This window comes from Phyllostomus discolor, chromosome 8 (assembly GCF_004126475.2).
Source record: "Phyllostomus discolor isolate MPI-MPIP mPhyDis1 chromosome 8, mPhyDis1.pri.v3, whole genome shotgun sequence".
Taxonomy (NCBI): Eukaryota; Metazoa; Chordata; class Mammalia; order Chiroptera; family Phyllostomidae; genus Phyllostomus; species Phyllostomus discolor.
Genome location: NC_040910.2, coordinates 106,569,920 through 106,637,292, shown reverse-complemented (window position 1 = coordinate 106,637,292; position 67,373 = coordinate 106,569,920). Strand labels below are relative to the sequence as shown.

Genomic DNA, 67,373 nt, shown 5'->3' with positions numbered 1-67,373 from the left:
CAGCGTTCCTGGAGTCCTCCTGCTCCCCTCAGTCCGAGGGTCCTCACGTGGGCGGCCACGGGAAAACTCTGGCCAAGTCCCCACTTCACCAATGGGAAAAGTGAGGTCCTGTATGTTTCGGGAACGTGTAGGGAAGTAATGACGGGCGCCATGGAATGTGACTCCGAGGCCGCGGTGGGATGCTCTACATACCCCACAAAACCAGCGATGCGCCAGTTGGCGGGGGAGGAGGAGAGGCCGAGGGGAGCTCTGCGTGTGAGCTCCGTAGAGCCGCCAGAGGATGAAAGTGGTCAAGACAAAAGCAGGCAAGAGCCGAAGCCTGTTGGTGGCTGTGACCCGCCACCAACGCCCAGCTAGAGGCTGAGGATGGAGTTAGAAAATTGGAAGAAGAGCTGAAGTTAGAAAGGACGTGCAGTTGTCCACAATCTGCTCGCATTGAGGCTAGTAGACAGGTGGGAGAACAGGATAATTGCAAAGCTGGGGGGGGGGGTGTGGAGCGTAAAATGCCTCAGATTAAGGCCTGAGTGCTTGTGACAAAGCCAGGTTATGGATCCTGGAGGTGGAACCCCTGGGAAAGTGAGAGGGAAGGGGAGGATATTGTGGTGATTGACAGTGAGTGAAATGGACAAAGCGCCCCATGCCATCTGGCCCCTAATGAAAAGGAAAGCTCCCCTAGCTGGTGTGGCTCAGTGGATTGAGTGCTGACCTGCAAACTAAAGGGTCACAAGTTCGATTCCCAGTCAGGGCACATGCCTGAGTTTTGGGCCAGGTCTCCAGTAGGGAGCACTTGAGAGACAACCACACATTCATGTTTTTCTTCCCTCTTTCCCCACTTTCCCCTCTCTAAAAATAAATAAATGAAAAAATTTGTTTAAAATTTTCCAAGAACTTTAGGTACAGCCCATCCTGCTTCCTGGAGGACCATAGCGATTGACCTTTGCCCTCCACATGAGATCACAAGCAATCGAGGTGGTGTCTGAGCCATTGTGTTCCAGGGAGAGAAAGACAACCACCTGGGGCACAGCTAACTGCCCAGGGCAAACGCTGCAGTTTTTTTTTACATCTAATTTCCCCTGAATTTCAAACTCCTCACTCTTTGTTCTCGGTTGTAAGAAGGCTGGTTTGAAAGGAAACGGAGGATGGTGTGTTAGAGTACAAACCTGCCGTCTTCTCAGATCGTGTCCATCTGAGTAAAGTGCCCATAAAGATTCTATCCCTGTCTGTGCTTATTGGGTCTGGTAGGTGCCAGGCAGCACAGACGCTGGCTTTTCCGGTTTCAGATGCGAAAGACGTAGAGGGGAGAGGAGCCGGATGATATGATCCAAGCGCCTTTATTTGAACTGTGCTTACAGATAGGCTGAGTCTGGACCAACTGCAGCCCTGGGGAGGACAGCAAGAATGGGATTTTTTAAAGAAAAAGCGCAGGCTTTGTTGGGGGGAGAGGGGAGGGATTAGTCTCTTGTCCTTCTGGTCATATGCCTCATGGTTCCAGGATGTGAGTCAGGACCATGGGTTAGATGAAGGGCTGGGCTGGTCCCAGGCACAGGGTCAGGCTGACCACTGGCCTTTGTGGCCCAGTCAGATATCATCTGTGTGTGGTGGGGGAGAGTTTCCGTTAAGGCTCGGGCTATCAAGCCAGTTGGGATAATTGAGTCATGGGCAGTCCACTGGGTTGGAAACTGACCTGACTGGGTCATGCACCTTCTGGGGGTTGGGAACTGGCCTGAACCTTGCAGGAAGCTACTGCAAAAATCCAGGAGAGATGACAGTGCATGGCCTCGGGTAATTTCCAAGTATGTCTTGAAGATTGAGGTAGAGCTGTCAGCATTTGCTGGATTGGTTGAGGGATTAGGGAGACTGGCGTTAAGGAGTATCTAAGGTTTTTGGACTAAGCAACCGGAAGCATAAAATTGCCATATGCTGAAGTAGGGAAGACCGGAAGGGCTGGAAACCAGAAATTGGGGTTCACACATGTTAAGTTTACTAGGCACAAGATGTTGAGCAGCACAGACAGAGAGCAGGACGACGGCTGTTGGGAGCGGGGAGGTCAGGGGGTGGAGGGAGCAAGCAAAAAGGATAAAGGACTCAAGGCCATGGGCAACAGTGCGGTGAGTGCAGGGGAAGGAGATGGAAGGGGGTTAAATGGTAATGGAAAAAGTACAATTCAAAAAATTAAAAAGAAAAGATGTTCCGCAGGCAGTTGGAGATATATAAGCTGGAGTTTGTGGGAGACAGTGACGTCGGAGATGTGTGGGGGTTTTTTGTTGGGGGGTTGGGGGGGCCATCAGCATGTAAATGATATTCAAAGTCACGGGACTACTATTGGATCACCCCTCAAATTCAGGTTCAAGTACCCCATGTGCTACTAGGCCAACGCATTGGTGCTCGGAGACAGAGAACGTTTTATTCGATTTAATCAAAGCAAGAGAGCAGGAGAGCAAGATTTCTCGAATCTGGCTCTTCCCAAAAGCAAAAACGTAGGGAATTTTTATGGGGATAGGCCAGCAAGGGTGTCCAACTCATTTTCGCCGGGGGCCCCATGAGCCTCGTGGTCGCCTTCCAAGGGCCGAATGTAACTTCAGGACTGTGTAAATAGAACGACTCCTTAACTAGGGGCAAGGAGCTTGGCGCTGCCCCCAGGGCCGGATTCCACCGAGGGCCTTGTGTTCGCCGCCTGTGAGATAGGGAGTCGGGGGTGGGGGGGGTTTCAGGGAACTGAGAGAGAAGTCTGTGTATCTTTAGTCACAGATAACTTTTTCTGCATGAGCCTCCTGGGTACCAGCAACTGGTCACTGCTACCTTGAAGGCAGCCCTTCCTTCTGCCAAACACACTCATAAAATTCTCTTCCTGACCTTGAAGTTATCACCTCCTGATACAGAAGGAGATGCCACATCAGTGGCTAAAGGAGTTGAGCAAGCAGAGCAGTTCGTATCTGAACAGAGGGCTAGTTGAGGGGGTGCTGCTGGAGGGAATGGTGGTACCCAGTAGGAGGGAGGCAATGGGGGGAAAGTTGGGGCAACTGTAATACGGTAATCAATAAAAAAATTTTTAATTAAAAGAAGTGCCAAGTAAAGAAATTATTTAATTCTAGCTGCCAAAAATACTATGTGCATTGAAATCACAGGGGCTCTGCTACAGGAGTGCTTGAGATGATTATTTTTTGTTTTATTTTATCTTAAAAAAATTGTAACCAAAGCCCTGGCTGGCGTAGCTCAATGGATCGAGCGCGGGCTGGGAACCAAAGTGTCCCAGGTTTGATTCCCAGCCAGGGTACATTCCTGGGTTGCAGGCCATAACCCCCAGCAACCACACATTGATGTTTCTCTCTCTCTCTCTCTCTCTCTCCCCCCCACCCCTTCCCTCCCTAAAAATAAATAAATAAAATCTTTAAAAAAAAATTGTAACCATTTTTTTATTGTTGTTCAAATACAGTTTTCTGCCTTTTCCCCCCACCCCTCCTCACCACCCCAGCCCTCCCCACCTCCCTCCCCTGTTTCGACCCCACCCCCTTGTTACTGTCCATGTGTCCTTTATAGTTGTTCCTGTAAACCCTTCACCCTTTTCCCCCATTATCCCCTCCCCTCTGGTCACTGTCAGCCTGTTCTCAATTTTAATGACTTTGGCTACACTTTCCTTGCTTGTTCATTTTGTTGATTAGGTTCCTGTTAATGGTGAGATCATATGGTATTTGTCTTTCACTGCCTGGCTTATTTCACTTAGCGTTTGAACTGTGCATCTGATAGGTTGGCTATCTCTTTGTTGCTTAGTTGTATTTTTTCTGGAGCTTTGATCTGTTCTTTGGGCCATTTTTTTTTTTGGTCTTGGCCTGCTTGAGATGATTAAGAGTGTGGATGCATGGAAGAGAGAGCGGTCACCATCTGCCTTTCTCATCGTCACACCTCCCCCGGCCATGGGTGACCTCTAGAGCAAGGTCACACAGTCTCATACCCGGGCGTGAAGCGGACAGTTCTCCCAGGCCAGCACAGCAGGGAGATAGGCAGGGACGGGGCGGCTGAGGCCCCTTGTGGAGGACACCGGCCCACAGTATCCATCCCTGCTGCGGGTGCTCATCGAAACATGAGAAAAACATACACAGGGACAACCGAGTCCTGTGGGGAAATAGGGATGAAACGGCCACTCTCTCTAGTGGAGAGCGCCCCAAGCCCCCCACCTCAGTAGGTTTTTATTAAGAATACAGACACAGTTTGTGGATTCCAGCCTGGCAGGGAAGATCTAACAAGTAGGTAATTTTCAAAGGTGCTGGCAGAACTCCCGCTGGGATTCTGGGCAGAGTTCGGGGTTTTATCACTACAGGACCTAAAAGGCTAGTCTCATTTCCTGCCTGTGCCTTCAGATTCTAATCTAATAACATCTTCCAGCAAGCAGATCTCACAGGATCTTGCATAGTCTATGCCCCAGGCCTGATTACCCCGAGGGTCCGCCGACTCTGGTCTGGACTGCACCGCCCCTGCTATTTCCACAGGCCTGAGTCAACAGAGGAGACAAAGGCATCCGGGAGACTTGGATTTCTCACTTCTAAGAACAAGGACTCGGGCTTTGACAAAGCCGAGGGGGCAGGGGTCGATGTTGATCACGCCTTCATTTCCACAGCTCCCCAAGTCCTTCCCTGAGGCCTCCACGTGGTCATGTCTGTCTTAGGCAATTCCCTCCGTGGGAAATCTTACCCGTCATTGGCTAACTGATCAAGCATTGGAGGCCGGCACAGAGCAGGCAGTGTTCATGCCAGGGAAATAAGTTTTGTCTCCTTAGTGGCTCCTGGTTCGGAGGCCTCTCACTCAGCCTAAGTCACGGGGGGGTTACAGCTTCCTGAGACCAGGCAGGGCGGGCCCCAGCAGCCCCTTCCTGAACCTTCTGGGGAGGAGCAGAAGCAGCAGGAGGTCCGGAGGGCCGGAGCAGACCACTTTCTGGAAGCACGGGCAGGTGGGGAAGCAGCGCCTCCTTCCCCCACGGTCCCACGCAAAGCCCCGGGAGCCCCAGTAGGTCCCTCTCTATTCTCACGTCCAGGCCCCTGGTTGTCCTCTCCCCGCCCCCAGTCTCTCCCTCAGTACCTCCCTTCCAGGGCACCCCTGCCCTGCCCTCTGCCTGAAACCTGCTCCCCCAGTTTCGATCCATTCTTCACCCCTCCCTCTAGCACCCAGCCGGGGAGGCAGTTAGAAGGAGACGGGCTGCACACCCCGCAGGCCCTCTCGGGGGCTCCTGCCATCCCCCTCCTCTGGCTGACCTCGGGAAGGAGCATAGACCGCTGGGCCTCGGCCCGACCTCCCGGTGAGAGGCAGCTCCTGGGATCTCGGGGATCTCTCCCCCCGAGTTTCTCCTGGGGCAGGGGGCAAGGTGAAGGGTGAGTGGGGCTGTTTCCTTTCAATTCACTTGGCCTTGTTTCTTCTTTCCACATCTGGCCTCTGCGTGGGACGACTCCAGTTACAGTACCAGTCACACCACCAGTAGTGACAATGCCCATGCCTGCTATGAAGACCTCTACACCAGCGCTTTCAGGTGTTATCTCACTTAATACTTACTCTGATCCGTGGCATAGGTATCATACCCATGTTACAGATGGGAAAATAGGCTCCCAAAGGGTAAAGAACTTGCCCGGGGTCCCATGACTAGTGGCCAAGTCACAACCAGACTTTTCCCTCCTCCAAGTCCGCCTAACTCCTACTGCTCAGACAAGAGCAGTGGACTTGATCTGACCCCGACTGGCTCTCCCCTCCTCCCGGGAGGTTTCCCGGTAGGTGTAACCTGAGCAAACGAGGACTTTCCAGATTGCCCACTCGAGGTGCAGTTCTACTCCATTTTCCAGAACTGCACGTCCCCGGGGGACGCAAAGAAGAGAGAAGGAGACCATGGGGACCAGGCCTTTATTGCAGGGCGGCTGGAAGAGCGCTGAGCTCAGGGTCCCCCAGTTCCGGCTCCGGCCTCGGTTCCGGCACCGTCAGGACCGTGGGCGGGCTTGTCACTGAACCCTATGCGGTGCATGGCAGCGACGTAGCTGCAGCCGCTGGGGTCGGAGAGGCGCAGCCGCACCAAGGGCAGGATGCCCTCGGAGCTGAAGTAGCGCAGGGCGGGCCGCGGGTCGCGCATCGCGGTGAGGAAGACCTGTGGAGGAGGGAGAGAGCGCGTTAGCTGCGGCTGGGTGCGAGGGCTCGCCTGCCGCCCCAGCTCCGGGGGCCCTGCCTGGCACCCACCTCTGCCACCTCCTCTGGGTCCTGCCCCTGCTCGCGGAAGACCTGCTTGCTGTGGCGCAGGTACTGGGAGAAGAGGTTTCGGGTCTGGGCGTCTACATTGTCCAGCACCACGCCACGGCCCATCTGGAACTTCTCCTGGAAGGCGGTGCGCACAGGGCCGCACTCGATGAGGCTCACACTGGCGACCCGAGAGCAGCAGAGCAGCGAGTGGGCTGAGGGCCAACGAGAGCAGGGCCCCGGCCTGACCCCCGGCCTGGCCCCCAGCCCCCTGCGACCCCCCCCACACCGGGAAGGAGGGTGGGAAGGGGTCTGCGCATGGGCAGGTGACTAGTGACAGACAGAGCACTTGGAAAGTGGTTCGCTGCCCAAGAGGGGCTCCCACATCCATCTGAGGCTGCGAGAGCCAGTCTGAAATCAGAATTCCAGCTTGGCTGGGTAACGTGCTGTGTGACCTTGAGGCAGTCAGTTAACCCCTCTGGGCCAGAGCTTCCCGATGACAGACACCTCACCAGCTAGGTATGCACCAGCGTACAGTGCGTGGGCCCAGAATAGTGCCTGGCACACAACAAATAGGGGCTGCCATGGGGACAGGCCAGGGAGCCCGCCTGGGAGCAGCTCCAATGAGAGGAGACGGGGCGTGGGGGTTCCCAAAGTTGGGGTTCAGAGGGTTCCAGGGGCGGGGCGGAGACTCACTGGACCCCGAAGGGCAGCAGCTGAATGGCCAGACTCTCACATAAGCCTTCGATGGCGAACTTGCTGGCGCAGTAAACGTCGTTGAAGGGGATCCCTTTGGAGGGGAGATGTGGCCGCTGAGAGGCGGAGGGCGCGCAACCGTGGACAGCCCCCCGCGTCCCTCTCACCCCACCAGGCCCCTTCCACTCACCCATCAGGCCTCCCATGCTCCCGGTGACCAATATGCGTCCTGAGTGGCGGCGCTTCATGTCCGGCAGGAAGGCCTGAAGCACCCGCACCGTCCCGACCAAGTTCACGTCCAGCACGGAGCCCACGGCGTCAGCCGAGTGCACCTCGAGCGGCCCGAGCAGGCCCCGGCCAGCGTTGCACACTGCAAGGAGAGGTCTATCCCCACGTGCCTCACGCACTGCCCTCTGCCCCTGTGGGACCCCTGATGCTCCCTGGGCCTCGGGACACCTAGGTTTGGACACGGGGCAGGGAAGGCTTTGGCATGCGTTTTGGGGAGGCTCACCCAACACGTCCACACAGCCCTCGGTCACACGTGCCCTGGCTGCAGCCACAGAATCTGCATCCTGTACATCCAGCTGCAGTGTCTCCAGGGAGCCGGGAGGACACCCTCGTGACTCAGCTGCCTCCCACAGCGGGCCCTGCGTGCTCAGGTCCCGGAAAGTGGCATACACTGGAGGGTGGGGGAGGAAACGAGGATCTGAATGGCCTGCTCGACTTACCCAGATTCTCTCGGACCTGGGGCTGCTCCCCCGTCTCCATGCAAATCCCCTCAGGTACCTTTGAAGCTCCTCGATGGGTCTGATGCCAGACGCGTGGCCAGGTGCAGGCCGATGCCCGAGGAGCAGCCGGTGATGAGCACCACGGTGCGGTCCATGGGGACGGGTGGGTGGGAGAGGCTGGCGGAGTGTCAGGCTCTCTTCTCTGGACAAGATATCACCTACTCTGCTCTGCCCAGGCCTGAGGAAGTCTCCACCCCTTGTTGTGTCTTCGGCATTACATCAAGGCTGAACCCTCCAGCGGTTCCTGGCCGACTCAGCTCTAAAGTCCAATCTCCTTGCTCAGCATCAAGGTCAAGGCAGAGATGAGGCTACTTCTTGGAATGACCTTTCTGCATTGCTGGTCAGAGGCAGGGAGAGGCTTTGCAATGAGGAAGTGAAGGCTCCCAGGTGGATGCTGAGAGCCCTGGCCAGATCTTCCCGCAGGGACAATTACAGTTTCCAAAGTTTGCTACTGATGGCACGAAAGGAGATGCTTCGGGAAGGCATTCTCAGGTCAAAGGTCAGGGATCAGTATTAGGACTAGGGCAAAGGGTGGGGAGAACCAGCCTCACGCTGGGTCTGTGCTGTAACCCTGCCCCCCCCCCCCACCTCCGGCACCTAGCAGTGACATTCAGACAGACAGGCCCAGGCAATTCACCGGTTTATTAAGTTGCATCAAAACAGTACTTTGACCCCCAATTTGGGGTGGTGGGGGAGGGCGTCTCACTTCCCTCCAAATCTCCTTCCCCTGACCGACTGGCAGGTCTTGAGTTCCTTCGCCCAGGCCTGGGGAGCTCCAGTGATGCCTGCCCAGCTCCTGACCCCGGCGACCTGCCGGGGCCCGGGGCGGGGCGGTGGGGGGCATCTGGCCCAGGGGTGGTTAATCTGTCACAAGGAGCCAGCCGCCCACCGGGGGTAATATTTGAGGAAGAGCTCCTTGGCTAGGTCCACAGTGTCGCCTTGGGGCTGGGCAGGGTACCTCCGCGTGCTGAGGACAAAGGTCCGCTCCAGCTGGAAGGCGCCTTTCTCGAACTGGCGCTGTTGGAAGGGGACGCCCCGGACCAGGCTCTCGACCAGCATGTCCAAGAAGAGGCGCCAGCGGGGGGTGTAGTAGTCGGCCACCAGCCCTGCCAGCTGCTTGTTGGCGTAGTCCAGAATGTTGCCCTCTGGCCCCCAGAGCGTCAGCTGGTAGCGGCTGTTCTGTTCATAGAAGCGGGCCTCGGCCTCACTGACCGCCGCGGCCCGGGCCTGCCCCAGCCAGCTGCCCAGCAGGAAGTGGCTGTCACTGGCCAGTAGGCCATCCAGTGAGGGCAGAAGCTCGTAGGCCAGGATGCCCGCTGCCCTCAGCAGCGGAACCAGCTCCTTGCTCTGGTAGGCAGTCCTCACCTCCTCGTAGTACAAGCTGACCAGCTCCTGGACCGCCTGGCGGCTCACGTCCACCAGGTCGTAGCGGAAGGCTGGGCTGGCAGCCAGGGTGGGGGCGGCTGTCAGCAGCAGCCGCCAGGCCTCAAACACGTCGGATCGGTTGTACCACACGGTGGTGACCATCTGCAGGGACGGCCGCCTGACGAGCGGGCTGCCGTTGTGGCCCCTGCAGGCGGCGCCCGAGCAGTTGTAGACGCTCCTGAGCAGCAGCCTCCACGCCGCCTCCGCGCCTGCGTGGGAGGCCCCGTACCGCCGGGCGGCAAAGCTGGTCACCCAGGCCCCCAAATCCGTCACCGGGTCCTTCCGCCAGCCCAGCTCGGCCATGAGAGCGTAGACCACCTCGTTCTGGCCGATGCCTTCGGGGGCCATGCCCGTGCCCGCCATGGTGGAGTTGGGGAAGAGGCGGGCGGCCGCGGGGCCTCGGTTCACAGCCTCCAGGGCCCCGAACAGGCCGTGGTTGCCCCCGAAGTTATGCAGCATGCACCAGATGAAGGGCTGGCCCTGGAAGGAGGCCGTGCGGTTGTACACGGGCTGGCTCTCAGCAAACAGGTCCAGCACCAGGAGGCGGCCATGGGGCACTGCCCTGAGCACCGCCCCCACCTGCGCGGGGCCCCAGAACTGGGGCTGGTGCTGGAAGAGCCAGCCTTGGAGGAGCCAGACAGCGTCAGGGTCCACTGTGGTAGGGGTGGGGGGACAGAGAAGGAGGGTGATGAGAACAGCAGAGAGGCCAAGGGAACATTCACCCCATTCTACAGATGAGGAAACAGGGGTCCAGAGACGTTAAGTGACTGTCACAGGCACCCCCTTCCCCTGTGCAGCCGACCAGCAGGGCACGTCCTCACACACACCCTTCCTCTCTCCTCCTCTCCCAGCCAGCAGCTCCAGGGAGGTGCTGTCGCGTTTAAATGCAACATCTGAATCACCTGGATGGCTGGTTGGCTGGTTAAAATGCACGTTCCTGGCTGCTCCTCTGACTCAGAACGTGGGGCTGGGAAGGGAGGAGGCTGAACGTGCCATCCGACAGGCCCTGGGCCCATCAGCGCTGCTCTCGGAGCCCTGAGCCCACTGGCTCCCTCCTGTGTGACCCGGAGGCCTGCCCAAGCCACTCCTGACCCGGTCCGGTCCGCCCTCCCCTGTAGGGGGCAGGTAGGAGCGCTCGGTTCCCACTGGTGCCCCAGGAAGGGCACCTCACGGCTTTGGGCACACTCTCTCATCTCCGGCCTGCGTCAGGTGCCTCAGCGTGGAGGTGGACACCAAATAAAACACGGGGTGGGCAAACGTAGGTTTACCGTTGTAATGCAAATGACAAAATAATTAACAAATAACAACAAGACAAGAACAAACCCTGTGTTTCCAGCACTCTCAACGGCAAACCCACGTTTGCCCGCCCCCGTGTTTTCAGCAGCCATTCAACGCTTGACTCTGGGCCGGGCCTCCTTCCACTCCCGAGGAAGCCCCACGTCATGGACAAGCAACTGAGGCACGGGGAAGAAGGTGGCTTGTCACAAGCCGCACAGGCGGGGGGAGGGGGGGCGGGGGCGTGCTGGAGCCCGAGTTCAGAGCTCCCTCTCAGCCAGTGTGAGCAAACCAGACGATGTTTGCGCGCACACCACCAAGTGCCTCATGCCAGAGTTCGGTGTCATTCCCAGGTCCTTCTCCCAGCCCCACCCCTGAGAGCCCAGGGGCTCCCCTTCCCCGCCTCCCACTGGCGCCAAACCTGTGGTCATGGCCCGGTAGACGGCGGCAGTGGCTGCGGCAAGGTAGGAGGGCTCTGAGGACGGCGGCTGCATCTCATTGAAAGTATCCGCCCCGTAGATGTGATCGGTGCCAAACTCTTTGGTCAGCTCCCGCAGGAAGAGGCTCCCCACAATGGGGAACAGGGGGTCTTCCGGAGCCAGAAGGAAGGAGCAGGAGTAGGAGCAGTTGAAGTGTCCCCAGCTGCCCATCTGGGTGACATTGACCCGAGGGAACACCCTGGTTGGGGGTGGGGACAGTGCAGACATTTACTGGAGGCTGATGCAGTGTTCACTGCTTATCTCATCACCTCACCCACAGCTCCCGGGACTCATGCTGGCCTCCCGTGCCCGCGCATCTGCACGTACCATGCCCATGCCTGCATTCCTTTCCTCCTCCCTCCCTGCGTATGCAGCTGGTTATGCCTTGATAACTTTTAGGCTTCACCTCGTCTGGAAAGCTTTTGCCGTCTCTCCTCTCCCACTGTCTGCAACAAGCAGTACTCGCTTTCCAAGGTCTGGCCCAGAGCCCTTGCTGGCCCCTTCCCCAGGCAGAAATGACCTTGACAGAGAAGTGGGTCCTCTGTACTGTAACCCCCCAGCAACCTGCCTCCCATCAGGGGCAGGAACTCAGTGCACCTGTGTTGCTTCCCCCACAGGGCCCAGCGCAGAGCCTGGTCTGGCAGCCCCGGACAGCCCGACACACGTTCACTGCCTGTGTGCGCGAGGCTCCTGCCTCTCGGGTTGGAGAGACAAAGGGGTGGCCAGTGAGGCCAGCAGCGTGCAATGAGCACTGCGAGAATGGAGGAAACTGGGTGCTCATGGGCATGAAGGAGGCAGCAACCAACGATGAGGTGCCAGCAGGACTTCCTGAGGGAGGGGAGGGCTCAGCTGGGCCTTGAAGCATTTCCCCAGCTACAGGAGTGGGGGCAGGGAGCGCAGAGGAGCAGGAAGGACAGAGACCAGTGCACCCAGACGACCCCTCATAGAGCTGCCTTTTGCTAAGACTCCACGCCAAACTTCGTATGCTCATATTTTACAAGGGAGACAGCTGGGGCCCAGGGTGGTCACGTGCTCTGTCCAAGGTCTCATGGCTAGTGGGTGGCGGGGCCAGGAATCAAGGCAGGGCTACATCCAGAGCTTCGGTTTTTCTTTAAATCATGTCTTGCAGGAGAAGAGAAATTCCGTCTCTGAGCTGAGCGGGTGAGGGTGGGTGGGGGGAGGCTCACCTGGTTATAGCCTTGGGGACATGGCCTGCGAATGCCGGCAGCACGGGGATCATGCCGAAGGAGCGCATCCGGTCCAGGATTCGATGCTGAGGAGGAGGGAGGTGCGGGGAACTGGTGAGCGCAGCCGGGGACGGGAGGCCCTCATTCTCCCAGGGCGCACCGAGTCCTCAGGGCCCAGCTGAGAGCCTTTAGCCCAGCCAGACACCACCCTCCCTAGGCTTGTTACTGTCTGGTCCAATCCTGTGCCTTCCCTACCCCATTGTTATTAAGATTGTGTTTATTTATTTTTAGAGGTAAGGAAGGGAGAAAGAGAGGGAGAAAAACATAGATGAGTTGTCTCTTGCTGGGGGACCTGGCCCACAACCCAGGTGTGTCTCCTGACTGGGGATGCAACCTGGGACCCTTGGGTCTGCAGTAGGAGACTCTCTGTGCCACTGAGCCACACCAGCCATGGCCCCTTCTCCACTGTTTTACCTGCAGGTAAAGCTGCTTGAGGTGCCAGGAGTAGGGCAGGGGTCCACCCCAGGTATGCAGGTTGCCCATGCGCCCCCAGGCCAGGAAGGCAGGACCGGTGAAGTACTCATCGATCTCTGACTGGGTCAGGCCCAAGGCCAGGTACACCTGCAGAGGAAGGCAATCCCCAGACACATAAATACCCTGCTCTCCATTCACTGATCAAACACTCACTCGCCTCCTCTCCGCGCTGTGCCCTCCAGCTGCTCAGACAACACGCAACCCCCGCCTGCAAGGAGCCCACAGTCCAGCAGAAAGAGATCTGTGAACTGGTGAGTTTACGAATATGTCACTCTTGTCACACGGGTGAGGGGGGCACAAAGGGGCTTTCCCCCAAATGAGAAAGGGCCTTAGGAGGTCTCATGAATCAAGGCTGGCTAGAGTGATGGGTGAGGAGAGCTTTGTGGGGAGCCTATACACCCCAAGGTTCAGCTAGAGCCCAGAGGGCCCAGGGATGGAAGCTCCTGGGCCTCGAAGAGACGGAAGGCAGTGGCGCACTCCTGAGTGTGTTAGTGGAAGGTCTGGACCGGATTTGCGTTTCAGAAAGGGGCACTCTGGCTAGCAGAGGGCCAAGAGTCGAGTCCTGTCCAGAGGCTCTTGTGGGTGTCCAGGAAGAGGGCACGAGAGCCTGAACGGGGGCCGTGACTAAGGAGGAAGAAGGTGAGGCAGGTCAGGACCTGCCGATGAGACAGACTCTGCAGAAGCAGCAGATTGAGTGGGCATGGGGGGTGGCGGAGGGAGCCCTGACTTCTCCAAGTGTTAACAGCAGCGTGCTGGGTCCCGCTCTCCATAAGCATTCTGACGTTTGTCTCAGCAGCGGGAGTCTTGGTTTGCAGGTTTGCAGAGGGCTGGAGCCATCGTGCACACGGCAGGCACTTCCGGGGCCCTTATGCTCTCTGTGCCGGATGCTGTGGTGATGTGGGGGTGGGAGTAGGGCTGGGTCCCCTGGGGTGGCCCATGCCCTGGGCACGTACCCGCTGCCAGATGGCCTCCTGGCCGCTCCAGGCCAGCGCCAGGTTGATGCCATTCAGAGCCATCCAGTCAATCTCCTGCTCCCAGCGGGTCCAGTCCCACCACACGAAGGAGTAGCTTTGCGTGCACACATTTTGGTAATATCGGTACCTGTGGGCAGGGGCATGAGCTGGGGCGTGTCCCTGATGCCCACCATCCCGGAAGAGCTCAGAGGGCGGCCTGACTCCAGATCTAGCCCAGAGGGGAGGAGTTCTACCTGTGGCCCCTCTGCTGCTTCACTAGGGGATCTACCCCAGGTGGAGCTAAGACTCAGGACATGAGCTTCTGGGGCGCCCACTCACCGGCCCCCAGCACTCTTTCAGGGCTCTCGAGCCCCGCAGGTATTTGAAAGCATATTCCATTCTACCCTCCCAGAGTTCCTTCTCCAGGCACAGTGTGGAAGCTCTGTCTGGCAGAGCTGGTCCCTGTCTTGGAAGGGGGAACACATCCCTTCCATGCAGTGAGGCAAGACTAGAACAGAGGCCTGTGAGAGGCATGGGGGTCGTTCCTCAGCAAGCATCTTCGAAGAGAGGGTGGGCCAGCAAACAAATGGCATTTTCTGATCACCAGTCATGCAAATCCTGCTCCCATCCCCGGGCAAGCCCTCACAACCAACACTGCACGGCAAAGGTCACTGTGTCCATTTTTCAGATGAGTCAACCAAGGCTCGGAGAGGCGAAGCGACTTGCTCCAGGACACACAGCTTTTAGAGGCTGAGGAACGGAGTGAATGAGTGGAGTGTAGTCACTATGGTCAAGCTGCTAAATTGCAAAAATCAAGTAGGTTGAGACATGGGGAGACAAATTCTGTTCTTGTTTTAACTGGTCTGGGACCTTAGACTTTTGATCTTTCCAGTCCTGCATCCATGTCTGGACATGCAGCACACCTCCAGATAATGCCTGGATTATTCCTGAAGGACTAAGGAACAAATGGTCATACCCAGCCCACAGGGTTACCTGGAACCCACCCAGAGATTGAGTGCAAGATGATTCTTCTCAAGAATGCACCTTTTACAACTAGGGCCCTGAACGCACCCCCATCTCGTCTGATCTTGGAAAAATGTACCTTTTAACTATAAGAATTCTTGGCATTTCTTTCTTCTTGGAAACACTCGAGTATTGTTTAGTTGTGTTTCCAGTTTATAAACCCTAAGACCCTGGAATAAATGTTTCTCATTTATTTCTATCCAAAACCTCTAGGTTCTTTTTGAGTTAGCTGGACAAGGCAGAGCTGGGATATGAAGCCAGAGGTGTGCGGCCCTAAAGCTAGCGCATCCTACCAGCCCAGCGCTGGGGTGGGACAGGACTTCAGCGAGGTGTGCGCGCCCGCGGGAGGCTGGAGGCGGCAGCGGGGGAGCCGACGGGCGGGTCCCGCCGGTACCTGTTGGGCGTGGCCTCGGTCAGCTCCTCGGGCAAGGCAGGCAGCGGCTGCGGCAGGTGCAGCTGAGAGCCGGACCAGGCCACGTGGCAGCCGCAGAAGTCACGCAGGTAGCGGTGCAGCCCCGCGGCAGCGGCTACGCCCGTGGAGCCGAGCACCCGCACCTGCGCCCCGGCGCCGCCGCCGCTCAGGCGGTAGGTGTCCAGGCCGGACTCCGCCGCCAGCGAGCGCTTCACCGACACCGAGAAGGCGGCCGCTGGCCCGGGCCCCAGCAGCCGGGCCAGGAGCGCCCGCACGGCCTCGGCCTCCCGGGCCTCGTCTCCGGCCGGGGCACCCTGCACGGCCAGTAGCAGGAACCCCAAGGCCGCGGCCACCGCCACCACCTCCATGGTCCTGGGTGTGAGCCCCGCCCCTGGAAAACCAATTCGAGACTCGGGCGTAGCGGGCGGGCCGGCCCGGGCCCAATCAGCTGCGAGTTTCAGGTCACGTGGAAGCGAAGGTAAAGCGCCCGCAGGCAGCCGAGAGACTGGCTTCCGGGTCCCAGACGGCCGCGGGGGGGAGTCTTCTGACTGCGCGCGGTGCAGGGGCGCGTGACCCCAGCAACTTCGGAAGTCCAGGGCGGGTGGTGACCCGCCGTCCTTCACTAGCATCTTCAGATGCGACGCCCTTTCCCCCGCCAATCGCGTCCCTTCCACTCCTCCAGGCAGCGCCTCCCCTCCCTGGGGGAGACCTGGAAGCCACACTCTCCTGTAAAGGTTTGCACCGCAGTGGTGATGCTCTGAACAAGTACAAGGGCCTCAGGCTTCCAAAAGGAAGTGACACTTAATCTGAACTAAATTGGGAGTGATTAGGAGAAGAGACCGGAACATCCGAGGGAGAGAAAAAATGAAGACCCCGGGAGGATAAAGAAAGAGCCAGGTAGATTTGAGGAACTAAGAGATCACGCACACAGTCGGAGGGGCCTTGGGCCATTGGAGCCTGAACTGGTGGCGGTGGGGCAGGGCCTGGCGGACAGGGTAAGGTCTCTCCTTGGACCCATAAGGGGCCATGGCGGCAGCAGCAGCAGCCGCAGCCGCAGGAGACAGGAGTTATTTTGATTTGTCTTGTTGAGAAACGGGGGGCCAGTGAAAGGAAATGACTCAGGAAAGAGCGACACCAGTAGGAGAGCCGTTCTGGGACTAAAGCCGGAACTCCTGACTCCAAGACCAGAGTTCTTGCCACCGTTCCCCAAGTGCTGCCCCTTCTCAGGCTGCCTCTCTGGGCAGGGAGGGGTTGAGCAGGGCTCTGTGGTGGGCGCTTTAGAAAAAACTTTTTATTTTTTATTAAAAGATTTTATTCACTCATTTTTAGAGAAGGAAGGGAGGGAGAAAGAGAGAGAGACGTCAGTGTGCAGTTGCTGGGGGTCATGGCCTGCAACCCAGGCATGTGCCCTGACTGGGAATCGAACCTGCGACACTTTGGTTCGCAGCCTGTGCTCAATCCACTGAGCTATGCCAGCCAGGGCTGAAAAAACTTTCCAAACAGGAGTATGAATCCTTTTGGAGGCCGGGTAGATTTTTCCGGAGTGCCAGGCCTGAGTGTAGCTGCTTAGAAACAGGAAAGGGACCACAGGAGGATTGTCAATCTGGAGGATCTGGGGTCTGGGCTGAAAAGAACCATGGGAGTCCCCTGAGCTTGCCCTGCGCCCTGCTCCCACCTGCAGACACAGCTGCAGCCCCTCTGCCTTGCTCCCGCTCAGGGAGCAGCCCTCTCAGGAGGTGCGACCCCGCTCTCAGTTCTTCGTATCAGGAGGTTCTCTGCCTGTCCCAGCGGGTGGCTGCAAGCCCAGCCCAGAGAGATGTGCCCTCATCCAGCTGTACCGTCTCCCTGAGGGCCCTTCTCCACTCCCCTCCAGCATCCCTCACCCACCCCACCCCATTTTCCCTCCAGCTGAAATGCATTAGCTTCTCCTCCTGCCCAGACCCGCATCTCTGGATCTTAGGGAACACACAGGTGGGGCCTGGATTCACCCGGAGGGGTGGGGGCTGTGGGCAGGGGCGGCAGGTCGGGGACGTCGTCCAGGGGCACATTGAAAGCTGAGCTCGTAGCTGCCGGCAGAAGCGTCAGGGGTGACTTCCGGCCTGACACACTCTTAGCCTCCCCTGTAGGCTGGGAGCTCTTGGAGGACAGTAGGGGGCCAGGTGAAAAAATTAAGTTGTAAAATATTAAGCATTTGCTAAAAAGTGAGGAAGATGTGTTGTTCATGATTTGGAATGTTTCGCAAACTACGTTCTCTCCTCCCGTGGGGCACTGGGATGCTGGAGGTGGACTTGATTTTTTCAATGAATGTGTGTGAAACAAGTAGGTCAGGCCCTCCACTCTCCACTTCACCTCACCCTCTCTTGTTCCTGGCCCCTCTGCCTGTGTACCCCAGAGTACTGCCCAGCCCATCCAGTTGCCTGCCTGTCACAACCCAGCTAGGACTACACTCACCTTGCCAGTGAAGAGGACCAAGTCCTTCCCTGTCTGGCCACCAGGGGGCAGCCCAGGTCATGTGTAGGACAGGCCTTGGGCAGGCTAGGGAGCTGGGAAGGCACTGAGGGGAGCTCCAGTGTCCCCTCTGCCCAGGGCTCCTGGGGCGGGAAGAGGCACAGTCCCACCAGGCCCCCAGTGAACAAGACCAAGTGGGCCTTGAAGGTGGTGATGGAATCGCCCCTGTCTCTATAGCACTGAGCAGGCCTGAAGCCACCCTTTCCACGCCGGTCCTAGGACAGCCAGATGAGGGGCATTCGCTGGACAGGGCACAGGCTCACTCAGCAGATGTCTGGGGTCCAGGGAGTCTGCCAGAAGGGGCTCTCCCACTTCAATCCTGCCCCAGACACACCCAGCGGCCAGTCCTAGGCAACCGACCATCCACTTTCTGTCTCTGTAGATCTGCCCATTTCAGACATTTCACGTGCATGGGATCATATAATGTGTGGCCTTGTGTCTGGCTTCTTAGCGTACTGTGCTTGAGGTCCACTCACGTTGCAGCATGTATCAGTGCTTCGCTCCTGTTCATTGGAGAACAATACTCATTGTACGGATGGACTGCCTCTTGTTTACCCAGCTGATGGACAGTCAGGTGGTTTCCATTTGGGGCTGTCACGGACAATGCTACTACGAGCACTGTGTACAGGTGTGTGTGCCTGTGTCTGCGCATTTTCCTGCTGCGGATACCTAGAAGCCGCATTGCTGGGTCTTCGTTGCTTCTGTGCCTAACATTTTGAGGAACCGCCAGACCGCTTTCCACAGTGGTCGCTCCATTTTATGTTCCCGCCAGCAGGGGCCAGGGGTTCCGATTTCTCCACACCCTTGCCGACACTTGTGAGGAGCTTTCTGCATTATAACCTTTTTAGTGGATGTGATGTGGTACCTCCACCTGTTTCTGATGTGCATTTCCCTAATGACTAATTAGGTTGAGCACTTTCGCATGGGCGTATTGGCCATTCAGTCTGGGGATACAGAGGCCAGCTGCATATTTGCTGAAAAAAAAAAAAAAAACCCACGTGGAAGTGGACCTGTGCAGTTCAAATACATTATTCAATGATCAGCTGCATGATTTGCAAGTATTGTCTCCCAGTGTCAACATTTTAATTCTGTCCTTTGAAGCAAAACGTTTTAAAAATCTTGCTAAAGCACAACTTATATCTATCACTTGCATTTCTGGTGTCGTATCTAACCCACTTGTTGTATCTAAATCACTGCCTAACCCAAGGTCGGGATGAAGACTCATGATTTCCTCTAAGAGTTTTGTTTAGTTTCTCCTCTCACTTTCAGGTCCATGGCTCATCTGGAGTCAGCTTTGTATATATACAAAGTGGGGTCGTGGTCCGGATTCGGTCTTTCGCACATGGACACCCAGTGGTACCAATACCATCGGTTGAAAAGACTTTTTCCCCATTGAATTATCTTGGCTCCTTTGTGGAAAATCAGTTGGCCGTAAAAACTAGGATGTATTTCTGGATTCTCAATTCAAGTCTATTCCACTGATTCCACTGATCTATTTTAATTAGGCCACCCGTTTTGAGCCAATAACAGAGAAGCTAAAAGAGTTCATTTCCCTGAGTTTCCGTTCTGGACTTGAGGAGGAGCCAGGCCGGGGGCGCTGCACCCGGGGGCGCTGCACCCAGGGCCTACTCTGGGGCAGCTGGCAGGCCAGGGGGGAGAGGGTTTGGGGCTGGGGGAGGGGTGGGCGCACACAGTGAACAGGGTTTCCCTGCCCCTCCTGGGGCCGCAGTTGTCAGCCTGCTGCCCACACGCCTTCGCAGCCCCTGCCCCAGAGGCCCCAGCAGGGAGGAGCGGGGAGGCAGGGCACGGGGAAAGAATGTGGATGCCTTACATGGCAGTTCGGAGGGAGAAGGCGCCCCCCCCCTCCGGCCCACCCTGCCTGCACGGACGGTCTGCAGGCTCTCTGGCCTCCTGCCCACCTCGGCACCTTGCATTCTCCAGCTGCCTGAAGAAACTGCACCCTGGGCCGCCCCTTACACCAATGCCAAGGGCAGCAGGGCTCAAAACAGCCAGGCTACTGAGTCCTGAAGAGCACATCTGGAAAAGAGGGAGAGGGCAGGCGGATGCCCAGACCCCCACAGGCCCCTGCTGGTTGGGTGGGTAGTGTGGGAAGGGGAGATGCAGCCGGGGCCCCAAGTCCCCTCCCCACCGTGTGTAGTGCCTGCCAAGCTGCCTGGGCTCATAGGAATGGAAGGTGCCTGTGAAACTTGAGATATGGTGAGAATTTCACAAACTGACTGCCCGTCAGGGCCACTGCCGCCCTGGCCTTTGGCGAGAGGCGCAGAAACACTGGAGGGAGGGGAGAGCGTGTGACGAGGGGCTGTGGGCACAGAGACGGGCAGCCTCCTCCTCCTCAGGGTCAAACACACTTTATTCAGCACAGGAATGTCTGAACAGAGGGGCCTTGGGCCGGGTTCCTGACACACAACTCCGCTTCAAGCCCCACTGTAAACAGAACAAAGATCACCATGTAAACCACCTCGGGCAGGGCTCGGGGGAGGGGGCTCCGCACAAGCTCCGGGGCAGGTCACACTGGCCAGCACAGGGCGCCTGGGGCGGGCAGCTGCACCCAGGGCCAGCCCCGCCCCGGGGGGTTGAGCGAGCAGCTCAAAACAGCTCGCCCAGTAAAGTTGGGATGGGAAGAGGACAGGGCCTGAAAGGGACTGGGTCAATTTAGCTCCAAGACCCACAGCCGGTGTGGGGGTGGGCAGCGGAGCTGGCCCATTGGGGGTGCTCACCACCAGCTCACAGGCAGGGCCACGCAGCTTTCACAGCCTCCCGTCAGCAAACTGCAGGTGACAGTGGCCTTCCCAGCCTGGGACCTCACTCCCCCAACTTGGGCTCACGGTGGAAGTGGGCAAGGACACCGGTGGGCAGAGCGGGGCTGGCCTGCCAGAGAGCCGCCCCTGTGGACTAGTCCTTCACTCGAGACTCATGATTGGGGGGTGGGGAGCAGCCTTAGGGTCTGCGCCAGGAAGAGGGGGCCGTTTAAATCCTCTCCCCGGAGGGTGTGCTGTGGCAGGGCCCACCCAGGGCCCCGGGCAGCAGCTCCCCTGTACCTCGGTCTTGGGTCACTCCCAGCTGCGCTCTTAGGCAGGGTCCACATGGGGAAGGGAAGGAAGGGGATTCTGGGAGGAAGGAGGAGAGGGTGCGAGTATAGAGTGGAGGTTAGGAAGGTGGTGTGGGGTGCCCTGGGACCCTTGGGGGTGACGAGGGAAGCCGTGCACGATGGCACAGTGGGGCCCAGCTGGATTCCTGATTACCAAGTGCTCTGAAGACCGGAGGTGGGAGGCAGGGGACAGAAACACCATCCCCCGGGACCCGCGCCAGCACCCCCAGGGGCAGGGTGTTAAGGAGCACCCCCCCCCACAGCCAGAGCTAGAATGGCAGGAGCAGAAGCTCCCAGTCTGGGTGAGGGTGGGGAAGGCCCTCCCCCTCGCTGGGCTGCGAGCGCCTGTGTCAATGCACCACCAGGGGGCAGAGAGGAGCTGCCTTTGGCCGGGTGAGGGGTGGGGGCGGGGGCAAGGCTGGTGGTGCCCGGAGGTGTGACGGCCAGCTTCTCTAGAAAACCACTACACTTCCACACACCAAGCTGAGGTGGCAGGCAACCCGAGGGGGGGGGCCGGGTCTATCTAGATGACTGTCAGGTGGCTGGGGGTGGGTGGCAAGGATGACACGAATGCCCCAAAGTCCAGGGATCACAACCAACACGCAAGAGGGGCACAGCTAATCACCACGGAGGGAGTGGGGGAGGGCGGCAGGCGCACGGCCCCACGAGGGGCTCACTCGTCAGACTTCCCCTCCCGAATGTGCTCGAAGGAGAAGGGCAGGAACTTGAATCCAGTCCCGCTGTAGAACTTATTCTGGAACTCGACCCTGGGGAGAGGGAAGAGGGAAGTCATCATCCCACAGAAACCTTCTGGGACTTCACCGTTCAGGCCAGCAAGATGCCAGACCCCACACTCCTGGAGGCCCCGCTTTCCTGGATGAGCTCGGGACGCAGCCCCGCCCCCGTGGCCGCCTCTGCCAGCCCGCCAGGCCCAGACCTGCGACTCCTCACACAGCCCTGCTTCTGACACCCAGGGCCTGTGCCCAGCTCCAGCGGCGCCTGCTCTGCCCTGCTGAGCAGAGAGCCACGTGCAGAGCTCGGCTGGCGCGAGTTTCTACCGGCCAAGAAGAACCTCCCGGGTCAGCGGCCTGGCAGGGCTCAGGGCAGACCCCCCCCACCCCCCGCCCCGCGGGAAGCCCCTCGGGCGGCTGTGAGCTCAGCTCCAGGAACCCCTCCAGCCCCACTGTTCCCCTGCTGTTTGTCTCCTTGTGGGGAGGAAGGAGAAGGGAGGTTCCTGAGGGAACGCTGGAGGCTTTCGCTGTCGGGGAGGAAATTCCCAGGAAAGGGGGTGAGTCAGGAGGGGAAGTGTCCTCAGAGCCGTGGAGCAAAAATATGCCCCAACTGCAAAAACATCTGAGAAAGAATTCTCCTCTTGGGGACTGAGAGGAAAAACAGAGCTTCTACTCCCTTCCCGGGCAGCCCAGCGTCCAGGCCTGCCCGCCCCCCTGGGGCCCGCTCCAGGCTCCAGCGCGAGCGGCAGGAAGGAGGGCCCGCTCGCGAGAGCGCAGCCAGCAGGCCTGCTCGGCCGCGCTCCCCCTGCGAACTCGCCCTGGACGGCTGCCCAGCGACCAAATCAGCGCCAAATAAGGGCAGAAAAATGCGTGATTCAGAGGATGGAAAAGCCAAGGAGAGCTGCCCTGAGGAATAGTTTCCACTCGGGGCTGTGTGACCCTGGGGGCGGCAGGATCCCTGCGAGAGCAGGCGGGGCTGCGGCAGGAGGCTGCGGGCCAGTGGCTGCAAACCGCGCGACACCCCTTCCCCCGAAGGGGGAGGTGGGAGTTACCGAAAAGTACAGGGAGGGGCCTGGGGCCGGCACCCCCGTTTGTGGGCGGCAGGACTGTGTGGGTGGCACTGAAGGGTCCACAGAGGCCCCTTTGGCCTTAGGTGCTGGCTGAGGACACTGCAGAGCTGCCCGCTGTGCCCCGGGGAGAAGAGGTGGCCAGTTTTCCGTGGGGCCAGAGGAACAGGCGGCCTTCTCCCCTAGTCCACAGTCCAGGGGCTGGGCCAAGGTCCCCCAGCCTCCCAGACTCTGGGGAATTCCCATTAGTTGCCCGGCCGCACCCCTAGGGAAAACGGGGTCCAGCAGGAGGGGGGGTTTCAAACTACAGTCAGTCACAGGATTCCAGGAGAGAGCAATTCCAAACCAGGGTCTGGATTCGCACCCACGCCCCAGCCGTCCTCAGAAGCCCTGCCAGTTGCAGCCACGGGACCACCTCTGGGGCAGGCGGTGGGGAGCGGGCAGGGGCCCGCTTCCGGCCCCCTGCAGTTAGGTCTGAGTTCTTCCCCACGGGTAGGCTGGATCTGCGCGTGGAAAGGGATTCCTGAGCAACTGGAAATACGTGGACTGGTCCCACTTTCACTCAACAGTGTGCAGCCAGATGGCGGGCGAGTCACCCACGAGGAGTCGGAATTCTGACCGGCTGGCTGGTCGATCTCACAAACTAGGCGAATGCAGAAGCAGCTTCGGGGGTTTTCAGATGCCTGTGGGGTCACCACCCTTCTCTCGCCGTCCCTCTGCGTGACCCAGGGTGGCCACCAGCGGGGACTCTGGCCCAGGCTGACCTCACCTCGCCCCTCGGCCGTGCTCACCCAGCCTCCTGGCACGAAGCTGGGGAGCGATTTCCCTGCAGGTCTCCCCACCTCCTCGCCCTTCAATCCAGGGAAACGTGTGCTTCCTGACAAAGTACGAACACGACGTTCCCTGTGGGCGGGCGCGGCGGGGCCCGCTGGCCACCCGCCCCCCCCCAAGTTTTTCCTTCCTTTGGGCCCTGCTCGGCGGAGCCTCCAGGCCACGCCCAGCTCCAGGCCACTGAAACGCACCTCAGAGCCCCACAGTTGTGAGGACAGCCCCAGGCGGTCAGATGAGGTGCTCTGTCACCCCTTCCAGCTGCAGCAGCTGGCAGAGGCCACCCAGTGGCCCAGAGCATGACTGGGAGCCACCGCGAGGCGGCCCCTGCTGTGTAAGAGGAAACCTTGTTTCCTTGAGGGGGTGCAGGGGAAGGCGTTCCGGGCCCTCTTCCCTTTCCTGGCAGGGGTGTGACTGGGGGGACTCTAGTCCCAGCTGCTTCTCTGGTCCTTTCTGTCTGTCACTCTCTGAGCAGCACAGGGCGGGACACACGCCTGTCTGACAGCCCCAGTGTCCGACTAATGACGTCTGGTTGGGGGACCCCATTTCAGGCATTCTCACTTCTCTGGGGGCAGCCGTGTGCTCGCCGGTGCCTCGGCATCCGAGGTGGCACCACTGCGTCCCTCACGACACACGGGGCCTGGTTCTGCCCCGTCGGCCATCGACCGCCCTGAGTGGGCAGGTGGGCACACGTCCACACATGTGGACTCCGCCAGATGAGGAGGCAGGCCATGGGGCCACAGTCTCTCTGCTGAAATCAGCTTGGCGCCCACAGTTATCGAGACAGGCCAGTAAGCCAGGACACATGGAAGGGGGGAACCGAAGCAGACAGCGAACAAACTGGCGGGGCAATTTACAGCCAGATACAAAAAGTCACCTCCCTAGAGATGACAGCTAGGTCTCAGCTGTGTTTCAGCTCCAGGCCCAGAAAAGCAGCAAACCCAGGTGGGCGGTGCCAGAGCTAACTACAAAGACTAAAGACCCCCTGCCCTGTCTCGGGCCAATCAGGGGAGACCATGAGCCTGAAAGGGCGCACCTGGAGGACTGAGGCATGTCCCACTGAAACCCTCCCCTGAGATTCCAACCTGCAAGAGGGAGGTAAAAGCCTCAAGACAAAGGACCCAGGGCGCACACACTCTCCCTTGCTTTCCTCTTCTTCCCCCACAGGCACGTCTCCTGGACCCGAAGGGACTTGCATCCAGGACAGCAATGCAGCAGCAGCAGCTTGTCCCCAGCTGACCCCCCCCAACCTGTCCCCAAGGCTTCTCTGCCTTCCCAGTGAGCCGAGGCAGCCGCGCCTACGCTCTCCTGTTGCTTCTTCCGCGCTCAGCCCTCCCTTGCGCCACTGTCCCCAGCTTCAACAAACACGTCCTCAGAGCCACCTGGACTGGAGTTGTAAAGTCTTCCCAGCACGAAGTCGAGAACCCACACACCATGGGCCGGCCCTGGGCAGAGCTGCGCTGCGCCAGGCCCCTGGGCTGGCAACATTGTAGCTACTGATCACATCCCTGCTGCTGCCTGTGCTCGGGAAGAAAACACAGCTGCTCAGGGAGGCAGGAGAGCTGCCCCCAGCTGAACGTGGTTGGTGGGAGAACAGAGCAGGACGGCTCACAGGGCGACAGAACTAGCAGGCTGGCGCGCTGACCTGCTCACTGCTGTTTTCAAAGGTCACCGACCTCCTCCTGACCCTGCATGGGTCTCAGACTAGTGGTTTATACTGGTTATCAAGTCACAGGTTCAAGTCACAGGTTCTTCTTCGTGTCCCCACGGAAGAGACCCAGGGGCAGCCTTTGCGTCAGAACCAGGAAACCCCAGCTGGACACCAGGGGTCAGGTGACAGGTACAAAGGCGTCCAGGCTGGACAGCAGGACAAACGGCAACCACGTCCCCGCAGCCATTTTCGGCAGGACCCGCCGCTCCCAGGCCTCACAAGATGGCCACAGCCCCGAGTGCGTCCCGGGACCGAGCGGCCCGGCCGTCCCCGGGGCGCCTCCGCGTCTGGCCAGGAGGGGGCGCACGAGCACCAGCCTGGTTCTCTTCCTTTCCGTGCAGGGGACGGGCTGAGCCCCAAACGGGATGCCTCCCTCCCTCGCTCCCGCCGCCTCAGCCGCCGCCGCCGGGGTCTCCCCTCTCTCTACACGGACTAAACACAGTTTCTCTACCAGTCACCACGGCCAGGAGCCCTCTGCACAGGGCACCAGAGACTCAGAACCTGTATAACGGGGCAGCCGTGACCTGTGCCTGACCCGCAGCTTGCACTGTGCCAGGGCGAGCAGAGTCGCCTGGTGTGCACAGCACGTCCTGTTCCACCGCGGCGACCCTGTTGGCTGCGACGAGGCTGCCTCTCTCATCACACGAGAGAGCGCGGGCGGCTCATGCTCAGCGAGCCTCCGGGCCGAGCTTTTTCCTGGGCAGCGTGGGCAGAGCCGGGCTTTACAGCCAGGCAGGCCTGGTCCAGAAGCCAGCTCTCCTGTCACATGCCACTTCCTCGGGCTCATTTACGAGGAGGGAAGACCGCGGGTGAGCCTGCGGAAGAGGGGACCCTTCCGGCAACAGAACATGACCTCGCCCACGCCCAGGCTCCCTGCCCCACACGGTGGTGGTGGGGCTGCTCCCTGTCCCACCCAGGATCAAGGAGGGGTGATAACTGGTCTGGCAAACCCAGGGCTCGGGAGACAGAGAGGTGACCGGGAAAGGAAGGAAGCCAAGAGCGCAAGAAAAAGTGAGTCACCGCAGGCTGACTCCACGGGCGGGTGCCCCCCCCCCCCCGACCCCCCTCCCCAGGAGTGGCTGTAGCTGAGGAAGTGTGCTGGGGAGAGCGTGGCAGATAAGCTGAGAGCAGGGGAGCGGCCAGCAGCCTGAGCGTGGGCAGCTCCCAGCCTCTGCTGAACAGAAAACAACGCTAGGGGCGGGCAGGCAGGGTGGAGGGAGGAGGGGAGGGGGCCTGGCACTGGGAAAGCCACAGGTACCCACACGGCAGGCCAGCAGCTTTTGGGGGAGACTGAGTGCCGGCCCCTCTCCCCCCACACCCCTCACTTTGCTCCTGTGTGATTTAGAACTACAAACAGTGGAATCTTTGCCCGGCTCAGCTGTAACCGCCTCAGGGGAAAAACCAATGAAAGGGGGTGGGAAGACGTTTCTCAGGTTCAGAGTCTGGGTTTGGATTAGCGATGGAAAGAGACTTTCGAACCCCTCTTCTGACCTTGAGATCGTGAAAACCACAGATCACCTCATCTAGGGGTTCCTAAGGTCGGGTCAGTGCGTTGGGGAACCCCTAAGTTGGTAAAATGGTGTGTGCACTCACTGACGGGGGTGTTTCTCTGGAGGGAGGGTCCAGAGCTTCCAGAACCACTGGGGGCTGAGACCCCAAAAAGGGAGAATCACAACATAAAGGCGGAAATGGAGACTGGAGGGGGCAGGGGAGCCGCCAGACACACAGCTGCAGCAGGAGTGCGTCCCACACGCACCTGGAAAACACTTAAGCTCCAGGAAAAAAACCATTCGTTGTTGACCTGGGGTTCTAGTCTAACTGGGCGTCCTGTCATTGTATTTGCTGAATCTGGCAACCCTGCTTGTGGGTCACGGGTCCCAGCCCAGCCCAGCCTCCAGCTCTCCCACTCCCTGGGCTGACCTCTCCCCATCCACGCGGGGCCATTCACAGCCACAGACGGCGTCAGAGCAAAGAAACAGACCTGCCCCCGGAAGCGGCTTTGGGGCACTGAGACGCAGCTAGGAAAGCAGGAGTCCCCCACCCGTGAGGAGCTGCCGGGGGTCCTACTCACAGACACAGGCGCCAGGACAGGAACGGGGGCAAACCTGGGGCACACTGTGCCCTAGCACTTTCCTGGGCTCAGAATCTATTCCAGATATCTGCTTTCACGGCTCTGAAGACAGGAGAACGTTCTAGGCCAGAGCAAGAAAAACCCCAAACACGCACAAAATAGGACCTCAGCGAATCTTCTGGGCTGTCCTGAAGAGCGCCGGGGGCCTGCCGTGAAGGCAGGGAGGGGGGTCGACACCACCCACTGGAGGCTGTGAAAGGTGAGCCGGGCTTGTCTGCGGGCACTTCCTGTAGCTCGCGCCTAAGATAGGCCCTTGGGTGTGAGGATGTGAAAGCAGACACTTCCTAGTGTCCCTGGATTCTGGACAGGAGCAAAGCTGCCCTCAGTGCAGCCAAGGACACGTCCCCGTGCCCTGCCCGCCTCCCCCCCGCCTCCCCACCGCCCCTCCCTTCCCCTTACCAGTGCAGCCGCAGCGCGTGCAGGAAGGCGGAGAGGCCCTCCATGATCAGGAGGATGGCCACGGTCAGGGTGGCAAAGGCGGCGAAGATGAAGAACAGCACCAGGCTCCCTGCCAGGCTCTTCACCTGCAGGCCGGTGTGGATCACCATGGTCCAGAGCACCTCGGACAGCTCTGGGGGCCGGGGAGGGAGAGAGACAGGGCATCCGGGTCACTTTCGCAGACACGCTACAGACCTTGCGTTTTGCTCTGCCACCCCTCGCCCGGAGCGTCCTTGCATCCTGGCTTCCCACGACCTCAGTGGGACCACCGTGCGTCGCTAACCTGGCAAAAAGCACTGTGACTCTGCCATCCGGACATCATTCTGTCTGGACTCCGGAGTCTGAATAACCCCAGAGCCTTTATGGAATCTCCGCGCTCTTTAAGCGCCCCGCCCCCCCCCCCCCCCCCGAGAGTGTCCACCCGAGAGAAATACACTCACGCGCATGAGCGAGGCTGAGCGCCCAGAGCCGCAGGTAGGAGGCGGTGTTGGAGATGCAGCCCAGGCAGAACTCGATCGTGTGGATGGCCTGGTGCACCATGGTGTCTCCGAAGTCGAACTGTGGTGGGAGGAAACCAGACAGGGGGTGTGAGGCCGGGGGCTGGTGTGTGTGTGAGGACGTCTGGGCTGTGGCCGGGTGGCACTTGGGCTCCGCGGGCCTGGAGCCCCCAGCGTTGGACTCTGGCGGTGACACCAGCTATGCCGTCGTCCCCGGAAAGCCTGCCTAGCTTCAACCCCGACTGGGGCACTCCCACCGCCCGCAACACACTACATTTTACTGTACTACATCTTCCTGACAGTCTTCCCAACACATGGCTGTTCCCCACCCCCCCCCAAACCCCCCCACCCCCGGCCAGGCCGGAGCTTAAGCGGAGTGTAAGCGAAGGTCAAGAGCGCTCAGAGCAAACGACTGTCTGGACTCCCTCGCTGCTCTGGCCGACTCCCACCTGACAGTGCCCGGAGGGGAGGGGAGGTGCCTGCTGTGGGTGCTCCAGGAGAGCAGGAGGGGCCCCTCCCAGCTGCTGGGCCCCAAACCCCTGCGGTCCCTTCACTCAATTATTTTACAAACTGTTGGGAGCAAGAGAACCAACCACATTTTTTTCCTTTTCTTTCTTCCTTCCCTTTTTTTTTTTTTTTTTTTGTGTGTGTGTGTGTGACTTCTGAAAAGATGACACAGGAAGATTTTAGCAAAACCTTTACCGATTGCTGCTTGGACAGTTGAGTAAGACCGGGCAGACTACCTATTGCAGGGGGTCGAACTCATTGTCACCAGGGGCCACATCAGCCTCACGTGTGCCTTCCGAGGGCCCTATGAGATTTTAGGACTGTGTAAATGTAACTACCCCTTAACTAGGGGCGAGGAGCTTGACATTCGGTCCTTTGAAGGCAACCGCAAGGCTGATGTGCCCTTCCCCACCCCGTGAGAATGAGTTTGACGCCCCTGATCTATTGGATGGCGTTTCCGTTTTCCTCACACCCCCTTTCTCCCAGGTTCCCTTTCAACATCCCAGTTCTTTCCGGAGTGAAGGGGTAGGGCTGGGGCAGGCTTTGGGGAGCTCACATTCAGGGCTGTCCCACGCACAGCCTGGGAAGAGCACAGATGCTCTGGGAGCACCAGGGGCATCTCGGGGCCTCTGGCTCTCCCAGGGGGAGAGACCCACAGCTGCTAGAGAACAGGAGGTCTTTCCATTCCCCGGGCCCCTCCCCACAGCCCAGCCCAGACCCCCGGGGACAGAGGGCATCTGCCTAGTGGGCCTCCCAGGCCTGCCCTGCCCTGCCCTCGGGTCAGAGTCTATTTTTCTCTAGTTTCACATGACTCCACACCCAAAGACCTCATACCAGAACTGCCTGGGGAATCGGGGAGGGCAGGGCGAGAGGAGGGGCTGGGCTGGGGAAGGGCCCACAGCCCTGGCCTCCGGGGTGTGGCCAGGGGGCAGAGGGACCCGCTCTAAGGCGCGGTCTTCGAGCAGCCGCCTCATTTCCCTCGCCTTGGACCATCTACACCCGGAGCACCCCAGGGCTGTTCTTCTGGAACAAGCTCCTCGAGCCACCTAGTGACCCCGAAAACTAGGGTAACCCCAGCTACCTCAACCCCTACAACGCTGCTGAGAGTCCTTTCCCACCGCTGCTGGCTGTCGCCCCAAAGCCCGTGCTCAGAGGAAGGAGAGGCCCCCCACTTGCAGGAGCGCAGGGCTTGACTCGCAAGAGCCCCACGAAAGCAGTGGGTGCTGAGCTCCCTCAGGGCCAGCCACGTCCAGCATTTTTGTCCCACCTCCGGTTCCTCCCACCAAAAAAAAAAAAAAAAAAAAAGGAAGGGGGACGAGGAAGCTTCCCTTCCAGACACTGCCCCTGACTTTCTCCTGTCCTTCGCTTTGAACTCCCTGCTCTGTAACCTTGGGCAAGTCTTCTGTGTGGTGGGGGAAGGCAGAGGGGTGGGTGTTCAGAGAGTCAGTCACTCAGACACTCTGACGTGTCGGCCATGACTGACCATGAACCCCAGCGGATGCCCAGTCTCCACTCCCCGTCACCACTGAGTCCCGGCCCCCGCCCTCCGCGCCCCACGAACGGGCCTTCTCGGCCGCTCACCCCGACCTCCTGGCGTGAGGTCCAACATCCTGTGTCCTGCCGGAGCCCCTGCGGAGCCTGTTTCTGCCCCCTTTTCCTCCTCCCCCTTGAGACACTCACCTCCCCTAACGTTTCCCTTCTATTCCTCTGGAGCCTCCTTCCATCTCCATCTTGGTGCTTCCTTCAGTGCGGGAGCCCCAGCCTCAGGCCTGACATCTCTCCCTGATATCCTCGCCCCTTCTCTGACCTCCACGCTCCCTCTTTCCAGCGAGCTGGGCGTCGTGGGCCTCTGGGTGCACCACTGGCACTCGGCTCAAAGCCCCCAGACGAGACTAAGTAATTGCTGTCCTCTGACCCCACCGAGATCTGCCTCTGGGTCGAACAGTGTCACTGCCCGTCCCCCAGGAGCCCGCCGAGCCTGGCAGTCACTGTTGACCGCCAGCATTCGACAAGGCACTGGGGCTGGTAGCTTTTACTTCCTCAGTCTCCTGTGCGTCCCTGCCTGCCCAGGCCTTCACTCCAGGCCTCATAGTTCCTCCCTGGCTCGTAGCAGCTGGGCTGTCCCCCCCTCCTCCAGACTGTGCCCTCTCCCCGCTGGGGCACATGCACGGTCACCTCCAGCTGCACCTGATGGCTCCTTGTTGTCCAAACCCCCTGCGACTCATGGCTGCCACCCTCCAGCCTCCCCGCTAACCAGTCCCCCGAACGCTGACTCTGCACTTCAGCCAGGCCGAGCACCCGCCTGTCACCCGGCCCCGAGGCCTGCAGGCCTCTGTGCTCTGCAGTGACTATCATTACTGATGGGTCTGCGCCCCCTCCTCCCTCCACGGACCCTCCTGCTGGATCAGGAGCAACACTTCCCCTAGGGGACCCTTCCCTGACCTCCTCGCCCCTGCCCCGACTCCTGTGTTCTCCAGGCGCCCTCCTCCTCCTGTGTGGCCACAGCGCCCCGGGCACGCTTTGGTCACAGCGTCTGTCATCGAGGCGGTCTCCTCAATTTGTCTGGGAGGTCCGTGGAGGCAGGGGCTATGTTTTCCTTCGTTCAGTTTCCGCCCCATTAACCAGAGAGCTTGATGCGTGGAGGGTGAATGGGCGGGCGGGTGGGATGAGCACACTGATGGGATGACACAGGAGGGGAGAGGCCGCTGACCCTGGCTGAGCGGTCGCAGCCTGCAAAGGCGTCCCGGCCTGGTCTGCCGTCGTGCTGTGTGCCCCCTGCGGGGAGGGGCTGCGGCACCCCCTGGGCTGGAGCCACGGCCTGCATGGGGCCCGCGGGTTTCCACAACCAAGCCAAATGGGCATGCTCTAGAAGAAGCAGGCTGGATTTTTTTTTAAAAATCTGTTTTGTTTGAAATCTTTAGATAACTGTGACAGCTCTCCAACTCTGGCTGTAGAGAACTCGACTGTGTATGTTCCTGATGAAGTGTTATGTCTACTTGGGAAGCTACGAGAGACAGAGCCCCTGAGGGAGCTGGGGGGGGGGGGAGGGTGTCGGAGATGACTCGGACAGCGGAATCACAGTCCATCTCGTTTGGATGCCCAAGCCCCTGGGGCATGGCCACAAACAAGGGCTGGTCAGACAGGGACCGTGACATTCAGGTGCTCAGTGAGTAAGACACTTGGAAAGAGCAGGGTTGTCGGAGGCGAGGTTACTGGGAGGGGGCTGAGCACCTCGCTGATGTGCAGCATGCGCCCCCCGCCCTCCCCCGGAGACAGGGCACCGGCGGGCGGTCCGCAGGCACACGGGAGCTCCCGAACGCTGGGCAGACGGAGCACTGTCTGTGTTTACAGCAAACAGCACAGATTCCCCCGTTCCCATCCCTCTGCCCCCTTACAGAGGACCAGGCGAGGCGGGAAAGGGACGGGTTCACGGGTCTGAGCATTTCAGAGGGAAATCTGGCGGGAGGGGAAGATGCAAACAGTGCAGCACGGCCGTCTAAAAACCCAGCTCCGGACCGGACCTGTCCGTCACTGAACGAATTCTCGAGGAGCCAGAAGCCCCCTCCGACGTGGCCTGGACATGTAGCCCACGTTCTCTCTGCTCCCTGCTGTGAGTCTGCGTGTGTGGCTGATTGAACGGGAACGCCTGTCGTGCGGACGGATCGCTCCTTTCTGGGATGCGTCTAAGAGGCACAGCCTCCTTTAGGAAGCCGCCGACCTCCCACCTGGGTCACACAGAGGCAGGGCGGACCCCGAGCCAGGGCGCAGCGGTTCTCGCGTCAAACATCAGCAGGCTGATGAGGGCGGCAGGAAGAGGCCACCGCAGCTCAGACAGGGAGCGGGGAGGGAGGGGGAGGTTTACTCGTGAGCACTCAGAGGGTCAGGGAGGAAACAGCTGCTCCGAGTGGCAGAGCGACCACACAGGACCTCGCAGGAGAGGCAGGCAGAAGCCAGTGGGATTGAGCCCCCGAGGGGAGTCACTTCAAGAATGCCAGTGCCGGCATTACTTGCAGCTCCTCACAAAGCCATTCTCAGAGGCATTAGATCAGTGAAGTCAATGAGACGAAGACAGAGGGGACCGACATGAGATGCAGTGAATGGAGATGAGCGTGTTCAGAGCGTGGGCTCACGGACTGGTTAGAAATGGCCAGTGAGATGCAGGGTGCGAGGGTGGCGCGTGTGGCCCCCGGATGCAGCAGGCTCAGCAAAGTGACCACAAGGACGGGAAGAGAAGCCCCGGATAAACATGAAGGCAAAGCAGCTCGTTTCTTACCCCTTCGTCCTCGGCAGGCTTGAAAACACAAAGTGACACTTAGTGGGAGGCCAGGGCACACGCAAGGTCACAAGTCACGAACACGAGAGTCCCGATCGCTTCCCGGGGGAGGACCGTGAGTGTTAAGGGGTCTAGTGTGGTGGGGGCGGGCCTCCTGGGCACTCTCGGAAAGCAAAAGCAGCAGGATCTAGAGTGTGAGCATGCTCACTGCCGTTTCTTTTTTAAAAAGTCATAGACAGAGCGAGAGGGGTCAGCCCGATGGAGAAGCCCCGTCCTCAACTGCTGTCCTGTTTGCTTTCAGAAGAATATAACGAATGGATGAGATTCCAAACAAAGTTCGGAGGCTCCGTGGTGTGGACGGTCGGGCAAGGAGACTGCGGGCTCAGACACTGAGCTTGGAGGTTTAGGGAAAGTGCGGCTTAGCCTTACTCTTTTTTCAGTCTCCCTATAAAAAGTACGCAAGTGACCTTTTTAACAGGCTCCAGTAAAACATCTGCAACAAGAGCACATCGGTGGGACAGGACTGCAAAAGTAACAGGCACTAAAGTCCCGAAGGAAACTGTCCTCAGAAGGGGCAAGGGATGAGGATGCCGCCTCCGTGGGCTGTGAGGCCGCGGAGAGCTGGGCGGCGGCGGCCTGTTCTGCCCCGGTGCCCGGGAGAGCAGTTAGTAGGTCGAGCTCTGCATGCAACTCAGAATTCAGGAAGTTGAGCAACAGAACAAAACGGCCGTGGGCTGTGCAGGCAGCACCTGGGGTTCAGAGCAGGGGCCCACTGGAAAAAGCGGTGCGGCCCTGAGAGGTCCAGAAGGCGGGCTGATCATTAGCGTTAGTGTGTGCATTTGTCAAGGAGAAGACTGGAGCAAGGCCACAGAGAGACACGAGGCTAGGGCCGAGCCAACGAAGGAAGGAGAGGCAGCCCACGCCGCTGGATCTTACCTCTTCCGCATCTTCCGAATGGGTGGAGAGCTGGTCATGCTGAATAATCTCAGCATCCTCCTCTGTCGGTCCGTTGCCCACCCTGATCCCACCAAAGTTGAGAGTTCCCTACACACATGAACAGAAAGAGTAGAATTTGCCTGGGCTTTAATGCAACATTTCGGGCAGTGGGGAAGGGCGATGGTTAGTACATACAAACCTCGGAAAAGCATACAGGCCAACAACAAAAACGAAACCCGCTGGTCGAATGGCTAAGTCCAAACGGACCACCATGGTTCCCACCCTGACCACCCCGGCCCGGCCCCGGCCCCGTCTACCACCGCGTCCCGGTGGGAGGGCGCCTGCAGCCCTGCCTGCTGCCCCGAGAGACACCGACCTCGCCTTGGTCACTGCTAACTGCAAAGGCTGCGCCAGCGGGGATGCTCAGTACGAACAGACTCTCCTAACCAGCAGAGCTCTATCTGTGACGACTTCGGTGGCCTGGGTGTTTCTGGAGCTGAACTGAAGAGCAGACTTTCTAAGAGGGAGGGAGGGTGCCAAATGACAGGGCGGTCGTAACGTGGTCTGATGAACTTTCCACAGGAGCCCCAAGGGTTCCCGCAGCCTCTCCCAGAAATGTACCGGGTCTCTACCGAGGAACAAAGGGCTTCCTAGGTCAGGGAAGGGAAAAAAAGCTTAATGGACATAAGCTTGTGGCTAGGGAGTAGCAAGTTTTTAAAAAAGAGCAAAGGCTCCCTTCCTTCAATGGAGGATTCTGGAGCGTGCAAAGAACTCTTTCATAGGCACATGGGCAGATACGGATGGGGTGTGTGCGTCTGCTCGCTTCTCAGGCAGAGTTTTCAGCGGGGTCTCCAGGGCCAGCCTTCCTGCATCAACTTGATTGGGAAAACCTCGGGTTTACTGAGGCAGAAGGGCCCTGTGGGCACAAAACCCAGGCAGAACTGGGGGCGGGTCTGACAGGCGCCAATCAGCGCTCAGCCTGTCGTGGAGGGGCGGGGCTGAAGAGAGGCCCGAGACCCGCTTCCCACGGTTTCCGACTCGTGGCCAAGCAACGCGAGAGTGGGAGACCCGGCTCCCGTAGAGCGGCCTTCCGGCGAGTGGCACCAACAGCGCATGCGCAGGTGTGCTGGTTAAAGCTGCCGCATCAGCGTCACCGCGGAACGCTGCGTTTCAGTAAGTAGACATTCTCAAATGCCTCCAATGCTACTCCTGGAAAGTGTGAATGTAGGAGGTTTGGGGTGGGGCCTGGGAAATCTGTATTTTAAAAAAATATATTTCCCCAAAGACAGACTGTAGAATCGCTTTGATTGTCAAAATGGAAGATGCACGTGCCCTTTGAGACGCAGCAACCCCACCCACTGCCAGGAACAGGCTTGTGACGTTTCGTCAAGGACAAGGACCTGCAGTGTTATTGTAACAGCAAAGAACTGGGGACAGCGAACACTTCCGTCAGGGAGACAGGGATTACGTAATTTTAGCACAACCAGCAGAGCGGCCTACGGAGTGCCGGGCGGCTGTGAGAGAGAGTGTCACTGTGAAACCATCTCTAGGAGACACTGAGTTTTTAACAGCCTAGTAAATCAAGGGGCAGAACAGCTACAGTTTCAACACGACTCCTAATATGTTCCATTTTCCCTATTTTTTCTTCCTTTTTCCCAATGTGTTTCTAATATTTAATACATATATGTCCACACACACACACACACGTGTATCGATGGATGGCAGATCTAAACTGACATGTGCAGAAAAAACTCGAAGGCATAATACCCTCGAGACGGAGAAGGGGGACGGGGACACTTCTTGCTTTTATTTGCATTTTCTTTTTTTTCCCCCGAATTTTTATAAGAGTGCATTTGAGCCAAACAGGTGGCAGGCATATGCTGGGGAGCAAGCTCTCAGCTGCTCCCTTATCTGCCTTCTCTAAGCAGGTACACCTGTTGCTTTGATGGTACTTTTCAAGGTCAGTAGGGGATTGTCTGGGTCATAGAATTACTCCCACTTTTCTCTCCTCTTCGGTTTTAATGCCCTAAGCAGCAAATATAAGGTTCACGAGGTGATTCTGATGGGCAGCCAGGTTCGGGAACCACGGAAGCCCTGGGCACCTCCAGGTCACACGAACATTCCACCCGACAGCCCTCAGAAGGCGGGCTGAAAGGGCAACAGAGAGTGTGAGTGACAGGAGGGGACTCCTGGGGTGGGTCCGAGGGCATGGGAGGCAGGCTTCAGGGCTCCTGAGGCGGAAGGCCCATCCTGAGCTTTCCCCGGCCAGAGGATAAGGTGAGGGGCAGACGGGTTAGACCTCCCAGCCTGACACTAATGACTGTCCTTCCAGAACCTGGGGGATCAGAGTTACAGGAAGGGGGATGGGACACACATACACACCAGCAGAAAACAGGAAAAAAAAATAAATGGGATACACAGCTCACGGACAACCAAGAGGACACAGCACAGAACAAAAACAGGCCAGTGTTCGAGTCCTTAGCTCTTGGGGTCAAAAACCCAGGGCCCTGTTATGGAACTGTCATCCCACTGCCTTCAGATTGCCCACCAGGAGTTTGGCTAACAAACAAACAAACAAACAAAAACAAATGAAAAAAAAAAACTCCTACCAAGTGGGCTAAGAAGACCCTATGACTGTGCAGGTTTCTAGGGTAGGGACTTTTACTTTGAATAGTCTGAAAGAAAAGGATGCCAGGTTCACAAGCGTCCAGACTGACGCAGGAGAAGCACACCGTGCAAATACTGAGATGAGCAGAAAGAGGGCGCGTGGGAGGAAGGCCAGGAAGTGGATGGTGCGAGTGTGGGCTTTTGTAAAAACTACCTCATAGGAAAGGAGAAGGGATGTCCCTCCTTGAAAATAATTTTAAGCAGCAATATTAAAAATATCTTCTGATCCAAAATATCACCCCTCTTCGACTAGTTCTAGAAGGATGATCACAGTCGTTTTCTTAAGTTGCAAACGATCAGAAACACCCAAGGAAAGAAATGGTGAGGCGCCTGAATATTTTCTGTGCTTTGAAGGGAGGGCACTGCTGCCAGGACCCAACAGTACGTGAGTGCTCACTGATGGTGAGACGTGAAAATCCTACAGATCCACGATCTAGGATAGTCTGGACTAGTTTGATATTGGGATGTTGTTAAGATTTTGGTTGAGAGATGTTTTTAAGGACAAATATTGAAATGCTGAACAGTCGGCGTGCTGGCGCTGAACCGAACGTTGCTATGGGAAGAAGGAAGGAAACACCAGCACGGTGGACGCCCCTGGTCCTTACACCAGACGAACGGTACACGCGAGACACGCGGCAGAGTGGGGCTCTCGCAGGAATAGCTGAGGGCGTGAGCGCTGCTGAGTTCCTCACGGAAAAGCAGACGCGTGTACGCTTCCCCTGGAGAGACAGGGAAGTCACAGCCACAGGGACCGAATGTCCAAGCATCGTTGGGAAGCAGAACTTTAAGTATCGGAAATCGGTTCAAGAATTACAGAGATGTTCTTGCTCCATGCTGAGAGCTATCCAGTCCACGGTCACAGGAGACAGACGTGAAAGTCCAGGAGTCCGAGAGCCACCATCTTGGACGAGGATGGTGGGACTTGGGAGAGGGTACGACAGCCCCTTTGCTCCCACAGACAGGACTGCACTGACATATTGGGACAGAGACTTAGCAGACCAATGGGAAAGACGATATCAGAATCATAAGAAGGGGAAGTCGCTCTTGTTGGCTCAGTAAATAAGGAGGACATACTTCCCCGAGTACACATGTCCCGTGCTCTCAATATCGTTAAAAAAGAATTCTGCTGCACTGTTTGCCACCTTGTGAAACAAAACGTGATGGGCGGGTGGTTCAAGTTCACTCACTGTTGCAGCCGCTGCTGCTGCCTCTAGTCCCTGTCGGCTCGGGGTTGGGCTGACTGGGGCCTCCACGGGCTGCCCTTCCTGATAGCGGACGGAAGAAAAGAGGAAGGGAGGAGGAAACGAAAGAGGGAGGGAGGGAGTGAAGGGGGGACGAATGCGGGGCACATGGAAGGATGGAGATGATCAGGAAAGGGGGAAGGGGGTCTTGTAACTCCGCTGCTCTCCCGCAGGAGCGTAATCTAACAGCCATATGAGAGTCATGCAAAAGGCATCTTCTGGGCTTTACCAGCGTGATAAGTAAGCGTCACTGCGTAGCTGGGGATGAACGTTTGGCGACTTGAGTGTGTGTGTACAGAATTCACATGCACACATACATTAAGTAAATACAAGTATGTATGTTGCTTTTTAAGAAAGGAAAGAAAAAGAAAAAGAGCATGCTGCAAACCAAAGCTTTTACCCAGATGTTTTGGGGGGGGGGGGTGAAAGGATCACGGTCTTATTTCAAAAGAAAACGTCTCAGCGTCAGCCCTGTGGCAAACCACACGGGTGGGGTCACCCGGCTGCGAGGCTGGCTTGCAGCCTTGCTGTGTCTGACGCTGGCGCCTGGACAGACCCAGGCCTGGGTTTTGCTGAGCACAGAATAAGCGAGACGTGACCAGGAGAGGTAAAAACTTATCACTTATTCTCCACACCCGAGCTACTCAGGGCCCAATCCAGATGTCTGGGCAGTGGAAACGTAACTTTTTGATTTCAGTGGGTCCGGTACTCATGCGAGGACAGGACACAGATGCATTTTAAGAGTATGTAGATGGACGCACAATTCGTCAGAGCCAACGAGGAACTGCCTGGATCTTAAAAAAAAAACAAAACTAAACTCGTAACTTCCAGCAACAGAAATACACCTACCAGATGCTTCCTCCGCAAATACTGGTGGCGAAGGATCAGCGGCTTAAACAGCAGCATCCACGGCACGCAGAGCAAGGCGACCACAACCAGGAAACACTGAATGCCTTTCTGCGAAGAAGAAGAAGAGGGACAAGACACCACATGCTAATCAGACACGTCGTTTGCACCTCCGGCACGAACTCACCCCCAAACAGCACCTTCTGACTGATCTGCAAATGACGCTATCCCTTTTCTTGAAGTGGTGACAAGATGTGGCGAAGCCCAGAAACCCACAGGACGGGAGTTGTCATCCTGCCCTTTTCGGATGCCGAGTCACAGGGGACCCTCCCCGGGAAGGAGGACGGGCTGCATTTAGATCTGGATGCATGCACTGAAAACCCAAGTCTACAGAAAGGGATTTTTAAAGGTGTCTTAGGGTCGCAGAGGCATCCCACTTCTCGGCCTGGGGTCACCACCCGAGACGGTCCGTTTCCGGGTTGACGCACCTGTCCGGAGTACAGCATTGAGCTTTCCATGTCCTCGTAGGAAAAGAGGAACATGTTTATGAAATGGATCAGGAGGCTCGGTGCCTTCTCCGACGTGTGAGCATCATAGGCCGTCCACTTGTAAAAGATAAGGATGACCAAGTAGCCGAACAAAGAGGTCATGAAGATTATTTCGGGGATAAATCCGAAGTAGATATTCAGGGGCTTCCTGAAATAGCTGTAAAGGAAGAGAGAGAAAAACATGTCGGAAGTGAACAGACCCAGGGCCCTCGCTGCACCTACACCACCACGTGGAGTCCTCGCGAGGTTTTCTCCTAAATGCGTCCTCAGTTCTGTCTTTACCACTTTAAGAAGCAACGGCCAGAGGCACCAGAGGCAACACAGACAAGCGGAAGCAACTACGCCGTCCCAGCCTCTGGACCTCCAAGGGTACCATCCCCACCGTTCTCCCATGAAGGAGAGACGGGAAAATCTAGTACATTCTGAGACACAGTTCATCACTTCATGTGAGTTACACATCAAGGAAAAAAAAAAAAACCTCACTGATTTTGATGAAAACTATACAAGGTTCCTTCAGCGATCTTGACTGCAATTGTAAATTGCTAAGGGAGTCCTATTAAGTAAACCCCATTTAGGAACAGGAGATTTCTTAAAAGCACTTTAAAAATATATATATCAGCCCTGGCTGGTGTAGCTCAGTGGATTGAACGTGGGCTGAGAACCAAAGTGTCGCAGGTTCGATTCCCAGTCAGGGTACATGCCTGGGTTGCAGGCCGTGACCCCCAGCAACTGCACATTGGTGTTTCTCTCTCTCTCTCTCTTTCTCCCTCCCTTCCCTCTCTAAAAAATAAATAAATAAAATCTTTTTAAAAAGATTAAAATATATATCAGACAGGGTTCTGGGCTACTAATCCCTCCCTCAAAGTTTGCCTAAATTCCTTAGGCAAACGCATTATCTAAACCACGCACATTCCCGTGACAGAACCGGGGCAACTCACATGTGGTTGAAGAGGCTCAGGGTGACCCCAAACGACATGTGGATGATGCCGAGGATAACAGACATCTTCATCTTGAAGGAGTTGAGGAAGGTCAGCTTGTTGTTGGCGATGTTCCAAATCTGTGAAACCCAAGAAAGCGAAAACGTATCACGAACAGTGCTCCGACGGAAAACATACACTAAACATACACGTCCATGGAGAGGATGATACACCAGCTCCCGGGCACCCACCACCTGGCTCCAGCAGTTCCCACCCCTTCGCTGACTCTCGGCCAGACGCGCTTCGTCACACCCCCAAACTGCCCCCCCCCCCGCCCCGCTCCAGGTTACTGTGGAGAAAAGTCCAGACGTCCTATCACTTTACCCATAAACACTTCAGGGCAGATCTCTAGAAGGTAAGGACTCCTTTTGAAAACGTGGCCACAACACTGTTACCATACCCCAAAGCATTAACAATGATTCTTTAATATCAAGAAATACATAGCCAATATTCAGCCCTGGCTGGCATAGGTCTGGATTGAGCTTGGGCTGGGAACCAAAGCATCGCAGGTTCGATTCCCAGGCAGGGCACATGCCTGGGTTGCAGGCCATGACCTCCAGCAACCACATATTGATGTTTCTCTCTATCTCTCTATCTCACCCCCTTCCCTCTCTAAAAATAAATAAATAAAATCTTTAAAAAAAAAGAATTAAGGCTGCTCAATTTAACATTGCAGCCTATTAAAAAAAATGTGGAAAATAAAACCCAAATAGAGAAGCCGGGAAGGAGCCCTGAAACTCCTTCCTCCCAGAGTCATATTACTGGTCACCTCTGAGACAAGCGGTGCAGGAGGAATCATTTCGGCTCCCAAGGCACTTGGGTCCTTTACAGCTTTCGAGCGCACCAGACAGACAAACCGAGGTTTTCCAAAAGGATGTCAACTAAAAACCCAAACAACTCTCTTCACCTTCATTCTCGCTTTTGGGTCACAATTTTTTTTAAAGAGTTTATTTATGTAGTTTTAGAGAGAGGGGAAGGGATGGAGAGAGAGGGAGAGAAACATCAATGTGTGGTTGCCTCTCACGTGCGCCCCCTACTGGGGACATGGCCTGCAACCCAGGCATGTGCCCTGACTTGGAAATTGAACTTCGACCCTTGGGTTCGCAGGCCCACGCTCAATCCACTGAGCAGCACCAGCCAGGGCTCGGGTCACAATTTAAAGTTTTAGTGTCGGACATACAGGAAGGAAGCACTCTTACCGGATCGATGCCGAAAGGGTACGGCCCGCCAAAAACTCCAGGGACAGTCGGGTTCAGCTGCAGCACGGGGTTCCCCCGAAGCGTCTCTTCCCTGCCGTGTCGGGAGAAAAGGTGCGTTTACATTTTATCGACAGAGGGGAGTTACTGCGTCCAAAAACGGATTCCAAAAGAAACGACGACAGCCGTCTCGTCCCTTCAGTAGAAGAGCAGGGACTAGCACCGGAGACGAGGAGAGACCAGAGATAACAGCAAAACATTTAAACACACGTATGCAACCGTGTGTAGGGGATTTAGAGAATCTGCTTTTAATTGGTAACAAGAATATCCATGTTCCTAATCTGGTCTCAGTGCCCGGAGCCGGCTGCACGAACCACGAAGTCCTTCCCGGGCTGGGACACACGAGGAGACGGTGCCAGCCTGCCTCTAAAGGAGGGTTAGCGCGCCACGTGGACAGAGTCGGCTCTGGAACATCAGAGCTGACGACGACGAAAGGAACAAGCTTTGACTTGGAGCTTCTTTTGCAACTTACGTCCAGTTAGATACAAACATAGGCCGTACGCTCCAGGACGACCCGAAGATGTTGAGGGACTTGGAGAAGCAGTCGTTGTAGATGAGGCCGGTGTAGATGGAGAACACGCCCATCAGAAGGATGATGTACCGTCCGCTGAACACGGTGCTGAACATCTGGGGGCCAGAGGGAAGAGGTCAGCGAAGGCGCTCCCCGGAGCTTCTGTTGTGACAATGTCACTTACGAGACACGGGACCCTCCCTCTCACAGCACTTGACCCCCCTCCTGGGTCAGGGAGCTTGAAGTAAAGACCAAAATACGACACAAACCTAAACTTCACTTTCACGGGGCACGGGGCCCCTTTCAGTGTGTGCAACTGAACGTAATTTCTCCGTAAATTCATGATAAAAGGCTTCCAGGTCGTAATTTTCACAGTGAATGCGTGAGAAATTACAAAGTTTCAGGCTACTGCAGACGTAACTTAAATAAATGTTACCTCATTCTCATTCTTCTGGGAGAGGATCCGGCTCTCCCTTAACACCATCCATACGGCGAAAAGGGTCATCAGAATGCCGTGGCCGAAGTCCCCAAACATCACGGCGAACAGGAAGGGGAAAGTGATGATGGTGTACGGAGCTGAAGAGAAACCAGAGGATGTCGGATGGGTACCGGGCTTATCAGGGCGGTCGCTTCGCAGGGTGTATAAATGTCTAATCGCTCTGCTGTGCACCTGAAACTAATACAACGGCTTACGTCCCCGGCACTTAAAAAAATAATAAAAAACCAAAGAAGGAAAAGGGCAAAGCACAGAGACCACAACTGCCAACACATCACATCCCTCTCCGCACACTGAGATCGCTGGAAGGTGACGTGTCCCCAAGCCGGCCAGATGGATGCTGGAGAGGAGCTTCCCTCACAAAGCAGCGCTGATGGCCGGACAGCCGCTGGCGCTTTGCACAAGAAGAACACAGGAAGTGAAAGTTTCGCCGCTAGGTTGGCAACAATGTGTTCTGTTCTTTAATTCCTTTTTTCCTAACCCCTGGGACACTGCCCCTGGAGGCGGCCAGCTTCTTCTCTTGTGTAGCAACCATTTTCCAGCTGAGGAAAGCTACCCGGTGGGCGGGGAAAAGCCCAGAACCTGGGGCAGAGCAAGTGCCGCAGCGACTGCAGCTGCAAATGAACCCTCGGACTCTTGATTTAACACTTCACTCTCCAGGCAGAGGAGAGGTCTGCTTTGCACCTAATGTGGTCAATAATTACCACACTTTCTCTAACCTGGAACAGGGGAGCCATTTTAAGATGTGAGGTATCTTGGGAAAAAAACATTTTGCTTAAAGCAGTTCCTGCAAATGATGCGCTGGGGAAAGGCAGGTGTTTCACAGCTGGGGGGGTGGGGCGGGGCAGACGGGAGTCCCCAGTCCGCTGAGCTCATTCCTGGAAAACCACCTCCCCTTTACACACGCGAGATGCTTCTCCTTTGATGGGGACTTGAAAGAGATCATGTTTACACTACTTTCGAAATTTCATAATAAAGTTATGAAAACGCTACACGCATTTTTATTGTATAACTTTGGCTTCGTGGTCAGCCAAGTTCTCCACATCATGTGTGCCGTAAAACCTAAGAACAGGAATGCTTCCTGGAGATCAATGGGCACCTCTTGACAGTTACACTCGAGCTGAGGTCTTGATAACTTCCGTTTTTTCCTTTTAAAGATTTTATTTATTTATTTTTAGAGAGAAAGGAAGGGAGGGAGAGAGGGAGAGAAACATCAACGTGCAAGAGACACATGGGTCGGTTGCCTCTCTCACGCCCCCTACCGGGGACCTGGCCGGCAACCCAGGCGTGAGTCCCGGCCAGGAATCAAACCGGCGACCCCTCGGTTCCCAGGCTGGTGCTCAGTCCACGGAGCTGCACCAGCCAAGGCAATATCTTGAGTTTTAAGCCAGTTGTTCAATAGCATTTGAAGTGATGCGCTGAAAGCTACAACAAGAAAATAAAACCTCTAGAGAGGAAATGATTCGAGGTTTTACCTGGATTTATCTCTCGGTACGTTCCAATCCCGTAGGCATCCACGATGTTCTGAAAGCCGTCCGTGAACTTGTTGGTTTTGTTGTAGGTGGGCGGGGTCTGGTTTGTCTGCATCCTGTTCAGAATGGAGGGCACGGTGGAGCCGCTGTGTTCCTGGGGAGCAGGGAGCACGCCAGTCACCACGGGCCACCCGGGATGCACACCCAAACCCACCCAATGTTGCGCACAGTGTGCATTTTATTCCCTGTGAATTGCGTCTCCACCTTCCACAGTCTTTGGGGGAACTGAAACTCGGTATAAAACGTGCCGCGAAAGATTTGGATTAAGTCTTGGGAAGAAAAGCTTACCATAAAAAAAACACTTAATTCTAAAGTGTGTAACCAGCAAAAACATGGCACTTAAAGCTAGCACCCCCGCTCCACACACATATACCGCCCTTAACACGGACCGTCTTGCACGTTTGCACGTCAGCCTCTCCACGGGAACCGTGACACACTTGGGGCCTCCTGTTTTGCAGCCGGACCCAGGCCAGTGCGCTGCTCAGGGCAGCGGTTCTAACTCCCAAGTGAAGCTCCAGGGTCAGACCCCAGAAGCAGCCTAACGGGCTGAGAACGGGGTCAGGAAATGCCGTTCTGCCCCTGAGCTACCCCGAAGAACCACGGGTCTATGACTAAGTCATTTAACCTTTTCTGAACTGCCATGTGCACATTTGGAACGAAAGGACACATATAAAACCTGTTATCGGGATACGAGGTGAGCACAAGACGAATATAATAAAGAACTCTGGAAGTAAAAATGCCGTGCAACGCCATTAACGTGACTGTCGACGGGAACCCCTTTCCCCGGCCGCTGGCCGCACCGCGAGCCGCGGGGGACTCACCGTGCCCCTTCGGAGTGCGAACTGGATGGAGTCGAGGTCGGTGACAGGGCACCAGACCTCTGCAATCAGACACTTCTGAGTCACGTCTATGTTGCACATGTTCAGCGTGTGGTAGATGGCCTTCATCTTCCGCACTTTGATGAACCAGACTCGGATGTTCTTGGCAGCCGCCTGCAGAACCCTCTGGCGGTGGTCCTCTGTTTGGTTCAGCACCTTTGGGGGAGAGAGGACCGTGGGAGGGACCCTCCTGGCACCAACCCTCAGTCTCCGGTTGTGAATGGCAAAGAGGCGTGGTTTTCTGAGAAGAGTTACTGGGGATCTGGGTTTTTTTTTCCTTCCTTTGGCTACAATGGCTTTTTTTTGGGTGGGTGGGGGGGCAAAGTATAAGAAGTTAGAGTTCCAGTTACTAACATTCAGTTTTGCTTAGCTCCAAGCTCAAGAGAAACCTAAGAGAACAGATTTTGCCTTTTTGCTACACATTCGACCTTACTTCCCAGTCCACGACGGAGCCACGTGGCCACTGGCTTTTATATGGATCGTGGAAAAGTGGGGACTTTCCACATGAGGCCCGTGACTCGGACTCAGAGAAGCCAGCACCACAGCCCCAGGCGCTGACAGAGGAGCGAGTCCGCTCTGAAGAACAGCACGCTGCAGAACCCCCTGAACGTCAGCCCCCCGAATCAGGGAGCAGTGGGGGAGGGGCCGTGCTGACCCACCGCCTGCCTGTGTCAAGAGAGATCCTGTGACTGCAGACAGGAGGGTCCGGAACCCTGAGCGGGGATCAGACGGCCACACCCCACTGTCCACGGCAGGCAGATAAAGCTTTACCTTCCTGTCAGGCTTGGGGGGCGGGGCACTGCCTCGGTGCAGACCCTCTGGAAACCAGGTGGCCGAGACTAAGTACGTGGGAGAGTGGGGCAGGGACAGGTCCCGCTCTGCTGCCTTGTTTGTCGCCAGTCAAGATTTTAACAGCAGAAAAGGGGCTGAGCCGAAGCTGGGCAAGCAACCGGCTGCTCCTATTTCTGTGTGAACATCTCTTAAGTCTCTGCATCTCTTTGAAGAGGAAAAAGCTATATCCTAGTCATTTTAGCACAGTCTCCTTCATGGCTCTTCAAGTGAGTTCAGCAAGCAGTAGTAACTACTCCCTGAACCACGACCTTGGGCAGTAGAATGTGGCTTCCACAGAGAGGTTTGAAAAAAAAAAAAGCCACAGCATGTTGGGGAAACCGCTTAAATCACTCGAGAATAAAGGAACGAGACTACTTTTCCTTCTCCTGGCTGTGGGCAATTTCACAGTCACTACTGTACCTTCTGGAAGGATGCTGAAGTTTATAAGTTTATTTATTTGAAGTTTATTTATTTATAAGCAATGTTCTGTTTGCTGTTTTCTTTCCCTGTCCCTGCCACCCCATCTCACTCTTCGGTATTCAGTCTTTTTAAAGTTTCAGCTCATGCAGCTGGGTGGCACAGGCACTTTAAAACCTACCCATGAGCCTGGGAAGGGGGAAGACAGTCCAGAAGCCAGAATGTACTAATACGGCCTATCACCCTCCGGCAGTGTTGACTGAACAGGCAGGCGTATCTCGAAGGAGCCGGCAGTAGGTCCAGTGGCTGGGTCGCGTGTGGCGGGGGTTGGAGGGGAAGATGAGGGAAAATGCGAACTGCAGCCTACCCCGGGCAGCTGTGCCCCTGCTGGGACGACACGCCTTCGGGACTGGCATGTTTACTAAGGGTTCAAGGGGCACTCATCACATTCCTCCGACAGGAGACAGAGCCCCAGCTGGCTGCCCTTTCCCTTCCATGCACACGTAACTCGTGACACCTTCCCTGTGGCAAGCATGGCGTGTGCAAACCACACGCATCGTGCTTTGGTGAAAATCTAACACAGTCTCCTTCTCGGGTACAAGAGTTACACCAGGACGCTTCGGCTAGCCTGCGTGGCTGACCTCCGAGGCGACCGGAGCGACACACACACGCGGGGCTGTCTCGAGCGGCTGCCTCGGCTCGCAGAGAGTGTGAGAGAGAGGGCGGAACTGACTCTGTACATACTTCTGTATTATCTGATTTCTTTCTCAACTAAGCACACATCTGAGTCACCACCAGGAGAACTGAATCCTCTAAGCAACAACGATCTCAGATGCATGGCATTCCTGTCTCGTCTGAGGATGATGGATGCTATTTTTAACAGTCATTCCCCGCAACCCTTGCCCTGCTCCCAGGGGCACTCGGCTGGTTTTGGTGCCCCGAGCTGCTGCAGGTGCCTGGGAAACTGTTAGTGTTTCAGGGACGGAGACTGGTCTTCTACTTCACAAAACGAATTCCCTGCAGCCCTCTGCGTACCATTTGCAGATCATCAATCCTGGTATTAACTCCAGAAGCCATTTCCTTCCTCTCCTGGGGCGTCTCGGGGCAGGGATAGAGGGAGGCCCGGAACCTGGAACGTACAGACACAGCTTGGAGACACGGATACTTCCTCACCTGTCCAGCTTAAATTATTTCAGAAAGTAATCCTAATGCGCTAGAAGGACCAGAGCAGGGCTAGGTCAAACCAATGCATGATGGGTAGCAATGGTTTCTGGGGAGTGGCCTACAAACGGAATAATACCATTGGAACTACCCTGACATTCTCTGTAGCTATCCAGTTCCCTTAGATGAATAAAGCAAAAACCAGTAATATAAATTATTTCTTTTTAATGGCACGAAAGACAGATTCCTCGGGGTGGAATTTCAGAAAGGCGTAAGGACACACACAGTGCCTGGGACACGCCACTGGGTCGGCAGACCCCTCGTGCCGGATCAACAGCGCCTCTATAGATCAGGCATCCAAGTTACTTCCTTTCAAGACAAGTAACGGTGGCTGTGATGGCACTTTAAAAACAGACACTGAGCCCTGGCTGGCGTAGCTCAGTGGATTGAGCGCGGGCTGCGAACCAGGCATTGCAGGTTCAATTCCCAGTCAGGGCACATGCCTGGGTTGCAGGCCACGGCCCCCAACAACTGCACATTGATCTCTCTCCCCTCCCCCGCCCTTCCCTGTCTAAAATAAATAAATAAAAATTAAAAAAAAAAACAAAGACACTGAAATAGAGGACAGTGACCAGAGGGGAGAGGAGAGGGGAGAGGGGAGGGAATCCCAGGGAGAATGGGAGGGGTTTATAGGAACAAATATAAAGGACACATGGACAAAAAGTAGGGGGGGTGGGAATGGGAGGGAGGTAGGGAGGGATGGGTAGGTGGGCTGGAATGGGAGTAAAGGACAGAAAACTGTATTTGAACAATGATTAAAATAAAATTTTTTAAAAATTCACCCCCCCCGAAAAATGAACTTGGGCCATTCCGAATTGTGTAAAATAGCCTTGACATCATTAGTAGGTATGTTCACCAGGTCAAGGCAAACCAAGAGGGTGTGTGTGCCACCGTTCGTTGTTCTAAGGCTAAAGAGAGCTGGGCGGCCCGGCTGCGCCCTCAGCCGCACCCTTGGCCGGGGCCCGTTTCTCTTACCCTTCGCAGATTTTCTTGACTCTGTTTTTCAGCTGGTCGCCTTGGAAGAAGATGATGAACACCGACTTGTGCACGTAGTCGCCCTAGGCCCCGAACCAAAACCGCGAGTTCAGCCTTCCGCTCGGGAAGAAAATGTCTTACGTAACTCCCTGCCTCAGTGGTGCAGGACCGGCTGTGACCCCGTGAGTACGTGCAGTCCCGCACCCGGCTCTTCAGCTCCCGTACGATTGCTAAGTCACGAAACACTTTCTGTGTTTCTTCTTGATCTCGACCAGGAGCTTGACACAGACTCTGGGATGATTCCCCTCTTAGCACAAGGCAGCCCTACTTGGCAACCCCACTTTAAACCTTACATTGCCGGAGTGCCGTGAGTACAGAGGGAAGAGAAGGGCCAGTCCCGTCTGTCCCCCGAGCTTCGAAATGCCCAGTTTGGAGCCAGGTAAGTAACAGCAATCACATACGACTAAAGGCTAAAATAACTGGAAAAACCTATTTGCAATCAAAATAATACAGAGGCACAGCTTTAAAACGAGCCTGTCACGGCAGCTAAGAGGAACGGAAGGGCCCCTCTAGGCAGGGGCAAACACCAGGGCTCTGTGGTGGGTGGGAGGTCAGAGGCCGGCGGCGCCATGCTGGGCTCCAGCGCTGAGCCCCCTCTGCAAGACCTACTACTGCACCAGACACAGCTCCCTCGTCTTACAGTCACGGGGTCCTCCAGGGGGTTCTCGATCTCGGCCTGCCGCAGGAACACGTTCCCCCGGCACACCCGCCAGAGCATGCGCTCGAAGGTAGGGATGCGCTCCCGGTTAATCACACCGGCCACGAAGCTGCGGGAAGAAGAGCCAGATGGGGCAGTCTGTTCCGCACCCGGGGGTGCAAGGCTTTGCGACAAAGAGGGAAAACGAGGGGAGGGACAAGGACAATCACGAGGCTATGCGCTGTTAGGTCGAAAGGACCCAGTCAAGTTTTATTCCTGGGCCTGGAAGAGAGTTGCCAAAACACAACTCGGGAACCTAGTCCAAACTGACTTGGAAACACCTCTCCACAGGCTCAGGGGAGCGTGCATCTGGGGGCAAGAGAAGGCCAGCCTCTTGCTCATTCGGAAAGCGAAAACCGGCACGGCCCCACGGAGTGCGTACGGAGGGCTGAAGTGGTACCTACCCGAGCCTTAAAGGCGTGACTCTGCCCATCTCACTTGGCTCCAGCAGGGATGAGGACTCTTCCAACAGGTCTGGATCCGCCATCTGCTGATGATGCAATTCAGCCTGAATTCACAAATCAATTAATATCTAATGAAAATAGTTAGTGGCATGCAGGGAACGAGGAACCAGGAGATGAGTTCAGAAAATAAAGATGAAAAACAAACCACCGAAAGAGAAGACGTACCCACACAAGGAACACAGGGAGAACACGGAAAGGAAAGCAAGGAAAGAAACAGGAGGGAAAGAAAGCATAACTGACCCAGTAATGCCACTGGGGAGATGGCTTAAGAAATAAAAAAAAAAAAAATTAAAAAGAAAACAACATGAGATGATGGTGACATGTATAAATCTCACTTGGTGGAAGCCATTTTTCCTCTTGTATTTCCCTGAGTGAGCCGTGAGAGTGCCAGGAAATACCTTTTCGTGGGGGTAGAAGCCGGAGTGTTTCTTCCTTTTGAGCAAACACAGGACGGCTCGGCACAGGCCCTCAACGCCACGTTTCCAGGCAGCTGCAAACTAGAACTCTCCCTGCGCGAGAATGTGAGCGACGCAGGCTCTCTTTCCGGGGAGGAAAGCAGAGCGTTGTCACAGTGTGTGTGATCTGAAGAGAGGCAGGAGAGATATCTCCAGGTGGCTAGATTTTCTGTGCTCTTAAAAACGTAAAATACAAGAACTTGCAGCACGGCCGCTGTTTCAAATGCTCCCAACCGTGGGGTTTAAAGAGCAGGTCTTTCTCCAAAAGAGTAAGAAGTACCACAGCTAGACAGGCCCGGGCCTCCGCTGCCTCCATAAAGGGGAGAAAAAGTGCAAACGTGTCTGAATGTCCTAGCTTCTGAGCAGGAATCTGGGAATAGTAAAAAGTCCGTGTAAGCTTTACAGTTTAAGGATTCTTGAGAACATAGCTTAATCCAGCAGTCTGAATCAAGTGAAGCGAAGAGAGTAACAGCTATTAAGCCGACAGAGTGGGCGGGCTAGTTTAATTGTTTGGACTTAAAATGATTTCCACCATGACAGTTTATACAATGTAATGAAGGAGCAGAGGGACCTTCTCAGATGTGCTAGGTCTGTATTTCCTAACCTCCCTCTGGAGCACACCCTGCCACTTTCGACTCCTGCGAGGAAGGGGCAGCTACCCTAACAAAATAAAGGCCAGTCAACGCCCCCACTGCCTGATCTCCCCAGCTTCAATAACCATGCACTTCTTGTCTGACCGAGGGCCAAAAGGAAGCCAGAACGATCTTCTTTGTCAAGAGCAAAATTAATGCAAAAAAAAAAAATCGGGAAAATTTTTCTCCGTCACTTTCATTCTGAATTTCACAATTTGACTTCTGTCAACCCATGAACCAAAACCACCTCATGGGAACCTCAAATACAAGTCTGAAAGCCTGAAAAAGTGAAAGCAATTGTTTTAGGAAGTAAATTCTAAAAGCAGGATCCACTTTGATCCAAAAAGAAAAAAAGGGAAGGGCCACCCTGAGCCTGCCAGAGAGCGGAAGGGCAGGGAAATGCTGTCACGCGATTTGGAAAAGCTTGGGACAGGCAACCAGAGCACAGGTTACTGCCTGCTGCCAAACGGAAGTCCAGGGGGGCCCTTCTGGTTTCTACCAAAAGTCAAATCCGATGACGATAAGCCACACACAATTTATCTTGAGGATCCCGATGATCACCACATTTCCACTTGCTCTGGGGATTCCCCGGGGCACGAGCCAGTGAAAGGAACTGGTCCTGGCAGGACTCCTGCCTCCTCCCCCGTGGGGCCCCCGAGACCTGGTCTAAATCGGCCCTGGAGATCAGGCTCAGAGCAGACACGTGCTCTAAAGGGGACCAACGATGCTCTCTGGGACTCCTTTGGTTAGAAACTTGCAATAATGTTCTAATTCATAATTTCACTACTTCATACCTAAGAATCCTCCATCTTAGATGGGAAAGTTAAAAAATTTTAAATAAAATAATCGTGCCTGCCCTGGCCAGCGTGGCTCAGTTGGTTGGAGCGTCATCCCATAACCGAAAGGATGCGGGTTAGATTCCTGGTCAGGGGACATGCCTAGGTTGTGGGTTCGATCCCCAGTCTGGGCGCCTACAGGAGGCAACCAACTGATGTTTCTCTCTCCCTATCTCTGTCCTTTAAAGCGATGAAAAAACGTCCTCAGATGAGGATAAAAAAAAAAAAATTAAAGTACTCGTGCCTGATGAGAAAATAGGATGACCAGAACCAGTAACTGAAGGGCTTCAAAGCGATCTCTAAAACCATGTCTTCGAGTATCTAAATCCTAATCCGGGTTCTCCAGTAGCACTGCCAGTGTTCCTCTGAGTCACTTGCTCTGCCCCCTGGTTTAGCCCCCCTGTCCAATCAGAACGCTGGAACCAGGCCTTGGAAAGGGAAGTAGCACAGCTTCGGCCATCCTAGCTCTACTCTTACGGATAAGCAACAGTTCCATTCAAGCTACGTGAGTTACCAAGAGCAAACGCTTCTATTCCCATCTAACACTAAGAAAGAAATTACGCTTTGTCGCCTACGGTATTCGCCCACACCCCAGATGGAAAGGTGGCAGATGGAAAAGAAAAGTAAGGAAAGCGGATGAATGGAAAACTCAGAAGGAAAGGAAGGAGGGATCTGCATGCCATTAACCATTACTTTTCCAGTCTTCTTTACGCTCTCATATGCTATGGTGCTTATGGTAAAAGGTGCAGAGAAATCTCTCCAGCTCTTACAGGTCTTCATAAGCAAGAAGACTGAGAAAAGGATAATCATTAAACAAGTCATTTTAAATGCTATGGATAAGAAATGGCGAAGTCGGATTCGTAATCATCTTAAATCATGAGAATATTCAATGTGTTGACCTTTCCCCTTCTGCACCCCTCACCAATCATAAGTAACCCTTTTACCGAAAGATGGAAAGAATCATTCTCTGATTTAGTCATTTTCTGCTAACTCATTATTATATATTATTAATCATATTCACCAGAAAGAAGGCTTTGAAATCGGTAGCGTTTTAGGCCATTTGCAAATCTTCTCATTTCAGGCGTGGAAGAAAATCGCATGGAAAAACCTATGTTTTCAAGACTTGCGGGTCTCATGTTTCCTTATCTTGTGTGTTATTTAAAGCGTGCATTCACACGTGCACACGCCAGTGACTCTGTGAGGTCCGGTCTGTCGTGGCAGCGACCTCTGAGGATGCTGTTTAGTAACAGCAGGGCAATGGCTCCTGGGAGGGACCGGGCTGAGGCTGCAAGCCAGTGGCAAGAGCAGGCAAGGCACTTGGAGAGAAGACGCAGAGTGGTTCCTGCCAGACTCTCTGGGCTGTGCTGAGGATGCTGGGAACGAGAGGGGCTGATGACCAAAGTGGCCAAAGAACCTCTCCCAGCCAAGACCTCGTGTTCCAAAGCACTTCCAGGAGTGTGTGCGTGTGCGTGTGTGTGTGTTTGAATATTTTGCTTAAACAGGAGGGAAAAACAACCCGCCGTGGACTGGGCGTGAAGGTCGAGAAGACTCAGAGCTGGGCTTCTCAGGGTGGGCTTTTCCCGTGGGGGTGTGTCAATCACAGAGAAGTGCCTGAACCCTAACTTAGGATTTTAACATCTTGTATCGTCTTTCCAAGTGGTTCCTCTTATTTTATTTTTACTATTTTTTAAAAAAATTATAAAGTTTAAATAACTATTTCTCTTAAGGGAGTCCATCTGTCCATCTCTATTCAGAATTTCTTGTGGGATGACCTAGACTAGGAAGCCTAGTTCATTCCGTAAACTCGGGAGGTTATGAAAGACCTTTTCATACTTTGCAGCAACATCTCAGCAGTAAACAAAGACTGTATCAAAAGGAAAAAAGAGGAGGGGGGAGAATGAAGCCCCCAATGACGCTAAAAATAGCCGGGCTTTGATCGCGAGGCCAGGTTCACACTGCGTCCGGGGCTGCAGCTGGAACACATTTAGACGGGCTGCTATCTGCGAGCACCTGGAGTCTGGATGTTTCCTGATGTGACTAAGTGATAGCATGCCCTGGGCACGGGCACCACGGCTTACTCATCTCATGCCTCACAGAGAGGAGGTGTTCCTCCAGTCCTCAGTGAATTAATGAGGATGAATACAAGGCAGGCAGTGAGCACCCTGAAACTCCAGATTACTCGTTCAATTAAAGCCCCGCGGCCCATTGGCCATGCCTGTTGCAAAAGACCTGAAAGACCTGTAAAGAGTGCATCACAGTGTCCCACACCCTCCAGTGGGAGGTAACTGGGGACTGCGGAGAGGAGCTACCAAGGAGTTACCGTCAGTCTCAGAGTTCTCAACTCAGGGAGCAGGCTGAATATTCACACCCAGCTTCTCTGAATAAACATTGCCAGATTCTGATTCTTGGAAGGACCAGGCAATTCAATTCATGAGAACTTTCCCCCTTCCCTTGCCCCAGCAGATCTTTTTAATCAGCGTAGCTTCTCGAAGTGAAATCCTCAGTTATTGAGGAATGTGTCACATTTTTGGATTTCTCTAGCACCCTGGTTCTCAAACTAGCCTGCCCTGGGACCAGCTGGTGAAGCAGACTACTGAGCCCCGCCCTCAGAGCCCCTGACAGAAGTCTGGGGGGCGGAGCCAGGTGGGGGCAGGGGTGTGTTGAGAATCTGCATGCTGATGCTGCTGGCTGGAGAAATTCTGCTCTCGTCTAAGAACCACAGGGACTTGTCCTTTCCCCCAAAGACAGAAGCTGAAAGTAGAACTGAGAACACAGCAGTTGCTCACTAAAACGGCCCCTCTGTTTTTGAAACGTTTTGCCACACACGTACATTTTTTTTTTTTGAGCAAAGGAAATAAAGAACTTTATGGGAAGGCACAGTGAACGGCGACTAGAACCATCTCTGAAGTGTCTGATGGTGCTAGTCGGGTGGCAAAGTCACCCGTGAAAAAGAGAATCACCCATATTTTGAGCCATCAGAAAAAGCACTCCCAGGCTGAAAGCCAAGACTCCTTCCCAGGTTTAATTAGAAGAAGGAAGCCTGTCATCTGGCCACTTAGTCGCCTGCACATCTAATCTGGGGATTTAGTAACGTTTCCCCTGCACGGCAATGCAGTTGAGTTTATGTGAAAATCCAGGAATGCTAAACAAGCATCCTACCAATATTTCCACACAGTATTAAAAAAAAACACGTACAAATTAAAGTGTTACGTGTGCTGCCTAAAGTAGTTAAAAGTGTGCTCAAAGACTGATGGGCAAACGTAGAGAATAAAATTAAAATCTGATGACAAAAGGTTTGGGGATCCAACTTTTGTTATCATATCACATATAATCAAATGTTTCTTGTCGCTTCAATTTTAACCTTAAACATTTACTTACCTTAATATATAATGTAAAAATTTCAACTAACTATGTTTACACAACTACCTTAGGATTCCTTCCCCCATCTGGAGATGAAAAATTACAAAAAAAAAAATGAAAAAATATACGAAACTATGTCTGGCTGTGTACTGCATGAAGAATGGAACATAATCTGATATTCCTTCAACTGAAACAGGGCATGAAAATGGCACTGCTTTCAAACTAGCAAATTAAAATAATCATTGGAATAAAAATATGGCCCACTTATGCAGGTGTAGTATCGGCTGCTCAAACCCTGAAATAAACAATAGTCTGACCTCATCAAAAAACTGCTGGGTTTTGCGAAGGATAAATTTTAATTCAGTCAGTTCCAGGAAGTTTCTCTTCAGAGCTTCCTGGTTTGTGTTGATTTCCTTCAGTTCATTTTCAATCTTCTCAAAATTAGCCTGCAAAACACGAAAGGGAATCAGACTAGTAACTCATGCTAAGCGCAGTGCTTTTGCTCTGGAAGATATGAATTCATCTGTCCAACAGAGGTTTTGCCACCCTGATGGCAATCTTATATCTACCCTGCAAATAGGTTTTTTTTCCCCCAGGGCAGTTTTCATTATGAAAAATTTTGTTTAAAATCATCTTTGGTTATACGTTCTATCATACATTTGGTTGCATGTCTCAGGGGGCTTCAGATGGATAAAATAGATATTGAAATCTATTGGCTATTCATTTATTTAGCCTATGAGATTAATAAATTACTAGGTAAACTGATATTAATTCAATAAGGCTTCAATAAGCCAATAAACATTTATTCAGTGGCACGTGATACTGTTCCACAGACTGTTCCATGCCATAAGAAAGAGGCTTCATTTTAATCCCATCATCCACAAGAAATTTGCAATCGATAGGCAATGCTGACAAGGACAGCGAGAATGACTCTGCTCTCCACCCACTCAGCAGTTTCTACATTTCGGCAGCAACAAAGTTATCCAGCTTCTCCAGAATGTTTACCTCTAAGTCAATCATGTCCCGGGGGAAGGGCACCTCTGGATTTTCGCCAGTGTCCATAATTGGAATATTAGCTTTCCTTATCTCTTTCTCGACAAATCCTAAAATGACAGAATCAAAACATTCATGTATAGCACGTGCCTGGAATTGCTAGTATTTGAGGAAATAAGAAGATGCCAAACATGGCTAAAAAAGAACTTCATCCTAAGAAAGATACTTTTACATAAAAGAAGCAGAACATGTAAGTCCTTTTTTTCCTCTACATTCCTCTTTCTCCTACCCCACATCCTCTAACGCACGGCTACTCCAAATAGGGCTATCATCCCACCACCGCCTTCTTTCCTCTTCTGATCTTCAAACTGGCCCACACCTGCTTCAGCTCTGCACCCCGTGTGACTGCTACCCCAGAGTACGATGGTTCTGGCCACAGGTACTGCTGGCAAAGCAGAACTACGGAAGAGCCGATTCAATAGCATGTTTGAACACTGACACACTAGCAGACAACTCTAGGCGAAAGGGTTGCATTACATTGGAAAAAGAGTTGTCTGTCTGTTGAAACACAACAAACAAAAAGCAAGAGGCAGAATAAGACCCCAAAACATGAGAAAAATGTTGGCAACTACTGACATTTTTTTTTTTAGGATGGGGAGCAAATTTACCTATTAGCTAAGGGGAGCTGGCAGAGTATAAGAGCAAGATCTTGGGTTTTAGAGCCAGGTGAGACAACCTGGATTCAAATACTGATTCCATCATGACCACTTACGTTACTGGTCCAAGTCACTTAACCTCTCTCATTTTTGGTTTCCTCATTTATGACATGAAGTCAACACCCATCTTGAGGGAATGTTGTGGGAAATGAATGAAATAAGGTACACGAACACCCTAACTCTCAATCGGACCTTAATAACTGTTCGTTTCTTCCCTTATACATAAATAGCTCAGATTAAAAAGCAGCTAGGCTGACATCCAAAATTGATGGTAGTCTGGGTTCCATTTCTCAGAATGTTATAATGCAATTCTACTCTAAAACCCTTCCCACAACAAAACAAAACAAAACAAAACAACAGTATTTTCTGCTTACAGCCTTGTTACCTCAAACAAGGTTTCCATTAAGTACTACCCACCCCAAACACCACAAACTCTATCGGATACTAGAAATTCATCTTAACATCAGAACCACAAGATTCTCCCTCCTCTCTTTTTCCCCTACACGATTTCCTTTCTTGATTAAGACAGAGGACTCATTACAGGGCCAAAGTGCACGTACGAAGCTTCCGATCCATTTCTTCGCATCTTCTCACTTCATTCACGAATTTGCGCTGGAAGACATTCACATCTGGATTTAACTGCAAAATAAGAACACAGCACCAGACATTCAAACAGTGCACCTATTTCCTCTGTTTCACAAGCAACACATCCTGCGAAGTGAGAGCCGACTTTGGTGTCACCAATGTATGACGCAACACACTGATCCACCTTGGAGCCAGTGCACCAACGGAAGACAAAAACCCCTTCCTCGCTGCTGCTGCTGCTGCTACACATTGGAATGCAGGCAAATCAGAGACAGCGCAGAACACTCATCCCAGGCCCAAAGTCTCAGGGAGTCCCCTCCTCAACACACCACCGAAGCTCTGGACCACCGATATACTAGAAGCTGCCTGGTTCCCTGTCTCTCCTTCTTCCCAATCGGGAAGAAACGGCAGGCACGCTTCTCTTGTTCTTCTGTTCCAGGTTTGTCACCTTCTAAGGGGCAAGCTGGTTCACTCATTCACACATCACAAGTAATGTTCACTTCTAAAAAAATTATTATCTTAATCTTCACCCAAGGGTATGTTTATTGATTTGAGAGAGGAAGTGGGGTGGGGGAGAGAGAAAGTGAAACATAAACATCAATGTGAGAGAGAAACGTCAGTTGGTTGCCTCCCACGTGCGTCCTGACCAGGGACCGAACGTGCAACCCGGGCAGTTGCCCTGACGGGGAATCGAACTGACTGACTTATCACTTTGTGGAACAATGCCTGACCAACTGAGCCACAACCATCAGGGCAGAAAGAACCGTTTCTGTCAACACTTGTCCTTAATATTCATTAGAACAATGCTTCCATCACAAAATTATAGGTCATGTGTGTTTCAGGATTCATTTGTGAGTGATTGTAATAATTCCCTATAAAAGAACTTCATGACAGTAAGAAGAAATTAGTACTTAATAACAGATATATATGAAGCAACTTAAATAATTTATGAAATGATAATGAAGATGCTTAAGACCAGACTTTGTAGGATGCAGCTAAAGTAGTAGGGAAAATTATAGCCTTAATTTCATATAACAGAAAAGACTAAAAATTAATGTACTAAATGTTCAAATTCAAGATGTAACAGGAAGTCGAAAACAACCAAAAAAAGGCAGAAGTGAGGGAAAGTCCCAGAGAACAAAGCCCCAGAGAAGATGCCCCAGGTCAAAAGCTGGTTATTTTTTCTTAATATTTTATTTTATTATTATTTTAACAGCTGGTCATCTGAAAAGACAAAATGGCCAAAATGTTTGTAAGAGTGAGAGAAGGCAGAAATAACTATACCAATAAAAAAAGGCAACGGCACATAGAGAAGATTTTAAAAATAGAATACTAAAACCCGCTTTACGCCAATAATGTCTCAGAAAATTTACATCATAAATAAGCTATTTTCTAGAAAAATATAACTACTAAAACTAACTAAAAAAAAAAAAGACAGAATGAACCTATAATCTGAAAACACCAGGCCTGCAAGGTTTAAAGATAGGTTCCATTAATCATTCATAGACCAGAGACGCCCGAATCTTAGAAAAATGAAGGAACATTCCTCAACTAATACCTGAGATTGGCCCGTGTAACCCTGGTACCAAACTAAGATAAGAACTGTTTGAGAAGGGCTCTTTATAGGCTGGTACCGCTTGTAAATAATTTTAAAATCTTAATAAAATATTAGAAAAATGAAACCTAAATTCATTTTTGAAATACACCTCATGACCAGTTAAGTTTATCCTGGGCTTGCAAGCATGACGTTATGTTTAAAAAAAAAAACTCTACAAATGATGAGCATATGAAAAAATGCTCCCCATCGTTAGCCGTAAGGAAAATGCAAATCAGAACCACAGTGAGACACCATTTCATACCCACTGAGGTGGTTGTAATTTTCTTTTCTTTTTTTTTCAGGACTATAATATTCTTTTTTTGTTCTTAAAAGTGATATTTCTTTATTTCATTGATTATGCTATTACAGTTGTCCCATTTCCCCCCTTCATTCCCCTCCACCCTGCACACCCCCTCCCACCCACATTTCCCCCCTTTAGTTCATGTCCATGTGTCATAAGTTCTTTAGCTTCTACATTTCCCATACTATTCTTGCCCTCCCCCTGTCTGTTTTCTCCCTACCATCTATGCTACTTATTCTCTGTACTTTTCCCCCTCTCTCCTCCTCCCACTCCCCTGTTGCTTGGTACATCATCACCAAGCCCTTAGTATATGAAATGTTAAAGGGACTTATCTAAGAAAAAGAAGATTAAAAAAAGCACGTATAGTAAAATGACAGCAAACTGACAATTATTAACAACCGCACCTACAGCAAAACCAAAAACAAACTAAGCAAACAGCTAGAACAGGAGCAGAACCACAGAAATGGAGATCACGTGTACCTTTTCTTTAATGGAAAATAACAAGTGCTCGTGAGGATGAGCAGAGACTGGAGCCCTCAGGCATTGCTGGTGAGAATGTAAAACGGCGTGGTTGCTGTGGAAAGCCGTCTGGGGGTTCCTCAAAAAGTCAAACCACAGGATTACCACATGATCCAGCAATTCTACTCCTACGTATACTCGTATATCCCAGAGAAGTGAACACAGGTACCCAAACAAATACTTGCACACAAATATTTACAGCAGCATTACCCACAGCAGCCAAAAGAATGGAAACGCCCCAAGCACGTTCATCAGCTGCTGCATGAACCAAAACAGGCGGTACACACACACCAAGGGTACTGAGAGACGACAGGGAAGGACACACTAACACGCACTGTAACACCAATGAGCCCTGAAAACATCATGCTCAGTAAAAGACGGCGGTCACAAGACTACATACTGCAGGGTTCCATTTATACACAGGGTGGGGCCAACTAGGTTTACAGCTATCTGTATAGCACACAATACAATAATAAAAAGTAATGCAAGAATAAACTCTGTTTCTCGTACTCACAACTGTAAGCCTCCTTTTGCCCCACCCAGTATAATGTCCAGAGTGAGAAAATCATCCACAGAAAAGGTAGATTAAGTGGTTGCCAAGGGCTAGGAGGAAGAGGGGTGACTGCTAACGGGTACAGGGCTTCTTTGGGGGCTGATGAAATGTTCTGCAACTGGATAGTGATGACAGTTGCACAACCGTGTAAATACACTAAAAACCACTGAACTGTACACTGCAGGAGGGTGACACTTTTGGTGTATCTCGATTAGAAAGAACAGGGGCTAGCTCAGTGGATTGAGCGCGGGCTGGGAACCAAAGTGTCCTAGGTTCGATTCCCAGCTAGGGTACATTCCTGGGTTGCAGGCCATAACCCCCAGCAACCGCACATTGATGTTTCTCTCTCTCTCTCTCTCTCTCTCCCTCTCTCTCCCCCTCCCTTCCTTCCCTAAAAATAAATAAATAAAATCTTAAAAAAAAAAAAAGAAAGAACAGGGGCAGTGGAATCGGATAATCCCGGGTGCTAATCTCTGTGTCCCGGTGGTGGCGGTTTCTGTCTCCGCCACACGTTCCTAATCTGTCTGCACAAGGAGAGCGGCGGGCTCCACTGAGCAAAAGCAGGCTCTGCTTTGCAGGGCTGTCTTGAGAGATGCCTGCATAAAAATGCAAAATGCTCAACATGACATCTACGGAAAGAAAGGCTCATTGTCATTCTGCTTGCGTCGGGCAGTAAGGAGCTGATGAGTAGGACAGAGCATGCCAAAGAGCAGGAATAGAGGAGGGAACATAAGAGATTTTGAACAAGTTGAGTGAAGGAAACGTGTCTTCTCGATTGTCTCTCTGCACCCAGTGTAGTATCTTTTGCCGAGAAGATAGGAGATACCAAGTACTTCTTATATTGAAACCAACCATTTTAATATGTTGCATATTTTTGTATTTAAAAAACGGTGCAAAAAGACAGAAAAGTACAAATACATGTTATAACACGGATGAACCTTGAAAACATTATGCTGGTGAAGGCAGTAGTCACAAAAGACTCTTTGCAGCCCTGTCTGGCGTAGCTCAGTGGATTGAGTGCAGGCTGCGAACCAAAGCATCGCAGGTTTGATTCCCAGTCAGGGCACATACCTGGGTTGCAGGCCACAGCCCCCAGCAACCGCACATTGATGTTTCTCTCTCTCTCTCTCTCTCTTTCTCCCTCCCTTCCCTCTCTAAAAATAAATAAATAAAATCTTAAAAAAAACGAAAGAGGATTTCTGGGAAAGTTTTTTTCTCCCGATACAGGTACCTCCCCTTCCTCCTTGCACTTCCTTCGGTGAACCACCTGGAGCAGTGGAGGTTATCTGAAGTACGAAAGCCAACTGTCCGAGGATGGTCAGACAGACAGAGAGACAGAACTGACCTTAGGACACTGCTGACTGTGGGGCTGGGCACCATGTTACAAGAGAAGATACACCCGTTGTTCGGGTTTTTGGTTACACTCAGCTAAACACAATCCTGACCAGCACGAGTGTGCTGCTCTTCAGCTGGTTCCTGAAGGCCACGATGTGTACGGTGAAATGAGGGGAAAGAAAGAACAGGGTAAGGATTTGAAAGGAAGAAACAGCTTGCTCTGTAACGGCGCAGTAAAAAAGATTGTATCCAATGTGACAAAGTGTCAACAACCGGTGAATCTCCGTAAGAGCAGTCAGGCTGGAAACTTTTCAAAATGAAATGTCTAGGAAGAAAAGTACCAATGTGCAAAAAAAGAAAATGAAACTTTATGTATGACAAAATATACTATAAACAAAGGGAAAAAAAGACAAGCGACGGCCTAGCACTTATCAGCAAAGGTGAGAAAAAGGTTCGCTTCCACAAGGTGTGAAGAACTTTTACAAATCCTGTAAGTTAACAAGCAAAAGACAAGCAAACTCCACAGCAAACAGGCAGAGGATATGGACAGACACTCACGGAAAATGAAACCTATGATGTCCAATACACAGATAAAAAGATATCAAATGTGCTAATCTAGAAGATGCAAAATGAGACAGCAAGACACCACTTACCACCCACTGGGTGGGTAAACTTCTTTAAGTCTGAGCACAGAGGTGCTGACACAGTGGCGGAGTGCCACCGGGGGAGCGTGGAGAGACGCACGCGCCGTGAAGTGCCGACACTTAACAGCCAGAGACGCACAGTGCACGCAGCAATGCCCGTCCTGGTTATATCCCCGGAGGGGCGGCAGGTCGCTGTGCTTCACACCATTTTCACAGCCACCCTAAGACCTCATGTGCCCTTTTCATTCTCATGGTCTCATGAGTGTCCGGCGGAGAATTCCAGAGTCATGTGGTGTCTCCACAGCAGACTGACTGCAGAAGCCAGTGAGACTCCAGCTTTCTTCTGTTAATTCAGACACGAAGAGACTTTCAAAAATGTAGAAGCAATACCACTCTTCTCACTGTTTTTTAAAAATATAGCTATTTTTTACAAATATGTTATGATAACATGGAGTGAGTTTTTGTTATAATTTTTAAATGATTTAATAAATATTTTAAACATTTCTCAGTTTTAATTTCTAATTCAGTAACTATGAATAGCTATAACTCACATAAATACCCTTTAGGGGTCTCTCTATCTCTCTTTTTTTTTAATTAAAAGATTTTATTTATTTATTTTTAAAGAAAGGAGAAGGGAGGGAGAAAGAGAGGGAGAGAAACATCAATGTGTGGTTGCCTCTAGTACACCCCCCACTGTGGGACCTGGCCTACAACCCAGGCATGTGCCTTGACTGGGAATCGAACCAACAACCCTTTGGTTCACAGGCAGGTGCTCAATCCACTGAGCCACACCAGCCAGGGCTCATTTTTTTTTTTTTTTAATTTTATGAGTTTAAAGAAGTCTTTAGACCAAAATGTTTCAGAACCACTGTCCTGGAGGAACTAGCGAAGATGGTTTCACCAGGAGACATAGACAAGAACTTTCATTGCAACATTGTAATAGCAAAGAATTGCAATCAATCTAAACGGTTCGTCAGAAGGGAATAATGATAAATTGTATATTCTTACAAGAACTAAATAGCAATTTAAATAAAAGAACTAGCTGCAAGTACCAACATGGTCAAACCTCACAAATGTTAAGTTTAAAAAGCAACCGCTGAAGGATATATACAAAGTTACACTATATATTATTTAATGATACATACATAGTAAAAGTAAAAAAATACAAGCATATGGGAATGATAAAAGCAAAAGTCACTGTAGAAAGTTACCTCTGGGGAGGAGGGGGGAGGAATGCATGGCAGGGGCCTTCAATTATATCTGGAATGCTTATCTCTTAAGTACATAGTACAAATATAGTTACTCATTATATTACTCCCTGTAATTTTTTGTACGATTGAAATACATCATAAAAGTTAAGAATAGCTGAGTGGACCAAAAGGGTGTTAGAAAGGGAGGCACTATGGGATCAGATGAAGGACTGCAAGTTAAGAACGATTTAGATTTGATTTGGGTTTCAAGTCTAGAAAACTGGGAGGATATCAGCGCCCGATATTCTCAACCTCGGGAAGTCAGGAGGGAGAAACGGTTGGTGAAAAGGTAAGGTGCTGGGATTTGGATGTGCTAGCTTGAAAAGCAGGGACGACCACAGTCCTAGAGAGTATAAATTCAGAGAAGGTACATGGGAGGTCGGGGCCAGAAATATAGATTTGGGACTCACTGAATACAGATGGAAGATTTGAGAACAGATGAGATCACCTGCCTCCCCCCCCCCCCCCCGCCCCCATAAAAAAACAAAGATCAATGAAGATGCGGGTGTGGAGGAGAGAGCTTAGGGAACACTGACCCCAAGGGCAGGAGTGGAGGAGGAGAAAGAGGGGCTGGTGGAAGAAATCGAGAAGGTCTCAGAAAGGTAAGAGAAGGGACCAGGTCAAAAGGGATCTCTGAAAGAGATGGTATAAAAAGGTTCAAGGACAAAGAGGAATGAGACTCTGTCACTGGATCCTCTTTGTGCAGTTCCGGCTCAGACCGAGAACTTCCTGAAAGCCTGCCAGCTTCAGGAAGCCACCATCCGCGAATCTCCCACTTTGCTGACCACTCCTCTTTCTTTCTCTCTTTTTTTCTGAATGTGATTGTTGTTCAAGTACCGTTGTCTGTCTTTCCTCCCCAATGCTCCCTCCCGCCCCAGCCAGCCCCACCTCCCTCCCCTGATTCCACCCCCTCTGGGTTTTGCCCATGTGTCCTTTATGGTTGTTCCCGAACACCCTTCCCCCTTGACCACGCCTCTTTCGCCCATCCATTCATTCCAGCAAATACCGATTGAGTGTCTTCTACGTGGGCACTAAGGATAAGATATTGAATGTCTCTGTCTTCGTGGTACTTAGATCATAGGGGAGGGAGACTTGAATCAACTCCTCACTTGGATGAATGGATAATCACGACTATAACGTATGCTGTCAGTGGGAGGTACATGAGCTTTGAGGTGGTCCTAGTGGAGAACTGTTTCCCGCCCCCTCCTTTCAGCAGCATCTACCAGACTGTAAGCCCCACAGGGCGTACTTTCTTATACGCTCAGACTGGCCATTTCTTATGAGGTCTTCTCCAACTTCCCAGCATAACACTTCAGAATAACAGGGGTTCAGTATATGTTTACTTCTGTACTGTACATCTGTAACTGGGCGTTTCAGATCTTGCAATAAATACGTCATGGTGTATGGAAGAGCTATGAAGAAATCTCAGTATCTTGCTATGGGTGTTAAGGACCCCCAACATAAAGTGCAAGCCTTGAACAGGTCAGTTGGGTGTCCTCCCCCTGCATCCCAAGCAATTACCTCGAGAATGCTTAGGATTATTCTCAAAGAGGGAAATAGTAAAAACATAAAAGGATTGGCACACGACATTCTCAGCTCCAGAAAGACAACTCAAAAAACTGTACCAAAAACAAGAGGGCAGGCGGTGGAAATGGGAGGGAGGTGGAGAGGGCTGGGGGGCGGGTGGGCTGGGATGGGAGTAAAAGGCAGAAAACTGTACTTGAACAACAATTAAAATAAACTGTACAATAGTAAGATGTGCTATAATGTTATTTTTTTTGCACATAAAAAGCAAAACATTCATCATAAGGCGACTGGACATAACAAGAAAAATACGGGTCCGTGGTAATCCAGGAGCAACCCACAACCACTTACATCACGAAACTGAACCTTCCCGAGTTCTCCTAGTTCACTGACGCAACAATAAGCCGCTTCTGACTGCAGAAAAAGCTGCGCCAGCGTCATCTCCTCACTCCGGAAAAGTTCCCCCATAGTGCCAGACAGTACATCAACTGAGGACCTGGCTTTCTGTCCAACCTGAGGGAAAAAAAAAGAAAAAATTACATGACCTTGGAAAGTACTCAGAGGGCTAAGAGCAAACAACAGCCCAGGAAGTCTCTTCCGCTTTGCATGTCATGGATTCCTGCTTATGCTGACAGGTCTTTCGCCACTGTTTTAACATCCTGCTTAGAACGATGGAAAGGAGAAATTGCTGAGGCTGTTACTGAATCCTCTTCCACAGAGGGCCTGATGAAAAGCCACTTCCTTTGCAGTCAAGATCAGGATCAAATGACAATATTTTGGGACCTCTCAATACATAAGAATGTATCCAGATTAAAAACAGGAACTGGGAATCCCAAACAGCTTTTGAATACCCGGGACACAGTGTTATGAGGCAGTGACATTCACACTGCTCTGCATGGTCTTCCCCTTGCGTCAGAAACAGAATCGCTCACGTTCTACCCTCCTCTGTCCATGTCCATTCCTAACAGCCCAAGTCCCAGCATTACCCTAAAGCTATGGCTACCTCGAAGAGTTTAACCTTCCAAATTCCCCAGAAGGCACCATTTCCTCTCTAAAGGATCTAAATACATAATTATTATCTTAGAAAAATAAATAAAAAGGAACAGCTTGCATATTATGCTCAATTTCAAGTCAAGCATAACAGGAATACACTGGTAATGACAAAGCAGTTTTATCAAGCCACCGAGAATAAGCTTTCGACCACTAAAGCTTTCTGTCTCTTATCCCCACCTTCAAGATTAATTACACTGTCCCATCTGTTCAAGATTCTCATACATGAACCAATAAAGGTTTCATTTTAGGGCCGTCGGATCGCTGCCAGGTAAGAAAGACAATTTGCGCTATCAGTGGTCCTGAAACTGCAATTATTTTTATTCTCCATCAGCTATTGTGAGGCACAGACCGTACCCTCTAAACTCAGCAAAACGTACAGTATTTTTAGTATCATGAGCGCATCCATAATGATAGGTGAAGCTGGCATCAAAGGGAGAATTACTCTTAGGGAAGGCTGGGAGACATTTTGAGAAATTTGAATGACAAAGCCTTTGTGCATTTGATGTTCAAGGCAACAGAACAACACACTCTGATATAAGCAAGAGATTATGTAGCTTGACTTCATGACTGTTTATACCTGAATCATCCAAATCAGCTGTTACCGGTCCCCAACACACATCGCCCCTCAATGATGGGATAGATTTCACAGTCTCTAAACACACCAAATTACGCCTGATCAGCATAGTTCAGAGGCTACCAATAATGACAGCCCACAATGAGTTGCCTCCCTCCTGTTTTTTTAACGATTACGAGTCTCCCTTAAACATCTCTCCGACTGGAGCCAAACAGAAAACCACAGGCCAAAGCGATTAGGGGAATGGGGGTGGGGGGGGGGGCTGTCACCAAACGAAGTAAGAAAAAACAGTAATTCTGCACGAGATGAATCCAAATAACGCGTCCTCGCGCACGACCTGTCACCCAATCCTCCCCACCTAACCAGGTATTTAGATTCACCTGCTTCATTTCCTGTCTACCCGGTGAGCCCAGGCACACCTACCTCCTTAAGTAGGGACCAAAAGGGGAAAATCCTCAAGTTGGGACCACCTTTAAGAAGCCCCCCCCCCCCATTCTTCGGACATCCCAATAACCTTCAGTTCCTCCGCATACCCCTTAAATGGGGGAAGGGATCACGGCCACTATAGGGGAGAGAATCTCCAATTCTTCTGTCCACAAGAGGGGTATCCAAAGAGGGGTGTCCAAAGAGGGCTGAACCCACATCTCCTTTCAGAGACCTAAGATCCCTGCCAATTCCTTTGACAAGCGAGGGGGCTGCCAGAAGGATTTCCTGTGCCCCTCGGAGGCCGTTTCCTGCCGCGCTCTACCTACAGCCCCCGCTCACCTCCAGCCGCCAGCGGGGCCACTACCAAGGCAGTCGCTGTAGACCCAGCCCGCAGTCTCCCCAGCTCTGGGCTGCAGCGCCTGGACGTGAATGCGTCAGCAAGGCCCCGCCCCCGCGCCGCCGCCGGACTCCGCCCCTAAGATAACCTCATTGAAGTCGGCCAATAGGGTGCGGCCTCCGTCAGCGGCCGCGATGGGTTTACGCCATCTTGTCCGTCCTGCGGGGGATCCGGGCCCGGGTGGATGGAAGGGTGGGGCCGGCGGTGCAGGTACCCGAGGGCCTGGGTGCCCGAACCCTTCCGAGTCTCTTTCCTCTAACACTTATCCTCCAGGGGAGGCTGTCTGCTCTCTTT

The 67,373-nt window shown here is 53.5% G+C and overlaps 3 protein-coding genes across 11 annotated transcripts; all 3 read right to left on the bottom strand.

Moving 5' to 3' along the window:
• Window positions 1-5,861: 5,861 nt before the first annotated feature.
• Window positions 5,862-8,175, bottom strand: HSD17B1 (hydroxysteroid 17-beta dehydrogenase 1). 4 transcript variants are annotated; one of them, XM_036033926.1, is made up of 6 exons: window positions 7,687-8,175; window positions 7,412-7,579; window positions 7,091-7,270; window positions 6,901-6,994; window positions 6,208-6,385; window positions 5,862-6,118 (listed from the first exon to the last, which is right to left on the bottom strand). In XM_036033926.1, exons 1-6 carry the CDS (start codon window positions 7,781-7,783, stop codon window positions 5,912-5,914), a joined length of 924 nt encoding a protein of 307 aa, XP_035889819.1. In that variant the 5' UTR covers window positions 7,784-8,175; the 3' UTR covers window positions 5,862-5,911. The 4 variants fall into 4 exon arrangements, with proteins under 4 accessions (XP_035889819.1, XP_035889817.1, XP_035889818.1 ...); XM_036033924.1 differs by having other exon boundaries at window positions 7,091-7,579; XM_036033925.1 differs by having other exon boundaries at window positions 6,901-7,270.
• A 140-nt stretch (window positions 8,176-8,315) lies between these two features.
• NAGLU (N-acetyl-alpha-glucosaminidase) lies at window positions 8,316-15,479 on the bottom strand. 2 transcript variants are annotated; one of them, XM_036033921.1, is made up of 7 exons: window positions 14,959-15,479; window positions 13,542-13,689; window positions 12,529-12,675; window positions 12,055-12,140; window positions 10,810-11,066; window positions 8,528-9,766; window positions 8,316-8,459 (listed from the first exon to the last, which is right to left on the bottom strand). In XM_036033921.1, exons 1-6 carry the CDS (start codon window positions 15,342-15,344, stop codon window positions 8,556-8,558), a joined length of 2,235 nt encoding a protein of 744 aa, XP_035889814.1. In that variant the 5' UTR covers window positions 15,345-15,479; the 3' UTR covers window positions 8,316-8,459; window positions 8,528-8,555. The 2 variants fall into 2 exon arrangements, with proteins under 2 accessions (XP_035889814.1, XP_028375295.1); XM_028519494.2 differs by having other exon boundaries at window positions 8,316-9,766.
• A 4,357-nt stretch (window positions 15,480-19,836) lies between these two features.
• ATP6V0A1 (ATPase H+ transporting V0 subunit a1) lies at window positions 19,837-67,145 on the bottom strand. Of its 5 annotated transcripts, XM_028519485.2 has the most exons (23): window positions 67,022-67,145; window positions 64,981-65,142; window positions 56,882-56,960; window positions 55,618-55,715; window positions 54,930-55,058; window positions 49,270-49,352; window positions 48,809-48,935; window positions 48,109-48,191; window positions 46,948-47,041; window positions 44,608-44,820; window positions 43,730-43,880; window positions 42,195-42,334; window positions 41,720-41,874; window positions 41,191-41,281; window positions 39,953-40,071; window positions 38,955-39,171; window positions 38,470-38,577; window positions 37,567-37,644; window positions 33,713-33,820; window positions 32,777-32,794; window positions 27,940-28,057; window positions 27,461-27,632; window positions 19,837-21,360 (listed from the first exon to the last, which is right to left on the bottom strand). In XM_028519485.2, exons 2-23 carry the CDS (start codon window positions 65,095-65,097, stop codon window positions 21,267-21,269), a joined length of 2,592 nt encoding a protein of 863 aa, XP_028375286.1. In that variant the 5' UTR covers window positions 65,098-65,142; window positions 67,022-67,145; the 3' UTR covers window positions 19,837-21,266. The 5 variants fall into 5 exon arrangements, with proteins under 5 accessions (XP_028375286.1, XP_028375287.1, XP_028375289.1 ...); XM_028519486.2 differs by lacking the exon at window positions 37,567-37,644 and having other exon boundaries at window positions 49,270-49,373; window positions 67,022-67,144; XM_028519488.2 differs by lacking the exon at window positions 37,567-37,644 and having other exon boundaries at window positions 67,022-67,144.
• Between the last annotated feature and the right edge of the window lie 228 nt (window positions 67,146-67,373).

What these genes read in the sequence shown, in the direction of transcription:
- HSD17B1 (XM_036033922.1), bottom strand. Translation starts at nt 7,783, where the DNA reads ATGGACCGCACCGTGGTGCTCATCACCGGCTGCTCCTCGGGCATCGGC. An exon ending in CTGCTGCCCTTCGGGGTCCA is followed by an intron (nt 6,386 to 6,900) that starts GTGAGTCTCCGC and finishes TCGGGTCGCCAG; the next exon opens with TGTGAGCCTCATCGAGTGCG. An exon ending in ACCCAGAGGAGGTGGCAGAG is followed by an intron (nt 6,119 to 6,207) that starts GTGGGTGCCAGG and finishes CCTCCTCCACAG; the next exon opens with GTCTTCCTCACCGCGATGCG.
- ATP6V0A1 (XM_028519485.2), bottom strand. Translation starts at nt 65,097, where the DNA reads ATGGGGGAACTTTTCCGGAGTGAGGAGATGACGCTGGCGCAGCTTTTT. An exon ending in GGATTGATGATCTGCAAATG is followed by an intron (nt 44,821 to 46,947) that starts GTACGCAGAGGG and finishes TCTCCCCCAAAG; the next exon opens with GTGCTGAACCAAACAGAGGA. An exon ending in CAGCAGCAGCGGCTGCAACA is followed by an intron (nt 33,821 to 37,566) that starts GTGAGTGAACTT and finishes TCATGTGTGTAG; the next exon opens with GGAACTCTCAACTTTGGTGG.
- NAGLU (XM_028519494.2), bottom strand. Translation starts at nt 15,344, where the DNA reads ATGGAGGTGGTGGCGGTGGCCGCGGCCTTGGGGTTCCTGCTACTGGCC. An exon ending in AGGAGGCCATCTGGCAGCGG is followed by an intron (nt 12,676 to 13,541) that starts GTACGTGCCCAG and finishes CTTCCTCTGCAG; the next exon opens with GTGTACCTGGCCTTGGGCCT. An exon ending in TCAAGCAGCTTTACCTGCAG is followed by an intron (nt 12,141 to 12,528) that starts GTAAAACAGTGG and finishes CCTCCTCCTCAG; the next exon opens with CATCGAATCCTGGACCGGAT.